Source organism: Coptis chinensis, chromosome 2 (assembly GCF_015680905.1).
Source record: "Coptis chinensis isolate HL-2020 chromosome 2, ASM1568090v1, whole genome shotgun sequence".
Taxonomy (NCBI): domain Eukaryota; kingdom Viridiplantae; phylum Streptophyta; class Magnoliopsida; order Ranunculales; family Ranunculaceae; genus Coptis; species Coptis chinensis.
Genome location: NC_141457.1, coordinates 64,591,001 through 64,663,089, shown reverse-complemented (window position 1 = coordinate 64,663,089; position 72,089 = coordinate 64,591,001). Strand labels below are relative to the sequence as shown.

The following is a 72,089-nucleotide window of genomic DNA, read 5'->3' as shown; positions in this document are numbered from 1 at the left end:
ATGCGTTTATAGTGGGAACTTCACCTTTGAAATATTTCTGGATGTTCACGAGTGGTTTTCTCATTTTTCTATTGTGATCTTGAACTGGGAAATTTCCCTTCTCGGTTTTCTTTAGGTTTAGAGTGGAATTTCTATTTAAATTACGCTCTTAAATAAAAGTTTAACCCATTATGCCAAGTACTTGGTTAGCAGCTGGTTAATTGTTTTAGACTTGTAAAATGTACTATTTGCTATATCAAGGTTCTTGGTGGATAGGTTTGCATGTTATTCTTTAAATTTTTACATATTTTTTTAGCGATTCCAATGGATATAAGAATGGAGACTATTTTTTTGCAATATAACAGTCCTTTTCAGGGGAAATGACTGAGAAGCTTGCAGCATTTGAAATGTAGTTGGAATGTCCCTTCGATATATTTCACTACTGAAAAATGCGGTTTGTTCTAATTTAGAATGTTTAAGCAGGACGCAGATGTGGAAATGAAGGATGCTCAGTCGCCAAAGACAAATAACAAGCAAGCCAAGCTGGACAATAGAGCCCCTGCCACACCTCAAGTTCCATCCAATGTAACAAATACTCTGTTTGTGGGCAACCTTCCATTTTCTGCTCAAAAAGAGGATGTGTAAGCTGTTAATAATTCCTGTGACGTTGGCATTCTCCTTGGTGCTCTTCTCATGGATATTCATTTGTGTTATAGGGAAGCGTTCTTCAAAGATGCTGGTGAAGTTGTAGATGTGTGTTTCACATTAAATGAGGAAGGAAGACCCAAGGGATATGCCCATACCGAAGTTTTGCGTCAAGAAGATGCACAAAAGTAAGTTTTTTTGTCTGTCCCATCTCTAAATAATTTGTCGCCAAGTCAAGTGAAGTTGTATCAGTTGAATTGATGACATGCAACTGTGGCTTAACATTTTATTTTGATAACTTTCGACAAAACTATGTGAATGTACTGAGGAAACTCAACAAGGTTTTTACAGAGACGAGATTTAAATAATCTCAGCTTACACACAATAATTAGGTGGTTTTTTGTATCTATACCCATCAGTAGCAGTCCTCATTGAAACTGTATGGGATAATTTTTTCCAAATACCCAATTGGAAGAAAGTTAAGCGCATTGGCTTCTTTGTGGATTGTCTATATCATCAGGATCCTTAAAAAGTGGCTCTTGAGTAGAACAGGAGTCTATAGTTTTTTGCGGTGTTAATCCTTTTCCTAATATTTCTTTTTTATTTGCTGTCTTTCTATATTAGGCCATGGAATTGAATGGTCAGGAGTTATATGGCCGGGAGCTGAGGCTTGATTATTCCAGGCCAAGGGGTTCATTTAATACCCCGCAATCTGGGTATTGCTGATATTACATGTGTTTTTAATTGTTTTATTTGGTCTTCTCACTACTAATTCTCATTATGCCAATGCAGAAAGACAAACTCGTATCAGAAGGGAGGCCAATGTCTTACGGTTTTTGTTCGAGGTTTTGACACATCAGGGAAGCCTTAGGAGGTAGAGTTTTGATGAACATTGTTACTATCTACTAAAATCATATAATTGGATACTATTCTCACCTATCCTTTGGTGGCAAGTTGAGAGCACATTGCAGTAGCACTTTGCGTCCTATGGGGAGATCGCAAGGGTGTCTCTCCCAAAGGATTACGAATCCGGTGCTTTGAAGGGGTATGTAAAAAATTTCCTTGTGATTTTCTTGTTATGAGATATTATTTTTACTACAATCTACACTTACAATGTTGGCTATCGCGTGTAATTAAATTGAGGAATGATACAAAGCGTGCATATTGTCGTTGGCCTTACCCCTAGGTTCACTGTTGAGTGGATGCTACTCACTTGCTCAGCATTATTCTGTTCTAGATAACTTCTTAATCTTCACTTGAGGCATAATAATAATCGTTGTAGTTTTAAATCCCACTACACACCGGTAGTGAAAAATGGAGTGATGAAAATACTCGCCAGGGATGATTCACTCAATTATCTTGGTTGATGTATTCTTTATGGGTACATTCTTTTAGGGTAGCTGTATATTTCATTCATACATGTGGTAAAGATTCATGTCTATTCCACAGACTTGCCTACGTTGAATTTGCTGATCATGCTAGTTTGTCAAAGGCTCTTGAACTTGATGGATCTGGAGATTATCCATTGTCAGTTGAGGAGGCAAGACCAAGAGGAGAAAGTAGAGATGGTGGTGGTAGTTGGACTGGGAGAGGTTCTGGTGGTAGAAGTGACAGAGGTCGTGGCAGAGGTGATAGAGGAGGTAGGAAGGGTAGTGATAGAGGTCGATTTGGAGGCAATAGGGGTCGTTCGAACTCTAGGCCAAGCTTCATTGCATCAGGTTAGACTTGTGCCACTTTTTTTGGTTTAATAATTATTTTTAACTATGCTTTTTAAAAACATATTGTGACTTGAATCACTATTAATTTGAGTATGCATTTAATTAGTTGTAGAGTTGGAATCTTTTCCCCAATCAGAGATGCAAGTTGGTTAGACATTCAATGGTGGCGTTACTATGTGCTTTAGAGCTGACCATTGGTTGCTAAACAATTGGTGCTTAGTCATTGCTAAGGTACTAGAGATTACTAGGATTGGTTGCTAGACAGATGGTGTGGTGCTGACTTTTGGTTTCTGAAGGAAGTAATATGTATACTTAGTGAACGACATGTCGTATTTTTTTTTATTTTTTATGAACACATTGTTTCTTTATGAATACATTGGCGTTTGTAGCATTTGAGTGGAAACTTGCAAGAATGTAATGTTGGGATACCTGAAACAATTATTATAAAAAATATTTTTTTTTAAATAAAGAACTAATACCCGACGGATAAAAACTGTCTAGTAGCAAAGTACCCGACGGCTAGCAGCTGGCATATCCGACAACTGGTGACAGCTGGTCTAACCGATGGTTCATAACAGTAGAACTATCCGACGGTTTTTAACAGCAGGAATATCCAATGGTTTGTAGCAGCAGGAATAATATCCGACAGTTTTTGACAGCAACAACTATCCGACGGTTTTTGACAGTCGGCATATCCGACGGTTATTAACAGCAGGAATGTCCGTCGGCAAAGATCCTCAACCCCGATGGCCTGTTTTGACCAATAAAAACCGTCGAAAGCCTATGCTGACCGAGTATTTTCCGACGGTCTTACAGCAGTTTTGGTCTGTCGGGTAATACCTTTCGCGACAGCCATAGTCAGTCGAGTAAAGTCGTTCTTTTGGTAGTGAACATTAAACAATGCACAAGTCAAACCCTTATAAGTAACCTAACCAGTTCATATAACAACATGCACAAGTCAAAAGCAATTTACCTTGCCCCAATCCTCCTCATTATCAAATGGAAATATAAAACCAGCATAAGTTGCTCTGAATGCATTGACATGATAATATGGACTACAATACCTGTTTACATTCAAATTTCAATTGTTATACTTAGGGTTTAGAATCCATTAACATATCAATATCATATCATTTAAAGGTTAATAGTAAAAATTTACCTTGCCCAACTTTCTTTTCTTGGCCTCAATGGTCTGATCACAACTATAGGATGCACACATGGAAGCCCAGTCATTTGCCAAACAATGCACTGACATTCTTGTTTAGACAAGTCCACTACAAATTTTTTTTCACTTTTGATGTTGATGGCACAATAGGCAGTGAGTGACACTCCTGAAACCTTATATCTGGTGTGTTCAAGTCTTGCAATGACATCATCAGCAGTTGGAATCAACTCATTATCTGGCATCTCACATGAAATCTCTCTTCTTTGATGCAACAAGCTCATAACTGCCAGACTATATTTGTCCACAAACTGAATTAAAAGTTTATCCCTAATTTTTAGGATCCAGTTGTTAAATGACTCACTAAAATTGTTTGTTATAGCATCACATTTTGATGTGACATCAAAATGTGCCCTAGCCCGGCAACTTTTGGGTTCTCTGTCTAACCACTCTTTTACCTTTAGGTCATCCTCCTCCAACTGATCCATAAACAAGTCATGCTCAGGTACCTTGTATGCCTTTGCTGCACCCCAACTCAGACTTTACAAGTAATCACCCTTGAAATCTTTCTTAAAATTCTTATACATGTGCCTAAAACAAAATATGTAAAACAAAGCAGTCTTCTTGTCAAATGCAACTGAAATATGATATAATAACTAAAATAATTGGGATAAGAAAACATAATTTGTTGTACTTGTGATTTGCAAAAGGAAATTTGGAATCAACAGCATCTATAAGTCCCTTTTATCTGTCTGATATGAATGTAAGAGTCTCAGGGTGTTTGTTCAAGTGTGGTTTCAGATTCTTCAAGAATTCATTCCATGTATCTCTCTATCTCCCTGCATATATATATATATATATATATATATATATATATCAAGAGAAAAGAGCCCATTTTGTGCATCTAACCCAATGACACTCAATACACAATCCCCATATTTACCTTTCAAAAAGCATCCATCCAGACCAACCACTGGTCTACATCCTTGAACAAATCCATCAAGTGATGCCTTATAGGCTAGGAAAAAACCAACAAACTCACCATCTTGATCCCTATACCATTTTGAAAATTATCCTTCATTCCTTTTAAGTATTTGTGCTCTGAGTTTTGCTATCTTGTGGTAACTAGCTTCATAGTTACTATTAATCCTCTCAAGCACTCTAACTTTAGCCTTCTAAGCAGTCCAATAAGAAAGTTGTACCCCAAATTGGTTGAGCACTTCCAACATTAGGTCTTTGGGCCTCATCTGTGGATGAGATCTTAGAAAACCTTCCAACTTATCAGCTACCCATGGTGCCTTTGCTTGTGCATTTCTGTTTTTTTCATCAGCCTCACAAGTGTGAGTCTCCACAAAGTTCCTCAACTTAAAAGTGTGTTTGTCACTCATAACAGTACAATACACCCTCCAACCACATTCTTTATCCTTACACTTCAACTGGATCCTGCTCTTATTATTTCTCACTTGCTCATAACTAAACTTTTGGTATATTGCTAGGTTTTTCATAAACTCTCTACACTCTTTATATGTTATTCATTCCATTTTCAAAAGATTTGCCATCTTGTTTTACGTGCTTGGATTTCCCTCTACTCTTTCTTGTTTTTCAGATGCATACAAATTCTTTGGTAACTTCACAAAAGAAGAGATGTCATCATTCTCATCAATATTATCCCCATTCAAATCCAATTACTCATCCACCAAATCATGTACTTCATCATCATTGTCACCCTTGTCTTTAGATTAGGCATAAAATCAATATCTTCCTCATCAGATGAAGGTTCACTAATATAACCAGTAGTCAGCTTAATACTAGGACCATACTCAACTCCCACTTGTATAAACATATCAACTTCATCATCCTCACTGGCTCCACCATCTTCAACTTCATTGTCAACCAACTCCTCAAATGCCATACCACTATCAATCACAGTTGTCCAATCTTTAATCACATCCTCTGCAGTAAGTTGAGGTTCCACTCTAACTTCAGCTTCAACATTAGAGACAACTTTAGGTAAATGCCCAAACAAGAGTTTCTTGGCTTTCATAGGTACTGTTGGTGTAGGATGAAGTCTTGGTGACTTTCTTAGCTGAACATTGATTGGGTTTGGAGCTTTTGGTGTTGTTTGGGTATTGGAAAGAACATGGTTAAGCCTAGGTGATTTTCTGACTTTAACCACCCTTTGTTTTTTTTGCTTTTGGTGTTGTTGGGATTGCTGCAGTAAGTCTAGGTGATTTCCTTATTTCATGGTTGATTGGGTTTGTTGGTTTTGATGTGGCTGGGATTGGAGACTGGTTTGTGGATATTGGAGGCTTGAAGGGCTTATTCAGACTGATACTCCAAAATATGTTACTTTAAGAAGCTCGTCTGGGTATTTTAAGAAAATATGAAGAAAGTGAGTTTAGAGAATGATGAGAGAGTGTTGTCTGAAGATGATAATGAGAGTGTTGTCTGAAGATGAAAGATGTTAGGGTGAGCAAGCGCTTAACTGAATGTTTTTCCCGCTAATAGGATAGTTAGTGAGAGATTACGACACGTGTTACAACTAAACGGTTGGGATATAAAGTCGTGCTGGCCGTTGATCTCAAAATAACATTGATCTCTGCCCGTTCATTTTAATCACGTGTAGTACACATGTAAAGGGTAAATTAGCCATTTCAAAAAGTATGGACGGATCACTGTCAATTTTGGCCCAATGTCTAATAAACGATCAATTGGTGACCAAACACAAATTATCTAATTATAATTGGGCCCAAAAGCTAAATCACCATTTATTTTCTTGATATTATTTGCATCAAGTTCAATCTTTATTTACTGGCCGCTCATCCAAAGTAGCGTTATTTTTGCGTGAGATACTGAAACAAAAAGTTAAGACTTCGGTCTATTCTCTATCACCCGACTCAGGGGGAAAAGAGAGGTAAACCAAATAAGGAGAATAGCATCTAGCCGATTGATCCTGTTGATCATACAACTTGGAGGGAACATGTCACATTAGAGGTGAACGATCAGAGGCATCCTCTAATCACCACGATGAGGCTGGTCCCTCTTAGTGTGGAGTGTCTTCATTAACCTTTTATTGCACAAAATTCTGTTCTCATTTTATCTTGAAACACCTAGCTCCTAAGGTTTTAGGTTTAAATACACTAGTTACATTGATCATATATAGCTCAGTAAAGTCAGTAGTAATGTTCAGATACCACAATGCATGGGGCCTTTGCTTGATTAAATAAGCAAAAGAAAGTCTCAATGAGGACGATTATGGTGCTGATATGCCATGAAACGAATTCACATTTGGAAACAACTCCTAAGTTCTCAACAATCAAAAAGAAATAGAACATATAGAATGTCCCATTCCAAAAGGCAAACACTAATACTAACAATTGATTCCAAAAGGCAAACACTAATACTAACAATTGTAGTCAGATACAAGTCATACAACATGCTTTCAACGTAGCATATTTTTGGTACCAATTAACCTAGTGAACTAATTAATATCCAATACTTGACCAAACTTGATCTAGGTGGAGTAACTAAAACCAGATAAATAAATAAAACTTTAACCCTACGCTGGTCTACAAATTAGACTGAAAAACTCAAATAATGAGGCTCAGAATACAAGTACATGTTTTTCTCTTCTGTGTGTGACCACACCAAAACACAATTCCAAATAGACAAAGTTTATTCCATGTTTAATATGAGCCACATTTCCAGAAATGAATGCACATGTAAAAGACTACAACAAGAAACGTTACAAAAGAAACCTGAAGAGTGAAGAATGTCATTAAATCATCAAGTATGTTGTACAAAATGAAAATAAGAAACATACCCTTCTCTCCCAGTATGGAAGAAAGCATACAAAATCATACACTGGAGTGATAGTTGATACCAGAACCACATTGACTCCCATAAACTGATAAACACCAATAGCGCAGTCATAGGACGTGTTCTATGTGGAGGTGTCATTTTTCCTTGTTCTTGACCCGAAATAATTAAACCATTAAAAGATTGTTATATATGATACCTCAAATAGAAATACTCAAAAGATGAACAGCGATTGATGTTGGTAAAAATCAAACCTGAAATGATTCGAGAAGCGTGATTGTAGCACAGATACTAAGAAGTAATGTATACTGAAGAAGTAAATAGTTCAGCTCTTGTTTTCCTGAGTTCTGAGTCAGATGGGGCTTTTCGGCTTTACTTTCGAGTACACCCATGAAAAGTTGATATCAAATCTAGTGCCTAGTGGGCTTCTGTTGGGTTGGACATACGGCTCTAATCGGCTTGGCATTTGAAGGGTGGACTGGTGGATAGGGCTGGAAATGGAGCGGGTTCAGATTGGGTTTCGGGTCAAACCCCTTTACCATATTAGGATCCATCGGGTTTCGGATATCCATATCTATTAAAAAACACAAAAAAAAATACACTATTTTAATGATTTTCATATATAAATGTACGATATAAATTAATTTTTAAGCATCAAATTATGAATCTTGTTAAAATGGTTCGGATTCTAGTCACAAACATAGAAATCATATCCGTTAAAATAGATTTGGATATGGTCGGATTCGGGTTGAATCCCGTACCATTTCCAGCCCTACTGGTTGAGGAGTACTTTGCAAGTTTGGATAGAATTCTTCCACTCATTTCCATGCGGCGCACAATGTCAAATATAACGAAACAATGCTGGTTTATTTATTGTGCAAGCTTAGGCCACTTCAGAACATTTGTAGCTTACTCCTGTATTGGAGATAAGGGTGGAATTTGAGCCTAGCGGCTTGGGTTCAGTTTGAACTCGTTCATTTAATAAGCCAAGCTTGAGCCTATATTATAGTTCGTGTAACAAACGAGTTTGATGGCTATTCGAGCTCGGCTTGGCTCAGGTTCATTCATATATTATATGAGCCAAGTTTAAGCTTTTTTCAAAGCCAGCTTAATAAATGTGCCAAGCATAGTCGCATAGTGAAGCTTGACTTAATTTGCTCGAATTCCACTCTTAATTGGAAATGCTCATGTTATGTCGACACATGCACCATGTCACGTCCAAGCGTTACGAGGAAGGCCCAAAATATCGCCGATATATCTGATATATCTCGGTAAATTGGTACACCGATATCGATATTTTCGATATATATCCACCGAATATTGAACTCTTTTTTTCCGATATATATCGGAATTTCCGATATAAAACTTTATATCGCCGATATAATCGATATTTCCAATATTTGACCATTTTTTAATATAAATCCGATATTTCCGATATATTTTCGATATGTTTCCGATATTTCCGATATTTTAAATAGTTTGGACTGGTCACAAAAAAAATGGATATATCCGATATATATAGGTTTTTAGGTACACCGATATATTCATCGATATCGATATTTTGGGCCTTGGATACGAGCATAGTTCCTGATTCCGAACGAAACTCCGGAATTCCGCTCAGAATTTCGGTTTTCCAAAAAACCGAAATTCTAAATATAGAGTCGAAATTTCCGAAATTCCGAATGAATTCGAAATTCCGAATATGATAGAGTTGAAATTTAATGGATTTCGGTTTTTGGATTTATCGGAATTCCAAAAATTCCGAAATCCGGAACTATGGATGCGAGGACACTTCCAGACTTCCAGTGAAAAGTGAAGATCTTAGAGTGAAAACTTGAGCTGGAGCACAGGAGCAGCCAGTTTTACAAAAGCCGCAGAGTTATTTTAAGTTTTTAACTGCTTAATAAATCACTCGTAGATAGGGGTGGGCAATGGGCCGGGTCGGGCTAGCCCGGCCCTAAACATTTAAAGCCCTTCAGATATTATTAGAATTCGGTCGGCCCTACCTCTAAAGTCATAGAGATAGGGCCGGGCCGGGGCGGGTCAACAAGTCTAAATCTCAAGCCTCGACCGACCCAGCTAGCCTCTTTAAGGGGCTTTTTAGGGTGGGGCTTTTTGTAGGCTTTTTAGGGGGCTTTAGGTAGGCCTATATATTTTCTTTTTTTTACTACATCGGTTTTAAAACTCATTTATATTACAAAAATGCATAATAATCTACAAACTCAAAGTCCAACCAATCTAAGAATAATCCCGTATAAGTCAAAATTTAAAATCACATTCACAATCTAATGAATCAAGACATCGAGAGTTGAATTTGTTCTTCCTCAGACTCAAACCTCACTAAAATTACATTTAACGTTGAAATACATGTAGCACAAATAATTATATTATCATTTTAAAGGAAGAAGTAATAGATATAAAGAAGTTAAAACATAATAGTTTTGGTTAAGGGTCACGTGGAAGTTGTTAAACTATTTGTAATATCATAAATTATTTCTATAATAGATTCAAACAAATATAATATTACCTTTCTTCTAATTTAAAAGTGATTCAAGCTTTGTATATGGAAATGAAAATATTGGCTTTTGAACAGTGATGGAGAAAGGTTTGAGATTACAAATGTCATTTTTCCGACGAAGGGTGTTTTTGGTTTATATGTTACAAATGTCCGCTCAGATTTTGCTTCAATGGTGTGGAAGGAAACCTTTAGTTTTAGACTTGGCTTGGATGTGAATAAAAATATAATTTATAAGAAATAAGTCGGAAAAGTTAAATTGAGAATAATAAGTTATGGACTTTGACTTGATGATCAAAAAGGAATAAAGTCTTATTTTTATTAATTTAGTCTTCGTCATTTATTCTTCGTACACGCTAAGTCGACAAGTTTTTGTTATATAAAACAAGTTATTGGAAAGTCTGACTTGGGTGTAAGTGATAAATTAAAGCCGACAATGTTATTTTAATTGAAAATATTTATGAAAAAGAGTTGAATGATTATGGTATGTGTATTTATAGTGAAAGTATGAAACATGGTAGGTTAGGGCTTGATTAGGGCTTGGTTAGGGCGGGCCTATGTTTTTTAGAATCTTAGCCAAAAGCCTTAAAAGCATTAGGGTACGGCCGGCCCGACCCTAAACTCTGTGAGGGCTTTAGTTGTGAGGGCTTTATAGGGCTTAGGATCGGGTCGGTCAGGACCGGGTTAGGGTTAGGGCCAAATTCCCACCCCTGTCGTAGATGGTTTGGTGTACGAATAAATTTGCCCAAAGCATATTCCCTTTCTCAGCACTGAACAATTGAATATGTTTTTAGCTAATTTCCTATTTGAGTCAAAGGAGCCGAAGGACCATCAACTTTGGAGAACTCCATAATCAGCTGACCCACGTCTTTTTCCTATTCCCCAGTGTGTATTCTGCCGACATTATATTTTTCTTTTCTTATTCTTTAGCTATAATTATTTTCTACTCAATCGCTGCAGGGTGTACTAAGAATAAATACCTCAGCCACTGACAAAATCCAAGGTAATCAACAAACGCGCAAAAGCTCGTCATCTATGCCAGTATACACTACATCCAAAACAAAAAACAGTGTGCGTGAGATTTGGAACTGGATTAGGTGAACAAACCCAATCTATGGGCAGCTATGTTTTACATACCTTTCTCACAGAAAAGGCTAAAATGAAGGAAGGATTAAGCTGCTTGATGGAATTTCTGAACATAAGATTTAATTCGGTAACATGACAAATGGGACCATTTGTTGTGGTAGTGGATACCACGTTAACAACCCCCCATTCCAGCTAAACGAGGGTATCTAAATTCTAGAATAGGACGAACATCTTATGATGTCCTGTCACTCCTGTGTCCTTGACATGCCTTATTGATGGTATGCCTTACTCAACAAATTGGTTCAATGAATCACCACTTTCGCCTGTTTGGTAAAAAAGAGACTGGATGGCAAATTCTTAATTCATTTCAATTTGATCAGTTTGAGTGTGGTCCATTCTCGGGTACGGTATAACTCTCGCCCCGACGTCATGCATCCAAATCATTACGAAATGCAGCACGGCGGTTTTTAGTTAATGTTATTGAGATTAACAGTCCGATGTTCAAAGCCTATATATAATACACATATAAGTTTCTAGAGAAAAAAGAGTTTTTTTTTTGTTTTTCACGCTCAGAGCGCGCCTGCGCGCAGAGTGGGTGCGACCCGCGCTCATGCTCCAGTGTTTTGGCACGACCAGCCTCAAAGGGCGCTTTTCGATTTTTTTTTTTGTGGGCTTAGAAGAATAGCGATTTTTGGTTTTGGTATAAAAACAAAATAAGTTTTTTAGAAAACCTAACTTTTCCAAAACCAAGAAAAAAAGAGATTATAAGAAAGCAATTCGTATGTGAGTTGAGTGTTCATTCTTTGTGAGTGAATCGGAGAGACTTGTAATATGTTACTCGGGACATCTAAGTAAAACTTGGAACTCGCCTTGTTGTAGAAGTAGGCAAAGTGCGAACCACGATATATCTCGTCTTGTGGTTTGTTCTTCCTTTACATTAATTGTTTTTACTTTATATGCTTGTTATTTGATATCGGAAGTGTTGGGATATTGCTTGGAGGGTGTCAAGTCTTGTGCAGTGTGAATGATCGATTTTTGTGTAGGATTGATCCGTTTGTTGTGGATAACGTTGTTTCCGCGACTTATATATTCACAACAATTGGTATCGAGGCGTAGGTATACGACTCAGGATTTTGAGTTTAGTGCTCAAAATTTTGTAGACAAGGTGTTCGATTAAATTCGAGGTGAAATTGTTTCTTTTGGGTTATTGTGTGTAACTTGAAAGATGGCTCCCAAGATGTCAAACGCAAGGTTTGAAGTAGAAGTTTAATGAGAAGAATAACTTTGGGATTTGGCAAGTCCAGTAAAAGGACATCCTCATCCAACAAAGTTTGCACAAGGCTTTAAAAGGGATTAAATCGGCGCGCGAATATGAAAGTAATGATGATTGGGAAGAGTTCGATCTTGGGGCTTGTTCATCAATCCGGTTATGTCTTGCTAATGAGGTTATGTATAGTGTGATGGGAGAAAATACCGCTGCCGGTATTTGGCTCAAACTAGAGTCTATGTATATGACCAAGAGCATGACGAACAAGATGTACCTTAAGAAGCATCTTTATCGGTACATGATGGTCGATGGTTCAACGATGCAAGAGCACGTTAGTGAGTTCCGTCGACGTCTAGCGGATTATTTGAATGTTGGTATGAAGATGGATGATGAGGATCAAGCGGCATGTTTAATATTCTCCTTGCCAGAAAGCTATGAGCATCTAATGACTACATTCATGAACAGAGAAGTCGTCGATCTTGACGAAATTCAAAGTGCACTTCTTTCTTATGAGTTGATGAAGAAGACACGTGTAGAGAATAGCATTGATGCAGGTCAGGGGCTAGTGGCAAGAGGAAATTCGTATGAACAGAATTATTCAAGTAATGAGAATTCTAGGTCCAAGTCAAAGAAGCCTTTAAAATATGTACAGTGCTACAATTTCAATGAAAAGGGACATTATGCAAGTAATTGTCCTCACCCGAAAAAAAAAGAGAACAAAGAGAGATGGTCAAGAAAAGGTAAGGCAAAAAAATTGAGGCAAATTATGCTTGGGGCTCAAGAGGATGAGTTCGGTCTACGTGTGTCCACACAAGACTATATGACCGAAAAGTGGATTCTTGATTCCGGATGTTCCTATCATATGTGCCCGAATAGAAAGTGGTTTACTTATTATGAGAGCATTGATGGTGGTTCCGTTTTAATGGGTAATGACGTTGCTTGTAATACGGTAGGAATTGGAACTATACTGGTCAAGATGTATGATGGTGTAGTGAGGACTTTAACCGATGTGAGACATGTTCCGAAGCTAAAGAAAAGTCTTATTTCTCTTGGTACCTTGGATTCCAAAGGCCACAAGTTTGTGGGCAAAGGTGGAGTCCTAAATATTGTTAATGGCTCTTTTAGTTGTTATGAAGGGTAAAAAATATGGAACCTTGTATACTCGATAGGTAGTGACGCGGTGATAGGCGATGTAGCGATGGGTGCATGTAGTAATGATTCGAAAAGTGCACTAAGATATGTCATATGCATTTAGGGCATATGAGAGTGAAAAGCGGATTGTCCGAGTCAGGCAAGCGAGGGTTCTTGAAGAACTTGAAGAAGCCAAGTATGGGGTTTCGTGAGCATCAAGGCCTACGGGAAGCGATCAGAGTCAAGTTCAAGTCAAGCAAGCACACGACAACAGGCATCCTTGATTATGTGCATACGGATGTTTGGGGACCCTCCAGTGGTGGCTTCAAGGGAGTGTAACCGCTATTATGTCTCATTCATTGATGATCATACTCACTATGTGTGGGTGTATATGATGAAATCGAAAGATGAAGTGTTTGAGACATTTAAGAAGTGGAAGGCAAGGGTTGAGAATCGCATTGATAGAAAGGTAAAGACATTACGGCCCGACAATGGTAATCGAGTATACCTATGGACCTTTCAAGGGTTCTCAGGCGCTAATGGAGTGGAATTGCTTATTAATCGGACCGAGGGCACGCCACGCCAGAATGGAATGGCAGAGAGAGGATGAATAGAACTTTGCTTGAAAGAGCAAGATGTTTATTGTCTAATGCCGTCCCCAGGCAAGGACTATTGGGCGATGCGGTGTCCATGGCGTGTTACCTGCATAATAGGTCACCAAGATACCGCCTATAGATTGCAGGGACACCTTATGAGGTGTGGTCGGAGTAACCGGTGATTATAGTATTTTATGAAAGTGTTTGGATCGGTGACTTACTACCATGTGAGGGATGCAAGCTAGATCCTAGAGCTAGAAGGCCATATTCTTAGGCTTCGTAAAATGGGGTAAAGGGATATAGATTGTGGTGTCTAGAAGACCACAAGTTCCGGGTCGCCAGAGATGTTACCTTTGATGAGACTTTCGTGTTATCTTTCGAAGTAGGAAGTAGGCGGGAGAATGGTGAGTCCATGAAGTTCAAGCTAATGAGCTTGAGTTGTCCGATGCGCCAGATGGTGGTTAGATCATGATGAGGTACCAAATCATGGAACCACACAAAGAACAACGAGAAAGAGCAAAGAGCATCCGCAACTTGTAGTGGGTGACCCTAGGCCACAAAGACAAGTTAAAGAAGTGCACAAGTATGGGCACGAAGCCCGTGAAACACTACGGTCGGTGGATTTAGTGGCATATGTTTTGAATATCGAAGATGATGAGCGGATAGCTTCAAGGAAGTCGTTAGAGATGCTCATTTACGAGATTGGTTGGTAGCAGCAAAGAGATGGAATCTCTTGATAAAAATCACACATGGACCTAGTTTTATTGCCAAAGGGCAAAGGACTATCGACTATCGGCGATAAATGGGTGTTCGAGAAAGAAAGAGATCCTTCCCCGAGTCCGGACAAGATCTTGGGTACAAGGCAAGAGTGATAGCAAAGGGTTTTTCACAGAAGGAAGGAGTTGACTACAATGAGGTATTTTTCCTGGTGGTCAAACATACGTTTCCGCACTTATATATTCACAACAAAGTTCCTAGCCAGTGTTCATTATTCCAAATGGAATATCGGAATTCTATTTAATATTTCGGTTTTTTAAAAAACCGAAAAAATCAGTTTAGAACTGAAATATTGATAATTCTGAAATTTGTTAGAATTCCAAATATAACCTAAGTTGAAATATTGAGAATTTCAGTTTTTAGATTTGTCGGAATTCCAATCATTCCGAAATCCCATACTATGTTCCTAGCTAGAGCTATACTCTTTGTCAACTCGTTTGAGTTGGATGCGCTAAATGCCCAAAGTTCAGTACCATGTTCGTGATTCAGTCTTAAGCCTTCAAAATTCTCATTGCATAAATAAACTAATCGAGCTGTCCATAACAAATAGCTTTCAAATACAGTCACATTGAACCAACCTTTTTTTTTTTTCCATCTTTTTGGCTTTTGCCTTGCTTGAAGGTTTTTAATACTGAATTAACTTGGAACTTAAGCTCAGTACCAAAATATTGCCGATATATCCGATATATTGCCAATATATATTGGTATTTTGGTACACCGATATCGATATTTTCGATATATATCCACCGAATATAAAACTTTTTTTTCCCAATATATATCGAAATTTCCGATATAAAACTTTATATCACCGATATAATTGATATATCCGATATTTATAATATATATCAATTGACTTTTTGACTATTTTTTAATATAAATCCGATATTTCCAATATATTTCCGATATATTTCCAACATTTCTGATATTATATTTCTGATATATCCAATATTTCCGATATTTTAAATAATTTGGACTGGTCACAAAAAAAATAGATATATCCAAAATATATAATATATATATCGATTTTTGAGTACACCGATATATTCATCGATATCGATATCGATATTTTGAGCCTTGTTACTATACCTTTGCCTCTCTCACTTCCTTTCTTCCTTCACCACTTTCCCTTTGATTAAAAATTGTAAAGAAAGCTAAAAAAAAATTAAAGGATTCAAAGATGCTAGAACATGGTAGAACCACATAATTAGATATGGACATTTTTTAAAACCCACTCAAAATCATCCCAACTAATTAACATTCGTATATAGCCTAGTTCATTTGTTCATATACAATATATGTGAAAAGAAATTAAATAATTTATTTGCACATTCAAAAATTAAAGTACATACAACAAAGTTTAATAACTACAAAAGAAATCAGCATATGATTTCATACATAACTAGATCAGATCGAAATCTTGAAGTATAATAATTAATGAGATCGAGTAAAATAAAAATTATGTAACAAAAAAAAAAAAAAAGTGTTATTCAGAAACCTCCAATTATACCAATAAACAACATCAAATTACCATCACACCCCCAATCTCTTCATTCATCAAATTTCCATCCATCATGTATAAAAACCAAACAAGCCCCAGCCATTAAACCATGAAATTACAAAAAAAGACTAAAAAAAATTTACTTAACTCCTACAACGAGTAATTGCACTACAACCACGACTATAAGGATTAGCTTGAGCACCAGCTTTACAATTATAGTAAGAAGCACCACGTCGGTTACAAGGTACCCTGTTCCTATTAAGTGCACCATAGCTGATATACCGAGTTACTGCTAAAATACGCCTGCTGATTTCTGAATCCATGCCAAACTCATCATTTTCTTCAGATAAACACTCGGCTATAGATCCTGTACATCTTGTTGGGATCCAACTTAATTGATGAATCCCAGATGCATCTATGGTTGAGATGACTAGTAGAATAGTTGTTATGAAGATCATCACTAGCATGGAATATGATCGAGTTGTAGCCATTGAAATTGTTTTCCTTGTGGGCAGCTAAGTTTTGAGGCAAGATTTAAAAGAGAGATGAGAGAGGTTGTATAGTTATAAGGTCGTTGTTTGTCTGAATTTGACACTGGGTGGTTATGGAAATATCTGAAATGCCACTTGTAAATTGTAATGCTTATTATTTTTCTTTCTAATAAAGTTGTTTTTGGCTTGGGGCCCTTCTTTTTATTAATTTATGTTTATTGTTTTTTAAGTTAAACTTAATCGTGTGGACCATTAATAGCTGTGAGCAGCTTTTAATTTTTTTTCAATTTTTTTTCTTTTGAAAGTCGTCCGCTGCACAGTACAAATTCATATTACCATTAACACATATATATCTCAATAATATTCTAAAGACAAAAAACTTAGCTTTCAGTGAGTCTTTTGTGTTTTTTTTATGACTAATAATCTAATTTGGCTTTTATCAAGGCTAGCTTTTTGTGTTGAAATTATGATGTGATTGAATTTTGGACAGTTGTATATTGGACCCCTCCTTAAAAAACCAACAATCAAGTAGAGGATTTGGTCACGAAATTTTTTGACAGAAACACATGGCTTAATATTGATGAGATTACAATTAAGTAGTGATGATAATGAAAGAGGAATCTATACGGTTGATGCATTTGCTTTCGTTAAATTGGGTTTGTGGTCCATTTCGAATTTATATGAATCACATTGCAAACCATCTTAAATGCTTTTCGATACATCTGTTTGTTTTTTCCCATTTTATCAAAATGTAAGACAATAATTGCGTTCTTTACGTCATAAAAGGTTATGTGTGGCTTTTCTTTTCCTGGATAGTGAATAAAAATGAACAAAAGGGAATATGATATATATAGCATATCTCAAATAAATGGAGCCAGTAAATGAATACAGAGTTCCTTCATTTTTATCCAAAATCCTAAATGACAAGAACCGGTTAGCTAAAACTTATGTGCAGATTATTCAATTCTATATTTCTGGTAGGTGTGAAAGGGACTAGTGTGTAAAGTCTAAAGTCTAAACAGCTATAATAACGTGTGTGCAGTGTCGATGAGTAATTGAGCTTTTGAGGTGAAGGGGCAGCACCCCTTCGAAATTCAGCCGATGATCATGATAATGATAATGAGTTTATTGAGTACATGGACCTGTATTAAGAGGGTCATTTAGTTGAATGTCGTATGATTTGAGCTAACGAATCAGTGGAGAAATAAAGAAAGCGTGGGGGAAGATGACGGGCATCAAGCGTTGCACGTATTCCGAAGTCCACCCAAAGAATCTAACCGAAACACATTTCCCCACTCTTTTAGATGTGTATTGTAAAAATTGGTGAGAGCAAATGAGCAATAGAGCATTAAAGTATTAAACCAAAAATTCTGGTTAGTTAACCATATTGTGATTGGCAATTTTTTCACTTGCTGTAGTACTTATTTATCACTCGGGGAGAGTTCAGACTTCAAATTCTACAAATATCAAAATCTATTGAAGAGGACATTGCATGCTTCACCATGTAGAAACTTTATTTATCATTTCATCGACACCAATTCAGTTTGGGTCTTCTGCAGTTCTGCACATAGTAATATGATGGCCAAACCAAAAAGAAGATGTCATACAATTGAGTACTTGCCATTTCTTTCCCCCGATAACCATCACCCATTCACCCCAGACTGCTTGCCTATTTGGTGGAAACGTAACAACACCGCTTTGTCCTTTCTAGACGCCATCTGATAAATTAGTTGAAAGTTGAAACCTGTAAGTTCAGGTAAAAGGGCCCGAGTATAGCAGGAGTCAAAATAACAAACAGCGTTAACTACGTCGGGAATCAAGGACTTCACAATTCACATATACACGTAACTGTTTAATTAGCATGGCTGTTTGAGGCTTGTGGGCCTTAGCACAGAATGCTAGAAGATAACTGGGCGGTGTTTGCGTGTCCAAGAACCATTTCGTACCGGTTGACTCTCCGAATTATCCTTCTCGTTGGAAATTAAAATACTTAATTTTTATCTATTTAACATAATTAATTATTTAGAGCATCTCTGGATAGTAGTACAACCTGTCTTTTTCTTCATATTTAAAAGAAAAGTTTGGAATATCTCGGAATTTTATCTCTAGGTGGTAGTATAACAGGTCGCATCACCCACTTGTTCGCATTCTTCTTCGCAAATTTGGCAATTTGAATGCGGATGCGAAACGATATTGGTAATGTCGCGCGCCATTGCTAATGTCGCCCAATTTTTTTTTTTGACTTTGACCAGCACCAGGCGTGCCAATGGTACTATCGCGCGCCACTTCTAACGTCGCGCGCCAATGCCAATGTCGCGTGCTCCAACGGAAAAATAAACGGGCAAAAAACGACCAGATTTCTACATCTATATATCTACACTCATCTCCTTTTTCATTTTCACACACAACACTCTCAACCATTTCGCACACAACACTCTCTATGTCACAACCAAAACAAGGAAGATGTCTAAGTTGGACAAATGAAGAAAATATTGCTCTTACTAGAGCGTGGATTGATATTGGAGAAGATCCTATAGTAGAAAATGATTAATCGGGACAAGTTTATTGGGAACGAATTATGGCTAGGATGAATCAAATTCAAGGTTTTGACCGCAACTATAAGTGGAAGGGAGTCTCACAACGTTGGGCGATTATTTTACCGTTCTTCAACAAATATCATGCTATACTAAGAAAGTTTGAAGAACAACCTCCAAGCGGGTGGAGACGTGAAGACATTGTAAAATTCGTTTATACTTCGTTTAATTTATACTTCATTTTATATACTATTTGATATTGATTTTTTTTTAATAAACGTATCTTTAAGACGCGGCAACAACTTATGCGGCTACTATTGGGAAACCATGGATATGGCAAGATTGTTATAATCTAGTAAAAAATACGCCAAAATGGCAAAGAACTTAGTTACGCAACGAAACGCTTGCTCCAAGATCAAAGAAGAAAGCAAGATCCGGAGATGTTGAAGGTTTCGATTCTTCACCATCAACCCCAACCCCTTCAACGCCTTACTCTACCCCTTCACTTTCTTTCATCTTTCGATCGAATCACGATCCTAGCAAAGCATCAGAAGGTTTTGGAGAGGTCGGTTGGTAGGAAGCAGAGCAAAGAAATTGAGAAGAACAAGAAAGTTGTTTCTACTGTCGAGGGTAATGTTGCATCCACTGCTAAAAATATGGATGAATTTCTTGAAGCTTTTAAAGAAAGTCAAAGAAATAAAGAAGAGATTTTAAATGGGCAATTTCAAAGTATGCTGAAATTGAAGTAAGAGAAGACACAAAAAAAGTTATTTTTGAAGCAAGAAAAACTCCGTGTTAGAAAGGAGGAAAATGAGACTAGGTTGTTGGCAATGTCACTCTACAAAGTCAATCCTCATTTGCGAAGGGTTTTAGATCTAAAACAATATGCAATTGTAGCTAAATATGGAAAAAAAAAAAAAAAAAAAGCTGGATCAAGTAGTACAAATGAAGCTTCCAACGACGAAGAAGCCAATGATGAAGAAAATGATGACTAGCTTGATAACTAGAGTAACTCTAGTAGTATGTAATAAGGGTGATATGTAATAGTTGTCTTTTATTTATTTATTTTTATTTTATGTTTTTGCAATCATGTATTAGTTGTCGTTCTATTAATAAAAATTGCAATTCATTTGCTAAATCAAAGGAAGTAAATTAGAACTTATCAAAATGATCAAATGAACAATTCTAAATCACACAACATAATAATAATCGTCATACAACAAACTTAATATTATAAATCATCAAGTCCTCACTTCCTACATACACCTCCTCTGCCGTGAACTCCTCATCGACTGTCCTTGTGCTAAACTCTCCGTTTGTCCATGTGATGAACTCACCCTTGTGCGATCAATCTGAACCTGTAACTCATCAACCTGGCGTTGTAAATCGTCATAATCCACATGAGCCTGCGAAATAACTCTCTCTCTCTCAACACTGTAGGCGAATACCGAGGAGCGCAAGCCATCATTTACACGAAGGCGTGTCTCATATCTCATGTGTAGCTCATCCTAAAATAATTATTCATTAATAATTTATGATATTTTCATAATAAACATTAATAATAAACCAAAACCAATAAAAATAATTACCAGAGGTAGATGTCCAAGTTCAGGCTCTAACTGTACGACGTGAGTGTCATCAATAGAAGAAATAGGCTGGTAAATCGTCTGGCCACTCAGATCACTCAAACTGAAAACCCAAGGCCACTCTGACTGAGGGAGATCTGGCGCTGGAACAAATGTGTGTACAAGTCTATGCTGAAACGTCGGCTATGACGGCTGGCCAATATGGAATTCACGTCTGACACCCATTCTGTTAACCGTATGATTGTTGCCTGTATGACCCACAGCTGGGAGTAAATGACCAATAGCTAGATACCTTAAACCAATAACGGTAGTACTGTTCATAAGTCTGCAATGTAACTAGGTCAAAAGCCTGTAGCCAACTCCAATGCACGTTTCTCTCGATGACTTGCTCTAAGGTCATGTCCTTAGCCTCTGATACATGGGTAGGCGGATCAGGAGGGATACCAAAGCATGGTGTGAGCTGTCTGTAACATCTATCTCCTAAATACTACTCTATATCACTTCCACAAGTGAATACCATCCTCCTATGGGAAATCATCAATGCGTATCTACAGTCATTCGCGCCAATGTGCACAGATGTCCTCCAAGGCCTCCAAACAATAGAAGCATGTGTGCTAAGCTCGATCTGGGTTTGGACAGAAGTTATGTTATGACTGATCTCACTGGTCAGATGAGCTCGACGAGGTCCCACTACAACAGAAAGGCTCAATTGCAATGCCATCTGGTGTCGCTACAAGTATGAAACAGCGTTAGTTGCCAATGATCAGTAGCAACGCCAATGTGGGCATCGCAAAGGTGCTGCAAAAAATTGGGTCACAAAAACTAAATTAAGATGCAACAATTGGCATCGCAAAAGCCTGAATGTAATTGCAACGCCTCGTTCCGTTGCTATTACTTTATTAGCGTTGCTAAAGTATTTTCCCAAACTAAAATGATTTTTAAAATATTTAAACTATTTGTAGCAGTTCGCGTTGCAAAAAGTTCATTTTAGCTGTACTTGCTAGCGTTGCAAAAGGGTTACTTTTAGTTGCATCCTTTAGCGTCACAAAAGAAGCAAAACATTAGCTGCAGCGGTCTTTGTCGTAAAAGGCTTAAACCATTAGCTTCACTAAGGGCGTTGCCAAAAGTGTGCTTTTAGCTGCCCCACTGCTGGTGGTTTTAGCCGCACCAAATGTGTTGGTAATGTGTGCTTAGTTTTTAGCTACCCCACTGCTGGTGGTTTTAGCCGCACCAAATGTGTTGGTAATTGTTTAAACACATTTGCAACACTGATTCTTTTACAACGAGCTTGGCATTGCAAATGGGTTTACTCATATATATATATAATAGGTACTACGCATTATTTGAATTATTTCAATTTTTATAAATCTGCCCAATACAATTTATGATTAAACTAAAAACCCCAATCAGAGATGTATTCATTCACAATAAATCATAGCAAAATATATTTAATTAATTAAGATCATCCAAAAAAACTATTTGAGCATCCACACAATTAGTCTCTGCCAATATACTGAATTACATAATCTTCAAAGCCATCAACTAAATAAGATTAGTTCTTCAAAAACTAAGATTTTGGCCAAATTCTCATAACCTGCCGATTCGAACAACATCCACCTAAGTTTTCCTTATCAATATACTGCTAACGAATCGGCCAATCTGGTACAAACAACAAATTGGAAAAGAAAAGAGACATTAGTATACTTATCCAAATTAAAATAAGATTAAAGTGATTATTCGAACAACATCTACCCAAATTTTCCTTATCAATATACTGCCAATATCCACATAAGTTTTGTATAAGCTTGTGTCATGTGTATGCGTTAATTTCTTGTTAATGTGCTTAGATGTTTATTTCTCGTTGTTGATTCCACTTCTACTGCAGCAAACGACCATGGAAAAGGAAATGCCAAAGCAAATGACGACAATTATGGCTGCCGCAGTTACCAAAGAAGGCAAGAGATTAGAGGCAGCCCTTAGCCGGGGCACAGAAAAAGTTGTTAGGTCCCATTTTGATGCCATGTGGGCTCGTTTACATGAACCAATGACAACACACTCTTAATAGCATTGACAATAGAATTGCTACCTAAGTTTGATTGGCCCGATTGAGATAAATTTAACTAGTAAAAGCAGATCCAACTAAAACAAATGAGCATGTAATTTGACCCCTTATCCTACTGATAAGTACATTATTAAAACAACTTACCAAGTACTAAAAGTTAGATTGATGGACTGACATTGTCAAAAATAAACTTACAATACCAAGACATCGCCCCTTATCTCATTTTCTTGTTTATTTTTCTTTTTCTCATCAGTATCCTCTTCACCCTCTCTTCACTGCCTGGCAGTCCCTATCTCTCCCACTAACCAAGGCTTGTTAGTAAGTAGGTGGTGTCAAGTTATTTCTGGTGAGTGGAAGATAGATTACTAGGTAATATAGAAAAAGTACGAGGAAAAAGGATATAAATACAGTTCTCGCAGACAAGTATTGATAAGCACCCAAAACTGTATTATGAAACCCCATTGAGACATATAAATTTGGTTAATTATGTGTTTAATAATCATGAAATAAATATGTTTTCATACTTTTGCAGGTATTTGCAGTAAACATGGAAATATTGGTTAAACTCGAAATAAAGCACGAGGAACGGCGATATATCGAATTCTCCCAAATCCACACGAAGCATCAAACTTCCAAAGCTCCTACCTCTCGAACGGGACTCGAATCACGACCACGAGATGCTCATACAATCGTATGATGAACTCTACGCGATAGGCGGAAATTGTAACACCGCCCAAAATCCGGACCGCCATCTGGATCGCATGGACCCACTATCGGGGCCACAAGATTGGATGAGTCATCAATCATGGAGCATGTCAAGACAAAGATAACAAATTATTGGTGCAAAGTTGACACCTTGCATGTAATAAATTAGATTAGGTGTTAATAGTGAAAAAAAAGGCAAGGTGTCACTTTGTTTTAATGTGGTGGATAAAAATTCATTAATGTGGTTTGATAATTCACGTGGGAGGAAATGAGATTTCTCTCAAATGGAAAAGAAATTAGACAAGGGTGGGGGACACTCCATTTACTCCCTTGACTTATTTTCCTCACATGACATTATTTTAGTTCCTTAGTGAAAGAAATGTTAAGTTAGTTTTTAGTTTTTATTAGAAAGCTTGTAATAGTTTTAATGGAGGAACACTTGTTTCTTCTAGAAAATTAAATAGAAGTGAGTTTGATTGTTTAGCTTTCTCTTCTCTTCTCTCTCTCTCTCTCTCTCTCTTTCTTTTGTGTTTTTTTTTTTAGTTTATAAATCCTTGTCCCAAGGATCATGAGCTAACTTCCCCTTTGAGGAGTTAATCCAACTCATGTGAGGGTAAATCAATTTTTGTTGGTTTGATAGGTTGTTAGGAAGAACAACTAGCTCTACACCCTATCCCAAAATGATAGTTGGTGTAGTGTCTAGTTAGGAATCAAAACAATGAGCTTAGAGATAAGTCATTGTTTAGTTCCATTTTTGCTAGCATGTGTGAGCTCTTAAGTGAGCCATACATGCTAGGGATCAAATCTTTTCTTCCATTAGGGGCTTGTCTATGAGTCTAGGAAGGATCAAATAACCTTTTTTCAAATCAACAACTAATGATAGTTCACATGAGGAGGATTAACTCTCCACCTTTTCTTTCAAATCTCTATTTTGGTATTAAGTGCATGTTTTCAACTTTAATGTCTTTCTTAATGTTTGTGTAGGAAGGAAATCCTAGCTTAAATATTATAACCTTACTCCTTAGTTCCCTTTAATTGTAACATCCAATTTGTAGTTGTTCTAAACTTTAGGTTAGTTCGAATCCTTATTCAAACTCTATGAAACGAAGATCGTGAGTAAGGAACCTTGAGTGCTTTTGCATCAATTTAGAGAGTTCAAAACTCTAAGTAGTAGTAAAGATCATATATCAAATGGCTTCTTTGTTCTAAAGCCATAGAACTTGTGCTAAAGATCGGAAGTTGCATCGGGGAACCCCCATTCTCTTCCTTCCTTTCCCTTTCGCTTAGTTTACGTTTTTGTTGTTTTTTCAGTATTTTTGCCTCGCGATAGACACGTAATCTAAAAAATTTCGTTTCCACTTTCGGTACCAAAAGTTAGGACTGGGAAAGATAAATACAGCGATTATAAGACTTCGAGAAAATTTGAAAGTATTCTCAATTACCTTGGACACGCGCGCGGAGTTGGAGTCGCGTGGAAGGAAGTGGGACCGCGATCCCTGGTGAATTTCTTCGGTTGTTGCTCCTGTTCAACCACCAAAGATCTCCTCGATCTACCTTGATCCATTTCCAGGCCTAAATATCCGGCCTTGTACCTAAAAATTCGATAATCCTTTGGGATTAATCGCGAATTTAATTGAAACGTTTGTTTTCGGTTCAAGGGTGAAAACGCGGGGAAGCTACTGTGTTCCATTTTCAAGATTATTGTAATTTTTTTTTATTATGTTTTTCTGCATGTATGCCATGTATATAGTATTAGGAAATATTTATGGATTATTATTTAAGTTTTAGCCTTGAATTATGTATGAATCAAGTTCGTATACCGGTAAATATTTATATACGATTACTTGGACATGATCTGCATATTAATGTATATTTACATATTAATGGTACTGTTTTGCATGGGTATATGTCTTTCTACGTATAAATGTTTCTTGTTACATGTTTGATATTTCTCTACGTATACGTACACGGTATTGTCTAATAAGTCGATTTTGTCAAGAAAGAGGAGAACATTCCAACGAGGGTTAAAAAATGAAATGGGTAAGTTGTTTCTAAAACCTACGGGGTAAAAGTCGCTCTCTATAGGACATTCGCAATCTCAATGAGTATTGTCGAAATTGATTTATTATGCAATACAAGAGTCGTATTTTAGTTTAGGTATAATACTTTGCATGTTTAGTTTTGTCGTCTATTCTGCGTATGTATACTGTATTCGTATGATAATGTATTTAGATACGTATGAGTGATTCAAATTACTGTTGATATACGTTTACGTAATATCGATTTACAAATTAGCGTACATATCATTATTCGATGTATATTTGCCCTGCAGACGCGTATGGAAATATTTATCGATGACACAAGCTTGCCTATTCGTATAGCTATACGTATGAGTAGAGTATCTTCACATGCTACTGCACTTAGTATTGTATGAGTAGATCGTATTTGCATGTTTGTATTTTAACCCTTGCATAAATCTAAAAAAAAAAAAAAAAAAAAAAAATTAAATTAAATTAAATTAAAATTAATACCACCTTTGCATAAATTTTAATTCCATAAATCTTAAATCATATTCCAATGGTGTCTAGGAAACTTGAAAGATTGAGGTTACTTAATTAGAACCGTGCTTGCACGGAAAGCCTCCCTCATATCTCTCTTTGTGACTGGCTGTTGGTTTATGCACACGTATTCCTAGCTTCACTGCTACGTTAGCAGTGAGCTTAGGCATATGTTATTAAAATATAATGCTTAAGATAATAATAAATTCGAGTCCTACTAAATTCCTTACGCTTGCATGAGATTAAGGTCCGGTTCCACTAAAGAAATTGAACATACCTATCGTCGAAAAAATACGATAAGCAATTGCGTAAGTTCTCACATAAAAATTGTTCTTCTTACGCTAATTACCTTCATCACAATCCTTCGCCGCCATCAACTTCGTCATTATGGCCGACGATCCTCCACCAGCCAGAGAAGCCCCTCTCGGACTTCTATCTTCGCATTATGGAAGGACCTTCTTCCCCGCATCAAATTTGAGGACATTGTCGGTGATTTTCGTGATCCCACCAAACGCGTTTTCAGTTTGTTACCAATATATCATGGTTTGGAGCACGAAAAAACCGCATAATCATCTTCGTGAAGTTTCAACAAGTGGCAACAACATTTCATCATCCAGTAGCCTCTAAGGAACAACTCTTGCTTCCATTTGTTTCCATTCACTTTAGCGGAAAAAGCGTCAATCGGCTAGCGGGACAACAATCACAATCCATAGACACATGGAATAAACTAGTTCAGGGCTTTCATGCTTCAGGTTTACACTCGAGAAAAAACAACCAAATGCTTGAAAATTCAATTTTTCGGCCAAAATCCTCATAAATCCTTTACGAAGCATGAAGTCGCTTTTTATCGATCTTACGTTAGAATGTCCTCATCACCAACTGGAAAAAGTCGTCCTTGTTCGCGTTCATTCTTTAATGGTCTTTTGATCATCAAAACGAAACTCTTGATATAATGAGCGGCGGTTGCTTCATGGACAAAGGAGCTGAAGCTTATACTTTTCTTGAAAAAACAAGCGAAAAAAGGGTACACCTTTGGGGTAACACCGAGTCGTCTAGGTCATCAAAGGACAATGTTACAAAGGCCACATCTATTTTTGAGGTAAAACCCGATCCCGAAAATAAAAATTTGATAGAATCCCTAACTAAAAAGTAGATGCCCTTTGCGGTTCAAGTAAACGATCAACTACCAAAACCGGTCATGAACGTTGACATCGCCCTTGTGTCCTTTGTCTTAGTCCCGACCATCCCGATGCATATTGTCCCTTGTTATATGCTTCCCCTACTCAACAATCGGAGGAGGCATGTGCATTCAACATTCCTAATGCACCGTGGAGACAACATCCGAATTTAAGCGGCCAAAATAACCAACAAATGGGGGCTCCTCCGGGTTTCGCTAATCCACTGTTAAGCCCTACCAACAATTTTATTCCATACCGCCAAGGAAATAATCAACAATACCAACAAGGTCAATTTCCAAATAATTCCAATGCTAATTATCAAACAAACCGCCTTGTTCCAAATTTAATCCGGATCCCAACTATAATCAACAACTTCTAAGCAATAATCGAGAACTACTAATTTTGTAACAACTCGCGCCAACCATTACGGATGGGACAAATGAGACTTTCTTGGCTTACATGAACCAACAGTCTCAAATTTTAACGCCTATCCAACAATCACTTCAGCAATTGGCGCAAGAAAAGAGTCGAAAGAAAGGCGTGTTTCTGCACAAGCGGTTCCAAACCCTAAACCAAACAAACACGACCTTTGAACCGAATTAATGCCCCGGTACAAGCACCCCCAACCAAGGTGAGGTGCATGCAATCACTACTCTACGATCCGGAAAAGCGTAGACAATCGATCGTATGCGGATGATGAACAAAAAAAAAAAGAGGGTTCCAAGGAATCTATTTCTAATAATGAACCTACGGAAGATTCCCAGATTCAACAGAGTCAACACCTCGAATGTAGGAAACAAGCAAGTAGACCCTTTTGCCAAATTCAGCCCTAAGGCACCATTTCCTGCGCTTTGGCAAAGAATAAACCCGATGAGAATTTTCTTTGAAATTCGAGAGACTTTTCAAAATTTAACAATCAACTTACCTTTTCTCGATGCCTTAAAATTATTACCAAAACATGCAAAATTTCGAAAGATATGTGCACCACAAAAGGAGAACTAATGTTCCTCAACAAGCGTTCCTCATTGAGAACGGTTCCCTCCATCACCGAACACAATGGTATAGTAAAATACAAAGGACCCGGTAGACTAATCGGTTCCATGCACCTTAGGTGACAAATACACGGCCACTTTGACTACTAGACCTAGGAGCTAGTGTGAACTTACTTCCATATTATTTATTTAAACAACTAGGTCTTCATGAGCTCAAACCTACCACCATGACTCTACAGTTAGCCGATCGTTCCATAAAGTATCCAAAAGGAATTGTGGAAAACGTCCTTGTAAAAGTCCAAGATTTCTTCTATCCTGTAGACTTTGTTATTTTGGATACAGAAGTTGCATGTGATTCCATTCCGATCATCTTAGGACGTCCATTCCTCACCACTGCTAATGCTCTTATTAACTGTCGAGATGGTTCCATGACCATGTCCTTCGGAAATCTTTCGGTCGAGGTGAATGTGTTCAAGTTGATGAAACAACTTCCAGAGCCTGACATTGATGGTGAGGCCAACAGGATTGACATCATTCCGCAAGAGTATTTCACAAACTCTTTTCCTGAAGATGAAGTGTACCAATTTCTTTTCTTTAGCGAATCTGAATTTGAGGATGATGATTACACACAAGAAGTAAATGAGTTATTAGAGTCAGTACCATTATTTGACCCTACAACAGTGATGTCAAGTAACTTGGATGATCATAATCTGTTTACTACATGGATGATGACCTTCCTCAAGAATCTTTAATACCCACTCCGCCCACCCCTGAATTAAAACCACTTCCTTCGGAATTAAAATCACGCTGACTTGATGTGATGGTCGCCACCCGGTTATTATTTCTTCACAATTAACCGGCGCATCGGAAGCTCGTTTAATTAATGTCATTCAACAACATCGTCTCGCTATTGGATGGTCCCTCGATGACATTAAAGGCATTGAACCTAATGTGTGCACCCATCGCATACACCTGGAAGAAAATGCTAAGACGTCGCGTGAACCACAGAATCGCCTAAACCCTACCATGAAAGATGTGGTCAGGGAGGAAGTGTTAAAATTACTAGATGCGGGTATTATTTACCCTATCTCTCGATAGTGTTTGGGTGAGTCCCGTACGCGTGGTTCCAAAGAAATCGGCATTACGGTTTGTGCGAAATGATAAAGATGAATGCATTTCCACTCGTATTCGATAAAATGGCGAATATGCATTGACTATCGCGAAACTTAATGTCGCCACTCGTAAGGATCACTTTCCACTTCCATTCATCGATCGGATGCTTTCGAACGCTTAGCCGGTCATGCCTATTACGCTTTCTTGATGGTTATTCAGGTTATTTTTCAGATAGTCATCGACCTTTGGCGATCAAAAAAGACAACGTTCACTGTCCATTTGGTACATTTGCATATAGGCGAATGCCTTTTGGCCTTTGCAATGCACCGGTACTTTTCAACACCGCATGCTTCATATTTTGAGTGATATGGTTGAGCGGTTTATGGAAGTATTCATGGACGACTTCTCAATTTATGGAGATTCTTTCGATAGCTGTCTATCAAATCTTGAAAAGGTCTTTACACGTTGTGAAGAGAAAAACCTTGTTCTTAATTGGGAAAAATGCCATTTCATGGTTACTAAAGGAATAGTTTTAGGACATATCGTTTCAAAGGACGGAATCAAAGTTGACAAAGCTAAGATAGAAAAAATTGCTTCACTTCCTATACCAAAAACAGTTCGAGACATTCGCGCATTCTTAGGACACGCAGGTTTCTATAGGAGATTTATTTAAGATTTCTCAAAGGTTGCTAGACCTTTAACCAATCTCCTGCTTAAAGATGCCGCTTTTGATTTCAGTTTCAGTTGCAAACAAGCCTTTGAGCTATTAAAAACCGCATTAACTACCGCTCCCATAATTCAACCACCTGATTGGTCTAAACCTTTTGAATTAATGTGTGACGCGGCGACTATGCTATTGATTAGCATACTTAGGGCAACGCCGAGAAGATAAGCCGGTTGTCATTTACTATCGCGAGTAAAACCCTTAATGAAGCTCAACGTAACTATACCACCACCGAGAAAGAGTTTTCGCCGTTGTATATCGTTAGATAAGTTTAGATCCTTACCTAGTGGGTTCTCCAACTATTGTCTACACCGATCACGCTGCACGCCGTTATCTATTAGCGAAAAAAAGATGCAAAACAAAGGTTGATCCGATGGATTATCCTTTTGCAAGAGTTTATTCTCGAAATTAGAGATAAAAAGGTAGCGAAAATGTGGTTACTGAGACCATTTGTCAAGACTTGTCGATTGATGTTGATAATCGACATCGAACCTATCGTGATTCCTTTCGGATGAACACTTGTACTCTATTTTTTCGTCCCCTTGGTCATGAGACATAGTAAATTACTTAGTTACCGAGGAAGTTCCTTTATCTTGGTCTCGTAATGACCGGAAAAGTTTTTATCCCTTTGTGAAATTCTATTTCGGGATGATCCCTACCTCTTCAAGTATTGTTCGGACCAACTAATCCCGCCGTTGCATTCCCGACCGGGAACACAACGATGTGTTATCCTTTTCGCCATGAACAATTTTATGGTGGTCATTTTAGTGGTAAGAAAACTGCGGCCAAGGTTCTACAATGTGGTTTTATTGGCCAACACTGTTTAGAGATACACATGAGCATTGCAAAGCATGCAATGCATGCTGCCAGCCAGTTAGGTCGCATTACTCAACGCAATATGATGCCCTTAAATCCCATTCTAATTGTGGAAATCTTTGATGTATGGGGCATCGACTTCATGGGTCCATTTCCAAATTCTCATGGCTTCCTATACATACTTGTAGCAGTTGACTATGTGTCAAAATGGATTGAGGCATTGGCATGTCGTGCTAACGATCATAAAACGGTCGTTTTGTTTGTAAAAGAAAATATTTTCTCTCGATTTGGTGTTCCAAAAGCTATAATTAGTGACGGGGGAAAACATTTCTGCAATAAAATTTTTGAATCATTAGTAAAGAAATATGGAGTCACGCACAAAGTGGCAACTCCGTATCATCCTCAAACCAGTGGTCAAGTAGAAGTCTCTAATCGAGAAATAAAATCCATTTTGGAAAAAACTGTCAATCCATCTAGGAAAGACTGGTCTCAAACTCTCTCTCTCTCTCTCTCTCTCTTTCTTTTGTGTTTTTTTTTAGTTTATAAATCCTTGTCCCAAGGATCATGAGCTAACTTCCCCTTTGAGGAGTTAATCCAACTCATGTGAGGGTAAATCAATTTTTGTTGGTTTGATAGGTTGTTAGGAAGAACAACTAGCTCTACACCCTATCCCAAAATGATAGTTGGTGGAGCAGGACTCAAGAAAAGTGGAAAGAAATGAGTGTTCGACAACTAAATCATGAAACAAACGTATAGTACTTATATTATATTTGGAGTTCGTCTACCCCGAGGATATTCTTATAGGGACGACATCCGATACCGTTGGATCCCCGGTCCGAAAATCAAAAAGAAATTCACATTCTCTCTCTTCCTTTTTGTTTTTGATTTTCAGACCGTTGGATCTCAGATCCAACGGTATCGGCACACTCATCCCTATAGGGATATCTTCGGGGTAGCCCAAATCTTATATTTGGTAGAATCTCTGTTTTACTTTGTGATATGACGTGCTTATCTGGTAACAACCAGCTTTTGGAACATGGGGGTCCTTGAATTTTAGATGTATCTGCTATGAAACTCTTTTCAAATCCCCATGTACGTAGAAGTAAGTTGTGTGGTTTAATATTTGCATGCGTATTTTTATAAAAAAAAAAACTTCCCTTCTTCCCCATAAATCTATAAAGGACATTATTTGGGTCTGGAAATATTCATAGAAACAAAGCAATCATGTAACTAGCAAATCCAACAATATAACTGATAAGTGCACAAAAAGTGCTATTTAACTCTCGATTATGCCTCTTGTTTAGCCATCTTAGTAGACTAATAGTGTTTGTAAGTTATGTTTTATGATTTTACAGGTCAAAGAGATAGTTTTGTAGAATATTAGAGAAAAAAGGGTAAAACGGAGCAATTCGGAGCATTAAGGATCATGGAGAAGGCCAAGGAATTGGAGCTATTAAAGATGCAACTTGGACCTATTTTAAAGCCTATTTGGAAACCCAAGACCAAAGGATTCATTGCTTGGACCAAAGCCCGCAAAAGAGGATAGAAGGATAGAGCAGAAGAGACAAAATCGGCTAACGCGTCTGGGACGCATGGATCGAGCGTCCAGACGCATTGATTGCGTCTGAGACGCATGAATAGTGCGTCCAGACGCATGAATCAACACTGTAGCCAATTCCTTCTCAGTTTTGGAGACAAAGTTGGACTCTGAAAGAAGTCTATTTGTATTAGGAAACAAATGATGGTTTGGAATGCTTCTAGAGCTCATTGTAACCTCTATAAATAGAGGACCTAAGTGCCTCATGTAATGGGCCAATTCACTTATACTCTTGTCTCCAGAACTTGAGGCAGAGAGAGATTAATAATAAAAGATCGGTTTTAACTAGCTGAGTCTTAATAAATTAGTCTTTCTAGTCTTATGTTCTTCAACTCTTCTTCTTCTTGTTCTTCTTGTTCTTCGTGTTCTTCTTTCTTTATGAAAGGCTAATTTTCTCCTTCAAGGGAGGAGATGAAACCAATGCTTAAGGTTTAATGATTCTTCTGGTTCATGGTGTTCTTCAATCAGGTTAGTTCTTTATGTTTTTAGTTATTAGTTCCATTGCCCACACAAGGGGATGGAAGTATAGAATAGGATTTATGTTTTGCAATATTAATATCATGTTAGTGTTCTTTATTTTTCTTCTAGTAGTATAGTTCTTTAGAGTTAGGGAAGTATTCTTTGTGTTGCCTTAGAAGGGGTAGCTCAGGGAGTGGCTGCCTAGGGGAAATATTCTTTGTGTTTGCCTTAAGTGGTGATTCATTGAATGGCCGCCCTATTAGGAAGTACTCCTTGATGTTGCTCTTGGTAATACATTGAATGGCTGCCCGAGCTTACATAAAAGGAAAGAAAATATTAATAGCATAAACATAGGAACAACCTTAAGTAGAGTTAATTGTTAACGATGTTTCTCGTCAAGAGGGCATCGGCACTTTCATTTCGATTGCCTAATTGTAGTCTATTTGTAAGAACAACCATGAAGCAGAAGGTCATAGATTAAAAGTATTGGTGGATTCTAATCTCTTGAATTCCCTCTCTTATAAATTCTCAATAGTTTAGTTAGTTTAGTTTAGTTTAGCATTAGAATCTAAAATCTCTACAATCATAGTTTTTAATCCCTTAAACCCCCTTTCCAGTCTTGTCCTTCACATAACATACACTTAAAAGTGGAACGATACCCTACTCATCCTTTACTTATTGAGGGATAATTAGGTTTTGATACGCTTCTGTTTTGTTCAACGACCATACACCATCTACATACACGAAAAGAGGCTTGCCAATAACCCAGGCACTTGAAACTGTAATAACTTACCAAAGATGTGATGACTAACACAAAACATCTCAAAAGGAGTTACTCTATCAGGCATGCAGCCAATCAATTTAATACAAACAACAACCAATCAATTTAATACAAACAGTTCATACGTACCATGAAGAACCAGCATTGACTTGCAACATCCAAGCCTCAAACCTAGCTTGACGAACCGTCATCTCCTCTATTTTACTTCTTTGAGATATCATTTCAGCAGTGAGCTCCTCGTTACGTTTTTCAGCTTCCTTAACCCTCCTCCTTTGCACTTCATCCTCGTCCCTCCTCCTTTCCACTTCCTCCTCTAAATGAAGGGATGCTAGCCTTCTAGATGACTTTGGCAAGACCCCATGCCCAAGGCCATTGGAGTATCCAGACCTTACACCCAATACTATAATAAAAATTTCATCCTCAGTCTTTGGCTCAGCGCCTTCTACTTTAGACTCAGCTTTAAGTTGTCGCATTCGGTCCTATAAGTTTAAATTGGGCATAAATATATTGAACTATAAGTACCATGGTAAAAGCTAGGTACAAGTAAATTTACTTACATAATTTTGTTCAGCAACGAGACTAGTCCATCCCTTACTACTGCTAAAGTGGGTTCGACAACAGAATTCGATCTTTCCAATAGGTTCCTGAGTCTCAGAGTTATGCTGTAAAGATTTGAAAACATATCCCTTTATAATTTACTTCGAATAATATCAAATTGCGAAAAAGCAACCCAATGTATGTAAATAAAAAAAGTTACAGATTCCTCCAAGTATCCTAGGAATGACTTTGAACCACCACAATGGTTTATTTCGAGTTTTTGCCGATTATTTGAATTTTGCTCGCTAATTTTCTGCAATAAAATGAATACAATATCAAAAGCAATGCCAACAAAAATGAATACATGAGTGATTAGTTATTTAATGTATAAATGAAAGGTCACTATCTAACAATTGAACTCATTCAAAATCCAATAAATTAAGTACTCCCTACATCATCCAAATAGAAAGACATACCAAGCTAAAACATAAAATTACAATGAGTATGTAGTTTTTCTTTAAGAAGTCAACACAACCCTTAAGTATAATTCAATACATAGCAGTTTCCTAATTAGCACAATAAAGTATATTACCTTGAAATCTTCTCTTCTAAACCAATCACAACATGTATTCTATTTTCCTTGTGACAAGCCACAATAAGGGTTTGATCGTGCGACTCCATCATTTCTGAAACTCCTATAATGCTTGTGAAGATTACACCTAAATCCTCTTAAACGTGCCCCTAATATTGCGTCCACAGTGTACTTCACATGTGGAAGGTGCATATCCACATCCAATTTTTTCCTATACAAGAAATGTAGTTTAAAGTTACATAAAATAATTATGGTATATCATACACCTAAGACATAAAACTCCATTACCAGAATACGGTCATGTAATGGTTTTCTCACTTCCTCTCCCACTTTACTACAATCATGGCTCGTAAGAGGACCGTGTCGACGCGCAACTAGGCCAATCTCCCTGACAAATTGAGCACTCCACTTCCCCACATGTCTAGTATTACCTGGTTGAATTTCTATCCTCGGTTTTTGACCAGCAACGTCTTTGTAGTCTATGACTTTCTGATTCACAGCCTTGCCTCTTTTCTTCTTAAATGGAGCTGTTAAATAAAAAAGTATGAGCTTCCACGACATTTTATTTGAACTAACCAACGAATTACACAAAACCATTAATTATAATCTTACCGACACTTGAACCATTCACCTCATTAACCGCAGACTGAGGTTGTGAAATAGATTGTGCCTTCGAAGGTCGATTTACACCAGGTACCATAACTATAGAAACAGATATAGCATGAATATGAAAGAAAGAATTCATGAATGATAAAAATGATGGAAGTTTAGATGCTTTATAAATTGTACATACTTGTCCTAGCATGAAACATATCCAAAAATGAAAGCAAGATATATATGACAAGATCTAAGATAAAACAAGATAAAATCTAAGATAAAGCTCAATTCAAGTTTAATATAGTATTTCTACTCAATGGAAAACAAGATAAAATCTAAGATAAAGCTCTTCATTCAATAACAAAATGGATAATGAAGTTACTAAAAAAATATTCAATCTACGTCCGTGTCACCATCACTCGATATGATAGCTTCTTCCTCTGAACAATAATCCATTAATGTATCATCATCCTCTTCTTCAATTTACTCATCAACAATAGTATTGTTATGAAGGCAACTTTCCATAGCAGTCACGACCTCATTGGCATCAACTTCATTTGGGTCCATATCGTCTCTAATTAGTTGTATGGGTGTTATAGGTTCATTTTGGATTCCGCTGCTACTAGCTTCATGTGTTTCATCATGTTGGACATTATCCAAATCCATCCCAGTATGCTCCTCCTATTGATATGCCTCATCAGTGCCTCCTGCTTCAATCTCTTCTTCCCTCTCTGGAACATCAAACACATTTCTAGGCTTTGTCTTTTGCATAACTTGCCAACTACTACCCAATTTGGTATCATCGACGTAAAAAACTTGACATGCTTGTGTGGCTAAGACAAACTGGTCATCTTTATACCACGTCTTGGAGATATTAATGCTAGTGAAAAAACCATCCGTTTGTATCCCTGTCCTTCTATTACCAACATCATACCAATCACATCTGAAAAGATAAACTCTCTTCCCGAATATATAACTGACTTCAAAAACATCGGTCAAAATACCGTAAAAGTCAGTCTCTTTTCCTTAGTGTTCTCCTTTTACAGTAACACCACTATTTTGGGTTCAAAGATTTTTCTCTCGATCTTTGGTGTGAAACCTAATCCCATTAACAATGCAACCACTATAACGTTTCACACGTGTATCAGGTCCACATGCCAATGAATACAATTCATCGGTAGCTTTAGGAGAGTTCTCATTGTGTAATATTTGCATTTATTCATAAAAATGTACACCAAATCAGTAAAGCATATTAGTATATTATTCCGGTTCATAACAATAACATTAAAATAAATAATACGAACACTTACACGTTTTTCAAACCAACTAGGAAACAACATTTCTTGTCTCTCAGGCAAGTTGCGTGAGCTTTCCCTTTGAAGCTCTATCATGTGTTGACTACATGCATATCAAACACATAAACATAACAACTTAAAGTGGCTTAAAATGTATAAAATAGAATTGATAAGTTAAATATAGTAGAACTTACTCTAAATAAGTTGACAACTTCTCTGTATTATTCAACACATATTAATTAGCCTTGTCTCGATCCTTTGGTTCGAGAATGATATTTGTATAAGCTCCAAATGGTCGAACATTTTGTGTGAAAACATCAAATCCTATTTTTTGATTCTCATTACCGCCATCATAATTTCTTTCTTCACGATTGAACCGAGTTTCAATTCCTTGAAGATACATGGAGCAAAACATGAGACATTCATTGTCAATGTATGCTTCAGCAATTGAACCTTCGGGGCGAGCCTTATTTCGAACATATTGTTTTAGCGTGTGTAGATACCTGTTTACAAATCACACATATATGATTAATGTATAATAAAAATTTTAACTTTAAAATGCTAATGTCACATTAAATGAATTGCAAGTCATATGCTTTATCTTTTAATAGGATACATCCACCTATACTGCACCGGTCCTCCAAGTATCGCCTCATGCGGCAAGTGGATAGCCAAATGAACCATTACATTAAAAAATACAGGAGGAAATATTTGCTCGAGCTTACAAAGTATAACTGCAATGTCTTTTTCCATCTTCTCAAGTACTTCTTAGCGTCTTGCAACATAACTCTTTGAAGAACAGTCCCAACTCAACCAATACAATGGCTACATCCTTCGACAAGAAACTACATATTACAATCGGGAGAAGTTGTTGCAAGAGCACATGACAGTCATGACTTTTCATTCCTGTTATCTTACCATCTTTAGCATTTGCACATTGAGAAATGTTAGACGCATAGCCATCAGGAAACTTCACCGACTTCAGCCACTCACAAAAAGTTTTTTTCTCTGAAGATGACAATGTGTAACATGCCGGGGGTATTACAAACTTATCACCTCTTGGGATTAGATGCAACTCTTTTCTTATACCCAATACGGCCAAATCTAATCGAGCTTTTACTGAATCTTTTGTTTTGCTATCTAGGTCTAGCAATGTCCCCACAACATTGTCACAAATGTTCTTCTCAACATGCATAACATCAAGGTTGTGTCGCAGCTTAAGAATGTCCCAATAGGGTAACTCAAAAAATATGCTCTTCTTTGTCCAGTTCAACTCCATCTCTGCGCTTTTCTCTTTTTTAGGCTTTCCAAATTTCTGAAGGGGTTCTACATAGTTCACTTGTGATAACAATTCATCCTTAGACAACTCTTTAGGTGGCAACCTGCTCTCCCTATTTCCATCAAATAATTGTTTGCCACGAGTTCTCCAAGCATGCCTTAGCGGCAAAAAACGACGATTTGCCATATAACACAACTTTCGTCCATTCTTCAAATACATGGAAACTGTATCCTTATTACAATTAGCGCAAGCTAGTTTGCCCTTGGTACTCCAACCAGATAAATTACCGTATGCGGGAAAATCATTTATAGTCCATAAAACTGTAGCATGCAACCGAAATGTTTTCTTTGTCACTGCATCATAAGTCTCTACCCCATCTTTCCACAACTCTTTAAGTTCATCAATCAAAGGTCGTAAATAGACATCGATATCATTCCCAGGTGATGAAGGTCTTAGAATAAGTAACTGTAGTGGACGTATTCGTGAGATACAATGTTATAGGTGGCAAGGGGTCGCATGCAGCATAAGGAAGAGGAGTCATGATGCAGCGGATCAGGTCCGCGGTAACCTAACTGCCTAACTGTCGAGAACTGCCAAACTGTCGAGAACTGCCATATATAGAGAGAGAGAGGTGAAGAGAGAGAGGGGAGGGAGAAGAAGGAGAAAAGAAAACCAGAGAAGGTGAGAGAGGAGAACTACGGCACAGCTTGATCCTCCGTGAAGGGGGTACGTAGGCAACCCAATGGGTTCAGCTGATCCATGAAAGACATGTAAGGTGAGAAGGTATGAACAGGGTTCATACAATGGCGCCGTCTGTGGGGAACAGAGGAAAAAATTGTTGTTCTCTACCACAAACAAGTGAACTAGATCCGCGGTCCGACCACCATTCCTCCACACAAACAAACAACTAGATCCGAAATTTCTTGTCAACAATCAGCCCGTCCAGCAACAAGTTGCGTGGACAGAGGCACGTCCAAAATGGCATCCAGTACGGGTTGGTTTCCACAATTATTTGGTATCTTCTCTATTTCTTCTTATGTGGTTTGGATGTCGTAAGTCTGGCGATTTTGTTAAAAATATTGTATTTTAGAGTTAAATAGAGAATTGATTGAGAGAATGCCTGTGAGAAGTTTGGTATCTTGGGGTGCTATGATTGATGGGTACGTAGTGAGTGGTGGGTTTTCCGAGGCGTTGAGTCTTTTGCCGAGTGCAAGTCATTGCAAAGATTCAGAGTTAGTAAAAATCATTTTTCGGGGAAGATCTCGAGTGGTGTATGGGGACTACCTTTTCTTGCGGGTAATTGATTTTAGAGATAATGACTTTCTTGGAGAGGTGTCTTCCGAGATAGGGTTGTCTATCGGCTTGCTTGACTTCGGTTGTATGTACAAAACAATCGGGCCAGTCGGATGCCATCGAACTTGGCAAACTCACTCTGCTTGGAAAGCTTTACGCAAATAACAATTCATTTTCTGGTGAAATTCTTCGAAATTTTATCTCCGGAGCAGTTGTCATCTTTGCATTTGGAAGGGAACTAATTGGCGGGACCAATACCATCAGAAGTTTGGGAATGCACTAGACTGGCAGATTTGAATCTTGCACAAAATTTCCTTAGTGGTGATATTCCCAACAGCTTGTCCCTGTTGAGCAATTTGAACTCTTTGAATCTCAACACAAACATTCATGATGGTTAAAGTTTTGGACACGAGGGTTTTAGTAGAAAGAAACGAGGCTGCTTCAATGCATAGTTCAGTAGATTTGAGCTCGTATAGATACCCGAGTTCACCATTATCGTCGTCTTCGACACCATTACCTGAATCAATCACAAGGAAATGAAAGGGGTTTGATGGAAAGAAGTGAAAGTTTTGTTAATGAAAGTATTGAGAATGAAGATATGGTTGAACAAGTTCTTGGGCGTAAACCAGGGGAAGTTTCTGATAAGGTTTTTCAGACTCTATTATGGAGATTATGCAAGGCTACAAAAATACGGTATACTTGGTGTCAAATTGAGTAGAAGGTTTATTGATAACAAAGTCGAAGATGAGGCAATGAGTTCTGGGAGTTGTTGGATCAACTGCCATTTGAGAATGCTACCACCAGTGGGGGTACGATTCGGGAAGATGGAATGGTTGGTGAATATGAAATGGTGGAAGATGAAGTAGTCTCAAGTTTTGATAAGGTGGAAGATGATGCTAACATGAAGAAGTCTAAACCAAAGTCGGGGGAATTGAATCGACTTCTGATTGAGAATGTTAGTACAAGTGATGGAATTGAAAAGGAAGAAATGGTTGTTGAACATGAAGTGGAGGATGTAGTTGAAAATTCAGACGATATGGGCATGGTTGGTAATCCGCTCGGGACCTTTTGAAACGTAAACCGGAAGAGAATGACGAGGACTATGCTAAACCCGCTGCAAAGAACCAAAATTAACAGCAAAAAGAGGTATGTGCCGTTCGGGTAAAAGAGCACTTCCCCGATGGTGGAATTTTAGTTAGTGAGTGCCAAACAAACCAAACGTCTGGCAGACGCAAACCCCTCCGGCAATGCCTCTTTGGGGCATATGGAGCTCTAAGCAATGCAAGTCAAACCATTATTGCCGAAGGCACGGCACAGATTACCAACTAGGATCCGGTTCTTAAGGCAAGAGAGATACTTAAACGCCAAGGTTTTACCCAGCGCCCTGGCCTTTGCTGCAGTGACAACCATGCCGATGCTCCTTTCATTTGTTGAATCTCTATTTTTAAACTTGCTCTGTTTATTTGCTGAATCGTTATAATTGTGAGTGTTTCATGTGTGGCATGCTTGTGTGGATTCAACTTTGTTTGTAGACAATAAGATCTGACATATATGTGAAAGAATATGGGCGTAAAGGTGGAGTTATGGGATAGAGAGGATGTGTGCAGTACTGACTCCTCAGGAGCTCCTCCTAGAAAACGTGAATTAATTTGTCAAAAGATACATGGTCACGAAATAATATTGGGTGATATTCTTGGAACTTGTGATATAGATGAGAACTACGTTAGCAGACATAGTGATCATGCTAGGAAGGATGAAGCGGTGAACTAACTTCAACTGGAGTACTTTTTAATCAATTTTAGAGCTGGAGCAAGAGTGTTCGACAACGTCGATGGCGAGAGAGTTCGAGGTAGAGAAAGGATGAGATCAATAGGGTGGGACGGAGATCAGCGGCCTCAAGCGTCCGAATACAGATGGTAAGATGATTACAAAAAAGGTGGAGAGACATACAACGCAGCAGGTAACTCGTTTATTTTACCGTCATGTACATAATAGATAGACAAGTAGTGACTCGGCCGTCAGCCAGAGTTACACTGGGGGCAAGCAAGGCTTGTCCTCGTCTTTGGTAGAGATGTATATGGGGACAGATTGGGGTTGTCTCCAGACCTCGTGGTATTCCGCGAACCTAGTCGCTCTAGGAGGTCGCGGACCATGAATGAGAAACATAGTTGTACACCGCAGGGTAAGACAGATTGTACACCGTTTGGAACATATGATCGCCATTATATTTGTTTGCAAAATACTTATGCTGAATAATGTTCTGCATTATAACTCACGTGTTATTTGTGCAACACTCAAGCATGAAAGTTTCAGGTTACAGAGAAAGAAAAAGAATTGCAGTACCGTGGAACCGAGCGGAGTTTGAGCTGGTATTGGGAGATGGATCCATCTCACCTCATTTACTACTTTATTTGCATACACTATATTGTCATCAAAGAGTTTACTGTCTGCATTAAATGTATATTGCATGATATAGCTTCATGCCAGCGGGGGGGATGAGCCCTTCGCGGACTATATGTCCGAATCAACTTGGGGGCAACCCTAGCTAGCTTCACAGCTGATATAAAAGAGCGGGGGGGATGAGCCCTTCGCGGACTGTATGTCCGAATCAACTTGGGGGCAACCCCGACTAGCTTCACAGCTGATCAAGGAGAGCGGAGGGGATGAGCCCTTCGTGGACCGCAGTGTCCGAATCAAGCTTGGGGCAAAATGAGTTGCCTCTAAGCCAGAGAGCGGGGGGGATGAGCCCTTCATGGACCGCAGTGTCCGAATCAAGCTTGGGGCAAAATGAGTTGCCTCTAAGCCAGAGAGCGGGGGGGATGAGCCCTTCGTGGACCGCAGATGTCCGAATCAAGCTTGGGGCAAATTGAGCTGCCTCTAAGCCAGAGAGCGGGGGGAATGAGCCCTTCGCGGACTGTATGTCCGAATCAACTTGGGGGCAACCCCAACTAGCTTCACAGCTGATCAAAGGCAGTGGGGGGTGGGGGGATGAGCCCCTTCATGGACTGTATGTCTGAATTAACTTATGCAGTGAGTTCTTTGAAAGAGAGTTGAGGGCGGGGATGAGACACATCACGGACATAGTAGTGGGCCAGGTGAAGGAGAGTTGAAATGGGATGATGAGACACGTCCACGGACATAGTGGTGAGTTATGTGAGGGGAGAGTTGATGGCTGGGTTGAGACACATCGCGGACATGCTAGGGGAGTTCAATAAAAGGAGGGGGGCAAACGGTAACGCGAGAGCAAACCGAGTCACTGTTGATGACACCGCCTAGTTTAAGGCCGTGGAAAAACAAACTGGGGGGACGCTATCTGAATATATTCCTTGCTATATGAGTGGAGTAAGTGGGAGGAGCCATCCGTGGACCCTCTTGTCCAAAACAAGCATTGGTTGGACACACCCTTAAACTAGTAGGGGCAAAAGCTTCAAGAGATGAGCTGAGAAAATATCAATATGAGCAAAGTGTATCGTATGTATTAGTTCTCGGTCCCATTGATCGTTCGCTGACCATCAATGGGATCGAGAGGGGGCATCTGTAGTGGACGTATTCGTGAGATACAATGTTATAGGTGGCAAGGGGGTCGCATGCAAAGATAAGGAAGAGGAGTCATGATGCGTGCGGATCAGTCCACGGTAACCTAACGCCCGCCGCGTCGAATCGCCAAACTGCAGAGAACCGCATATATAGAGAGAGAGAGAAAGAGAGAGAGGGAGGGAGAAGAAGGAGAAAAAGAAAAGGAGAAGGTGAGAGAGGAGAACTACGGCACGCGGCTTGATCCTCCGTGAAGGGGGGTATGCGTAGGGCAACCCAATGGGTTGGTGATCCATGAAAGACATGTAAGGTGAGAAGGTATGAACAGGGTTCATACAGTAACGTCATGAAGGTGAACGGTTCTTTCATACATTTCCACGGTGGTAAATTATATGGTATCACCATTACATGCCACATACTGTATTGGCTACTCATATTGCCAAATGGGTTAAATCCATCAGTTTGCAAGACCCAAGTTTAACATTGCGAGGATCATTGGCAAACCACTCATGTTCCTTATCAAAATCGCCCCAAGCTTGAGAATCTGCCGGGTGCCTGAGTACATTCTTCTCCCGATCATGTTTTTCTTTGTGCCATCTCATATCTGCAGCAGTAACCCTCGACATAAACAACCTTTTGAGCCTTGGTTTAAGTGGAAAGTAACGCAACACTTTTTGTGGTATTTTTTTAGTCTTGCCTTCACAAACTTTATACCTTGACTCCCCACATTCGAGACAATTTTGAAGACTGTCATTTTCTTTCCAAAACAACATGCAATCATTTTTGCATGCATGTATTGGGATATAACCAAGTCCCAGGTTACACATTAATGTCTTCGTCTCGTAATGAGATTTTGGTAGTGTCTCACCTTCAGGCAATCCAATTTTAATCAACTGGAGAATCATAGTGAACGATTTGTTACTCCAGCGATTGATTATTTTTAAGTGAAGCAATTTCACAAGATAATCTAACTTAGAAATCTTACAACCTGGATACAAAGGTTGGTGTGCTTCCCTCAAAAGGTCATCATATGGATCTACATTTCCTCCATTGCTGTTAAAGCCACCTTCACCTTCTGTTGCATTCAATGCATCATCATCTCTGGATTCCCCATGTTCCATGTGAGGCTCCAAATTATCAACATGTGTTGAAGCTTGTAAATCTTCAATCATGTCATCTAACCCATCAAAATTTACCATTTGAACACCATTGCCATCATCATTGTCGTCATCATCATCATCACTTAATTTCTTATATTCTTCTCCATGAAACACCCAATGAGTGTACTTCTTGTCCTTGCCTAACCTCTCTAGATCATCATTTACCTCATTGATGTGTTTGTAATTCCTATTTTTGCACTCTTTGCATGGACACCTAGTCCTGCCCGCACTGTCTACATGATCACGAGCAATATCAATAAAATCCCAAATTCCTTTTTTATACGCTGGCCAAAACCTATTTGGCAATTGTATCCAACTCTTATCCATTTCAGTGTTTCCTACTACAAGATAATAATTGTACAATCAGTTATGACATCACAAACGAAAACAGTACACATGCCACACCAACTTATCAGATTTGTTTCTAAGAACTTAAACTTTCACTTATACAACAACTAATAAACTTTCAAACCCTTAAACTTAAAGTGAAAGTCACTTAATGAAGGGTACTTTTGACATTCACTTCAAGAAAAGACAAACTGCAATATAAGACATCTCACTTTTAACTTTTCAACTTTACCCCTAATCTTCTACATAGTTTATGTACTTTATCTCTGAGACAGAGCATAGTTGTTACTTCTTTTATTTCAAATTAAATTGGTTACAAAAAGTCTACTTCAATTTATTTTTTTTATCACTATAATTGTCTAATGTAGTCATTGTATGTTAATAACTTAATATATTATTATTTTTCGATAAAATTGAATTATCTATGCTAATATTTTAAAGGATCTCATTGTTAAAATTTTGTTATTGGTATAATTAAGTATGATGTTGCATTACTAAATGAGATATTTTGTGGTTAAAAATAACAACACTTTTGTCAATGTTGTACAGGAAAAAGTGACGTCACAGAAAAACCTATAGACGTCGTTACCTTTAATTAGCTACCAACAACTAATAAACTTTCAAGGTTGTATTACATTGTCTTTACTAGTTGTACTCCCTGTTCTACTAGACAAGTTACAACTTATGACCCTAAGATTTGGTACGTTAGTTAATTAGTAGGTTTATGCTTTTTGATCTTATTGAATGTCTTTTATTTACTAAATTTGGTCTATTGAATTGTTCAACTAATGCTCAATGGACAGAGATGCTCAGAATGACATTGACATATCTAGGTGAAAAAATACGCCACACGTAATTATTTGTGTCGTTGTTTGTGTTACGTTTCTTTTGCAAATCTTACTTGACCTATTATATATTGATTAGTATAGTGGCTAGCAAGATATCAATCCTACTCTAAATAATTAGTTGATAGTAATAGAAATTCCTAATCTAAGTTACTCTAATGGATGCAAGTAAAAGATGTGGCTAAGTAATGATGAATATATAGTTGATTTGATTTGAGATGTAAACTAAGCATAAACTAAACTAAATTAAATATATGAATATGAATAAAGAGAGAGAATATCTTAGGAGAGATGAATCCACAAAAATCATAGAATTAGTCTAATAGATCTACCTATCATGCTTAATATAAATCACCAATAGAAACTCACCATACCTACAAATCTTATGCTCATAACCATGATGATAATATGTGGCTTTCAACGTGCTTTCTATCTTTCCATTAAATACTTATTCAATCTCCAATGATATCTTCTATCTAACCAAATTGTGCTTTAAGTGACATTCAATATACAACTCTAGGTGCCATAGAAAATCCACATGTGGCATTAACCATACAACTAATTAAGGTGCCATAAAGAATCCAATCATCACACTAGAACACTAAAAACTAGAAGAAAAGAATCTTGGGTTTGTGGTATTTGGTTCTACACAATCATGAATTATCCTAAGACCTTCTAACCTCCACAGGAGCGTTAGATCAATGGACGAATAAGAAGAAACTCAATGAGAGATTTAAACTAAAACATGATAGAAGAAGAACTAAACTAAAATATACGAAAAATGCTTCATCTCCCCTCCCAAGAGAAGGGAGATTAGCTCTTCATACTATGCTGTGAACATAGTATGAAAAGGAATAATCTTTATAGCTATCAATGGTGAAAAGGTCTGAACTTTCTTCTCTCTTAATTCTAGATCTAAGATGCAAATACTAAATTTCCTAGATGATGTAAACTGAGGTTTTTGTGCCTTATATATTGGTTTACATGCTCGTCTGGATAGAGATACGAATCCTATGTTTATTTGATGTCAAACTCTCTGTCATCTTTCTAGAAGCAATCCTGGAAAAGCTAGATTAGTTTGCACAAAACGGAGACGTGGCCCACTTTGTCCTGCAGGCTATTTGGCAAGCTGTAGCTTCTAACAGCTTTCAGTTTCCTAATTCTTGTGAAACTCTGACTTCTTTTCCATGTTGATCTCATCTTCCTATGAAGTCGAAATTAAGGCTTTGAGATCAGATTGAAGACTCTTCTAACTCAATTATTATCCTTTTTTAGAGTCCCATTAGGCTTGGCACTTATGGAGACAAATATGACGCTTTTTGCCCCAGCTTTTTTTTTGTAATTCCCAGTGACTCATTTTTTACTTGTTTGACTTCTTTTCCCTCCATATTTCACATTTAGGTTCTTTGACCTGTAAAAACTCAAATTGCATCATAATAGAATATTTAAATATAAAATGGAGACTAACATACACATAATTGAGGTTATAAATCATTACTTTTGAGCACTTATCACAACCCCCAACTAGCATTTTGCTAGTCTCTTAGCAAATATGTGTTATACTAGAGAAGTGTTCAAAGCTAACAATACTAATTAAATAATAAACTAACTCACTTTCGCAGGCATCGCGATTGTATTTATCATATGCAACAAGGCCTTAAACCTTTAAGTTACCCTTAAAGGACGAGTTATAGCCTCGTGAGGGTTTTCAGTTGATATACCCACAAAATTAATTTTACATATGAACTTTGGTGAAATCTAGATAAATTAATTTTTTTTTTCAGTTAAAATGTCTAAATCAAAAAGTTATTACTTATCACACCCATGATCATAAAACATTAGGATAAGGTTCTATTCATAAAGATAGAAAAGACTGACTAATCATCCTAACTAGAGCTTATTCATTTTTAACCATTTTGATTTCTTTCTCTTTTCCAAGCAACGAAATTTCTACCTCACCTTTGGATTAGTATTTTGACTTCAAATCTCACCATTTCATACACTCACAAGAAAATCTCTCTCAGATAAGTTTTCTATTTTACCTCCATATGCAGGGAAATGAGTAAAAAGTAGAGCATCCCACATATTTAATCAGAAAGACGGAAATTTGCAAATATATAAATAAAGTCTCATAGAAAGAATGTCAATCACATTTGAAGTGTCGGGTCCTTCACTTTAGCACCCTCTCACCTATTCTACACTTCATATCATACTTTAGTGATAAGTCTGGGTATTAAAACAGGGCTTAGGACAGGTTAACAAGAAAAAGGTAAAAATGATTCAAAAATTTCTGAGAATATACTAAAGACTTTGTGCTTTTGACCTTCTTGGAAATTTTCTTCACTTGTAGACTGCAACACTTGAACTCTATCACTACTTCTGCTCAATTATTTATATTTCTTTTCTTTCTTTTTCTTTTTCTTTTTCTTTTTTTTCTTTGAGCAAAAGGAATGATTTTCTTCATATGACTTTGGTAAAATTTCCTTCAAAATCTTCTTTGTTCTAGCTTTCTCTTTAGTTCTTTAGAAATCCTCAAAAATATGGGTAAGGCTAATAATATAGGATATACTCCTTATCTGGAGTTGGGTTTAAGATGACTGGTTTAAGAATAAAAGGCTTGATATATAAGGCTCAAAAGTGGTTAACATGATAATCCTACTAGGTGGGATAAAGGCTGATTGGTTCACTACTTGACTTATCAGTATAATATTCCGCTTTGAATAGACTACAAGACCTAATAGCTATTTCCCCAGTTGATGCCACCTCGTGATTGATCAAATCAAGAATAAATGAGACTACACAACGAATTTAAGCATAGAAAAATGGTTGAGTCAACTTAGACTCAGATTTACGTAAAGACTCTCCAAGAAATTAAAATTGAAAGGCTCAAGTCTCACAGGTCAAGTCTCTGTACTAATCCTCTAGTTTGGTAGAAGTTTAAGTTGCTTTTTCATTTGAAATTCCTCTAGTGGTGTATTATATGAACTTACTTTAGATTAAGACTTTTATCAGTGAGATCTATTTCTAGTAATAGAAACTTAGTCTAAAAGTCTTACTAATCCTTGTCATGACTTATAATTCTCAATTTCATTAGCCAGTTTAAACGATAAAATTAAAATATACTTTTCACCTAGAATCACCATAATTCACATATAAACTTTCCAAATATTGTAATTAAAATATTGCAAAATTTTAATTCTCACCCCCCTAACTAAATTAGGCATTGTTCTCAATGACTAAATAAAATAACTGAAAGCTTACCATAATTGAAATAATCAGAGAAAGAAGGATATTACCTTAAATGCGTGCAAAATTGCACCAGCTAAAATCTGTAGAATTTATATCCTTAACAAAAGAAATAAGAGTAATGATTCATGAGGATTAAAATTACTACAACGACTAAATATTTGTCATGTGCTCATTCCATAGAGTTACACGTCTCTAAAAAGACGGAGAAAAAGTGCTAGAGTGGAATACATGAGTCACATGTACAAATGACACGATTGAAAAATAAAATAAAAACTAAACAATGAATAATCTTATATATAATGGGAAAACTTGCCTCAGTTTATTAGTCCCCGTATTTTTTATTTTAATCCAATCTTTTAAATCAAAAAGGTACCCGAAAGTTTCGCCTCCAAAATTCTCAGAAGGCATTAAGTTAAAGGGCAAATTGGTGATTATAAATTTACAATATAATTCATTCTAAACAGCGCGTCTTTCCGTCATCACCTAACTAACTAATACAGTCGCACCGTTTCGGATCGAAAAACACATGTTCGGTCTTTAACTTCAGAGATACAATGGCGACGAGTCTTTTATATATCATTTTTTGTTGAGATAACAGGTAATTCTTTCTAATAGCTATTCTTCTTCTCCATCCTCAACTTTTATTAGAGAAAAGAAAAACTCGCTCACTCACTTCCCATTTTCCCTTTTTTACTTTTTACAATGAAGACTTGCAACCTTTAATAATTTAATTCCCAATTTCCCATTTTTAAACGCAAAGTAGAATTTTAGTATTTGGTGTTGCTGTCTAAACGTTTCCACGACTTATAAAATGGTTCTGAATTTTAACATGGTTCTAATTTTTTTTTTGGGATTGTTCTAATTTCAGAAGAAACCCTTTCATTTGTCTTCGTGGCAAGGGCTTTGAACTCGCCATATAAAATGGGTAAAACTACTGAACTCTTTACTTTTGTGATTGTTAATTTATTGTTAAGCACTTAGTCCTTGATTACTTTTTGTCTTTGATTTTTCAATTTTTCAATTTTTTTGTTTTCTAAAAAATTGGTTCATTACTTCATTCACATTTCTGTTAAATTGCGATGGAAGAGGTGATGTCTTTATTCTTCTTTGATCCGTTTATGTTCTGCGTTAGTTTTTGAACATTTCATGTTTGACGAAATGCTTTGGTGTAGAATATTTTGTTACTACACAAGATCATTTCTCAAGTTTTAAATGTATGCTATTAACTTCTTTCATTTTTCTTTTTGGATAAAAATGGAGGGACTTAATACTCTTATCCTACCGATAATGAGGTATGTACACATTCCCTTTTGCTTAAAAGTTTTGTTGCTTGCTAATCCTCAATGTACATCACCATTGAAATTAGCTTAAATATTTGTGGAGTTTTGCCTTTGCCTTTGACGCCCAGAGAGTATGAATTTCAATTTTATTTGTTTTGTTCTTCTTCGTCCTTTTTTTTTTAGATCATTATATGTTTTTTGAGCAGAGATACGGGGATTGTGTTGCAAACCCCAAGATTCTTTTCTCTTGCGTAAGGGTTCTGTTGTTGTTGGTCTCTAGCGTAAGGGTTCTGTTGTTGTTGGGATGACAAGCAGGTTATCTAGACTCAATCATTGTGCCAACTCGATTTCATGCGTGTGTGTGTGCAAGTAGTTATTGTTAACATGCAACAAACTTTTGCCTTTGAGATTCCATTAGCGAAAAGCAAACATTGATTATTGAAATTTTGTAGATAACTAGACATCTAGACATCTGTATAACGAAACAATGGTGTTCTTAATTTTGCTTTTGTAAGGTGATCTGGGTTGTTTTTTTCATATGATAGACAAGGTACCAAGGTGTTGGATTTACAAGAGTTGAACTGTTCCGCACCACGACTTCCTTTTCTTATAAAACATTTTCTAAATCTCCAGTTCCTTTGTTGGCGCAGTTTCGCCCTTAAGCAAAAAAACCTCTTTTCGTTCGCCCATTGTGCCTATTATGTAGTTGCCTGTAATTGCTTTATCTTTTTCCATACTTCCTAAATTCGAATTGCCATGTGATGTCTTTCTTAAATAGTCTGTTGAAGGTAGCAACTACAATTACTCTCTCTCTCTCTCTCTCTCTTTTATGTTTGTTTTTTCTTTTTCCTTTTTTTTTTGGTAATGGGTATCTGGCATGAGTAATTTTTCCCCATATGTTGTTTGGAAAACTGCCTCAATGCAAGAAACTTATAGTTAAGCGATTGATATGAAAACCACTTTATGTGATAAGCATTGTAAATGAAATTGTTTTGGTTGCTCTTTTGTTCCTCTATTTCATTTTTAGGTTTTCAGTGTCTTTAGACGTTGTCAAACTCTGGTCTATAGCATGTTAAATTTGAATCGTGGGAGGACAAGCGCATTGAATTCTCTCATTGCATCATTTATTGGTGGCTCGCTTTCTTTGGCTTCTAAATCCTTCATCCAATGCAAACTTTATAATGACCAATACCCATAGATTGAAATTGAATGACGCGAGCCCATAGAAACACCCTTTGTTTCCAAGAGTTGTGTGTAACCACTATTGAACCCTTTTTCTCAAGATGGGATCCAACTGTTTTTAGCCAATGCTTAAAGGTGCGTCTAAACTATTTTTTCATGTTTCGCTTTAAAGAGTGGAGTATTTCACATGGTAGTTTGGTGTATCCATTTGTTGACTTTTTAGTAGTTAATTCATTTTATTCAAACACGTATATGTCCATTTTTTTTATCTCTTCATCACCTATGGTACGGTGTATAAGTGAATCAAAATTACTGTTTATCACTTTATTTTCCACCTTGCGCAAACCAGCTTACCGTGATGTGCTTATATTATGAAAAACAGGGAGGTTAATTGGTGAGGCCTATATAATATAGAGGTTTTACACTGGGAAAAACATAGAATCAGTGATAGGGTCATCTCATTAACACGAAACTCATTACTTTCCAACTGGCATGACAATAGCAAAAATCTAGAATCTGAATCATTACTTTGCCTTTCCAACGGCTCCCTCTTGCTGGTTCCGAAAATGACTAAGAATCTGGTGTGCCTGCGTGTAAACAGAATCAGAATCGCACTTCATTAGTACAAAGAGAAATTACAAGAAACGCTAGACCGACACCGAAATGAGAGGTTCCCGTATATCACCTCTCAATACATGAGCACTTCCATGGATAGCCCAACCAAGTATGCAAAACACTTCTATTTATGTGTTGAGAATAAAACTCCTACCAATACACATTGTTCCAGAAACAAAGGTTTCTCTGACATATTATGTTGCAAGCAAGATTATCTTAATAGTTGCCTTTGATAGCTCTATCACCATTTAATATTTGTATATATACGTTATGAAGTTTCATAGTCTACATTTTGATATATTTTTCTGCTAATAAACTCTATTTGTTTATACACTCACATATCAGAGAAAAAGAAGGCAAAGATTTATATTAAAGTAACAGGGTTAGGAATGCATACTTTCTCTTTTGCTCTAGGTGTACCACATTGAGACAATAAAACAAGAGGTGGCACATCCCTTTCTTGAAGAACTAAGGTACAGAGATTCTGGCTATTAAAGCATAGTTGCAATAAGATAGACGCAGCATATTCCTTTCCCTGTTGTGATCCCGTTTCTAGAACTACAACAAGTAATGGGATGCCACCTTCACGAAGTTATTCTTTGAAGCACCCCCCTCGAATTGTTGACAAGTTGGCAAGAAGAGCGACGATTTGTCAATCATTCCTATGTCGGGATCCATCACTCAATAAGGTGCTTCTTCGCCCTCGCATGAAATATGGATAGATTGAACAAAGCAAAGAGCATCATCTTTCTTCCCCTAAGGGTTCCCGATTCTAGGAGATCAACTAAGGCCTTGACTACGCCAGAATCGACCAATCTTCATTTTGTACTCTTCCAACACAGAGGTTTGAACAAAGTGGCGCCATTCTCTTTTGCTCCCCGCATTTCGACTTAAGAACATGGATTAGTGGCTCTATTGCTCCCATACGCAATCATGTTCTTATTGTTTTCATTAATAGATAGGTTCAACAGAGTAGTGACAAGCGTGATCTTGGGTCGACTTCTCTATTGAATATAGCAATGAAATAAGAGGTGGAATAGCACTACAATGAGCAATAATTACGCTGATTATCCATATTGTGCTTGGCAAGAAGTCGCAAATCTCTTTGCGGTTTGTGGTTTGTGTGTCACCGCATTGAACTTTTAGATCCTCTACAAGCTTCTCAACATGGGAAGATGTGGTCAAATCATCAAATCTCGAAGTCAGAAAATGGAAGAGAGAGGCTTCTCGATGGTTACTTCCATATATTATCGGCAACCGCAGTGGATCGTTTTGGAGCTATGATATTTTACGCCGGACAACCATGGAGAAAATCCTGCCTCTTTACTTGGAGAAGAAACTGAACAATTGGATGTGACTTCTCCGAAAAATTCACTCGTGTGTCCATGCTTACTCGACAAATCTGATGCTTCATGTAAATTCGTTGCAAAGGATGGGGGAAGATATTCAATGCTCGAAATAGTGCTTGAGGCTGATTCAGTCCTGCAGTGAATATATGACTACCCTGGGAATGATTGGTCACACTTTGGAATCACCTTGTGTTGTGAATATATAAGTGCGGAAACAACGTTACCCACAACAAACGGATCGATCCTACACAAAGATCGATCCTTCACACTAGACAAGACTTCAACACCCTCCAAGCAATATCCCAACACTTCTCAATATCAAATAACAAGCATATAAAGTAAAACAATTAATGTAAAGGAAGAACAAACCACAAGACGAGATATATCGTGGTTCGGCAATTTGCCTACTTCCACACTGCGAGTTCCAAGCTTTACTGGATGTCCTGAGTAACAGATTACAAGTATCTCAATTCACTCACAAAGAATGAACACTCAACTCACAAAGAATTGCTCTCTTATAAACTCTCACTTTCTTGGTTTTGAAAAAAGTTAGGTTTTCCAAAAAAACTGATTTTGTTTTTATACCAAAAAACCAAAATCGCGGTTACTATAGCGAAGCCCACAAAAAGGACACGAGCTGGTCGCGCTTCAAAACACTAGACCATGAGCTGGTCGATTCCACTCTCTGGCCAGCGGCCGCTCTGAACTTGAAAAACAGAGAAAAAACTCGTTTTTCTCTACATTCTCCACATCGGTGAGGTTTTAACACATAAAACCAAGCCCGAACACATCCAAAGAAGATCACATCCGAGGAACACCTCCAAAGAAGGAAGACTTCGCAAATAAACCGCCCTTAAAGGGCTATGCCCACACAGGGCTCTTTCAAACATGTAGGATTTGGAGCAAGTCCAAACAGTGTTGGAACTTAACTCCGGTGACAACTTTTGTCAGCATATCAGCAGGATTGTCATGGGTGTCTACTTTCTCAAGTGCTACATCACCATCCTCAATGACATCCCGTATAAAGTGATAACGGACATCAATATGCTTGGTCCGACCATGATGAACTTGGTTCTTCGCCAAATGAATAGCACTCTGACTATCACAATACGGCAACAACACCGCTTACGCTTTCAATACCCAAATCATCTAGAAGACCTCGAAGCCATAGTGCCTCTTTCACTTTGCCTCGCCATCGCCATATACTCGCCTCAAGTAGTAGATAGAGCAGCAAGAGTAGCTGTGAGCATAGACCTCCAACTAACCGTGCACCATGCATCATAAACACATAACCGATGAGTCGATCGCCGTCTATCTAGATCACCGCATAATCATAATCCACAAACCCATTGACATAACAAGTGCCTCCACCATAAGCTAATCCCACATCCAAGGTACCCTTCAAGTACCTTTAGTACCCATTTCATCGCCTCCCAATCTTCGCTTCCCAGGATTTGCCATATACCGCCGACAACACTAACGCTGCGGGAAATGTAATGCGTGTGCACACCATAGCATACATCAAACTACCCACGACACTTGCATAAGGAACATTTGCCATATGCTTTTGTTCCTCCAATCGAACTAGGAGAGAACTTAGTCGAAAAGCCTAAAATGCCCAACTAAAGGTGTAGAAACCGACTTTGCATTCTCCATACCAAATCGAAATTACTTTAATGTATTTCTTCTGAGATACAACTATCCGTCGCTTCTTCCTATCTCTGTCAATCTCCATGCCCAGTATCTTCTTGGCTCCACCTAAGTCTTTCATCTCAAACTCAGAGCTAAGTTGAGATTTCAACTTGTCTATCTCCACCATGCTTTTGGAAGCAATAAGCATGTCATCCACATAAAGCAGGAGATAGATGAAGTCATTACCACGAAGCCTTCTAAAGTAGACACAGCAGTCATACTTACTTTGGGTGTACTCATGTTGCATCATGAATGTGTCAAAGCGCTTGTACCATTGCCTGGGCGATTGCTTTAACCCATACAGTGACCGATTCAATTTGCATACATAATCTTCTTTCTCAGCAACGACAAACCCTTCAGGTTGTCTCATATAGATCTCTTCTTCCAAGTCCCCATGCAAGAAAGCAATTTTCACATCAAGTTGCTCTAACTCCAAGTTGAAGTGAGCAACTAAACTTAATAACACACGGATGGACGTATGTTTGACCACCGGGGAAAATACCTCATTGTAGTCAACTCCTTCCTTCTGTGAAAAACCCTTTGCTACCACTCTTGCCTTGTACCAAGATCTTGTTCGGACTCGGGAAGGACCTCTTTCTTCACGAACACCCATTTATCGCCGATAGTCCTTTTGCCCTTTGGCAATAAAACTAGGTCCCATGTGTGATTTTTATCAAGAGATTCCATCTCTGCTTGCATAACTACCAACCAATCTCTGTAATGAGCATCTCTAACAGCTTCTTTGAAGCTATCTGGCTCATCATCTTCGATATTCACTGCATATGCCACTAAATCCACCTGACCATAGGGTTTCACCGGCTTCTCATGCCCATACTTGTGCACTTCTTTAACTTGTCTCTGTGGCCTAGGGTCAGCCACTACAAGTTGCGGATGCTCTTGCTCTTCTTCCTGTTACTGTGTGGTTCCATGATTTGGTACCTCATCATGATCTAACCAGTCATCTGGCAGATCGCACAACTCAAGCTCATTAGCTTGAACTTCTATAGACTCACCATTCTGCCCAGCTACTTCCGGCTTACTGAAAGATAATACGGAAGTCTCATCAAAGGTAACATCTCTGCTGACCAGGAACTTGTGGTCTTCTAGACACCACAATCTGTATCCCTTTACCCCATTTGCGAAACCTAAGAATATGGCCTTCTTAGCTCTAGGATCTAGCTTGTTGTCCCTCACATGGTAGTAAGCTGTCGATCCAAACACTCGCAAAATACTATAATTAGCTGGGTTACCTGACCACACCTCATAAGGTGTCCTGCAATCTATGGCTGGTACTGGTGACCTATAATGCGGGTAACACGCCATGGACACCGTGATCCGCCCAATACTCTTTGCCTAGACCGGCATTAGACAATAAACATCTTGCTCTTTCAAGCAAAGTTCTATTCATCATCCTCTCGCCATTCCATTATGTTTTGTGGGCGTGCCCTCGACTGTCCATTAAAGGTCGGCAATTCCATTACAGCGCATTGAAGAACTCTTGGAAAGGTCCATAGGTATACTCAAGCACCATTGTCGGACCATAATGTCTTTACCTTCCTATCAATGCGATTCTCAACCCTTGCCTTCCACTTCTTAAATGTCTCAAACACTTCATCTTTTCGATTTCATCATATACACCCACACATAGCGAGTATGATCATCAATGAATGAGACATAATAGCGTTACCTCCCTTGAAGCCACGGAGGGTCCCCAAACATCCGTATGCACACATAATCAAGGATGCCTCGTTGTCGCGGTGCTTGCTTGACTTGAACTTAACTCAGCTTTGCTTCCCATAGACGCTTAATGCTCATAGAACCCCATACTTGGCTTCTTCAAGTTCTTTCAAGAACCCGCTTGCACAACTCGGACAAACCCTTTTCACTCATATGCCCTAAACGATATGCCATATCTTAGTGCACTCTTTAATCATTTCTACATGCACCCATCGCGACATCGCCTATCACCATTACTACTGCATCGAGTATACAAGGTTCCATATTTTTGACCCTTCATAACAACTAAAGAGCTATTAACAATATTTAGGACTCCACCTTTGCCCACAAACTTGTGGCCTTTGGAATCCAAGGTACCAAGAGAAATAAGACTTTTCTTTAGCTCAGGAACATGTCTCACATCGGTTAAAGTCCTCATTACACCATCATACATCTTGACCCGTATAGTTCCAATTCCTACCGTCTTACAAGCAATGTCATTACCTATTAAAACGGAACCACCATCAATGCTCTCATAAGAAGTAAACCACTTTCTATTCGGGCACATATGATAGGAACATCCGGAATCAAGAATCCACTTTTCGGTCATATAGTCTTGTGTGGGCACACAGAGACTGAACTCATCCTCTTCAGAGCCTGAAGCATAATTTGCCTCAATTTTTGCCTTACCTTTCTTCCCGACCATCTCTTGTTCTTTCTTCGGGTGAGGACAATTACTTGCATAATGTCCCTTTTCATTGCAATTGTAAAGACTTTGTACATATTTTAAAGGCTTCTTTGACTTGGACCTAGAATTCTCATTACTTGAATAATTCTGTTCATACGAATTTCCTCTTGCCACTAGCCCCTGACCTGCATCAATGCTATTCTCTACACGTGTCTTCTTCATCAACTCATAAGAAAGAAGTGCACTTTGAACTTTGTCAAGATTGACGACTTCTCTGTTCATGAATGTAGTCATTAGATGCTCATAGCTCTATGGCAAGGAGAATATTAAACATGCCGCTTGATCCTCATCATCCATCTTCATACCAACATTCAAATAATCCGCTAGACGTCGGCGGAACTCACTAACGTGCTCTTGCATTGTTGAACCATCGACCATTATGTACCGATAAAGACGCTTTTTAAGGTACATCTTGTTCGTCATGCTCTTGGTCATATACATAGACTCTAGTTTGAGCCAAATACCAGCAGCGGTATTTTCTCCCATCACACTATACATAACCTCATTAGCAAGACATAAACGGATTGATGAACAAGCTTGAAGATCGAACTCTTCCCAATCATCATTACTTATACTCGCCGCCTTAGATTTAATCCCCTTTAAAGCCTTGGCAAACCTTTGTTGGATGAGGATGTCCTTTACTTGGACTTGCCAAATCCCAAAGTTATTCTTCCCATTAAACTTCTATTTCAAACCTCAAGGCGTTTGACATCTTGGGAGCCATCTTTCAAGTTACACACAATAACCCAAAAGAAACAGTTTCACCTCGGAATTTAATCGAACACCTTGTCTACACAAATTTTGAGCACTAAACTCAAAATCCTAGGTTGTATACCTACGCTCTGATACCAATTGTTGTGAATATATAAGTGCGGAAACAACGTTATTCATTAACAAACGGATCAATCTTACACAAAGATCGATCCTTCACACTAGACAAGACTTCAACACCCTCCAAGCAATATCCCAACACTTCTCAATATCAAATAACAAGCATATAAAGTAAAACAATTAATGTAAAGGAAGAACAAACCACAAGACGAGATATATCGTGGTTCGGCAATTTGCCTACTTCCACACTGCGAGTTCCAAGCTTTACTGGATGTCCTGAGTAACAGATTACAAGTCTCTCAATTCACTCACAAAGAATGAACACTCAACTCACAAAGAATTGCTCTCTTATAATCTCTCACTTTCTTGGTTTTGGAAAAAGTTAGGTTTTCTAAAAAAACTGATTTTGTTTTTATACCAAAAAACCAAAATCGCGGTTACTGTAGTGAAGCCCACAAGAAAAGGACTCGGAGGGCGGCGCTTCTTCCGAAAGCACGGTCGCCGCCAAAACACTAGACCATGAGCTGGTGGTCGCGCTTCACTCTGAAAGAAAGGCTCAACTTGAAAAACAGAGAAAAAACTCGTTTTTCTCTACACCTTGCTATTATCTTCAATACACTTTGATGAGTTGCCAACCTTTTTCTTTTGAGATCGATGTCCAGCTTCCAGAGAGGACCTTGGAGTAGAATTATTACTATAGAAACAACAACGAAAACTGTCTGCATGGGTGAAATCTTGAGAAGGGACATTAGAAGATATAGGCAAAGGTGAAGCATTGTTTCCATTAGCAGTATCACAACGTCTTATGTTATTGTCTTCGCACCAATTTGCAATTAAATCCTTCACGGTGTAATTGGTAATAAGATTTGCATGTGCAAGATCTTGACGGGTTTTTTTGAGAAATGTTAGTCCGTTGTCAACCCACCTTTGGATGAAAGCTCTTTCATAAGTCTGTCCAGATGCAACAATCACAGGGTCCAACATTAGCCCCAGCGACGGTGGCAGCGAAAATAAGGAGGAATAGGCACGCCATTTGTAGCTGAATATTGCTCAAGTTTAGCCGTCCAATCCCGAATGTGCGCAAGAAGATTCACAATTTGATCAATTGCTTCTAACTCCTTGCGCAGTGATCTTGCTCTCTCCTTTTCCAAGGTCACACTCTCCACCAGCAACTCCTGATTTGAAGTTAAACCAAGTGACTCAGTAATTTTTATTAGAATCTCTGAATGGGGTTAAAAATTTCCTTTTGATCTCTCATAGCTTCTTTTATTAATTCCGATACTCTCTCTTGGTCTGAACATTAAAGTTCCTGCAAACGGTGCTGAAAACAGTCTACCAATAAATTAGCACAAAGCAAGGAAATAATGAGAAAATATGTAGCACAAGTAGATCAACAAGGCTTATAAAAGGAAATGCAAACAAGGAAAAAGGCACAGAGGGCTACAACAAATAATTCATATGAGATTGGAGTACATATATATTAAGTACCTTCAAGATCAACTAATTATGAAGTGAATGAAGATGATTGCAAAGATTATACACAATATGTGACAAATATCAATACAAGACCTCTGGATCTTTATTGCCATTGGCTCACTCCGTAGGACCTGGAGATAACAAAGAAAACTTATCAGGGGGGGACACTCCTAAGAATAAGGAACTGGCTTCATTAAAGTTAGACCAACACCTTTTCCTAAAAGTTGTGTTCGACTTACCTTTAGTTGAAATCTGCATTAACAATTACTAATAAAACATTTAATGGGTGTTTAACCATATGTGTATGCTATCTTAGTATACGGGAACAATAGGAAGTGCAAGAATTTCCTTTATTGTTTTGATCATGTAGTAGTTAGATTTCTTATGAGTTTGTTATGTTTTTCTGTTTTTTTTTTAAAGGATAATTGTATTAATAAGAAAAAGTTAAGCAGGTGCCGACTAGCAAAGTCGGTAAAATCTTTGGGTGATGATACCAGAGGTCTGGGGCTCGAATCCCACCAGCATCAAAGAGTTACTGATCTCATTTAAAACAGGCTTACCAACCAAAAAAAAAAAAAAAAAAGTTACGTAGTACAATGAATTGATAGGATTGATAGTTATCACCAAAGACTAAAATATCGCCGATATATCCGATATATTGTTGATATATATTATTTTTTTTGTACACCGACATCGATATTTCCGACATATATCCACCGAATATTGAACCCTTTTTTTCCGATATATATTTGAATTTCTAATATAAAACTTTATATCGCCAATATATTTGATATATATGATATTTACAATATATCGTTTGAATTTTTGACCATTTTTTTATATAAATCTGATATTTCCAATATATTTTCGATATTCATGATATATCCGATATTTCCAATATTTTAAATAGTTTGGACGGGTCACAAAAAAAAAGATATATCCGATATATCTGATATATATCAATTTTTGGATACACCGATATATTTACCAATATCGATATTTTGGTCCTTGGTTATCACTACCACATTAGATACTAAAATTAGTTTACAAATCTTTAAACTCCCACTGCCGGGATCGAACCCGGGATTATGTTGGTTTGTCCCTACTAGCACATCACATTATATTATGTTGGCTTATTAAAAAGTAAACTGTCTTTCTTTTGTATTTTTATTATTGTTTATTATTTATTGGGTTCAATTTCTTCGATTTGTCATAAATTGACAACACAAAGTTTGACGAAATATTTTTTTTCGCCATTACAGATTACCATAAGGACGGAAAGGCTTGGGAACTTGGAAAGTGGAAAGGCTATATATTTATCAATAAGGTGGTATTTAATTGTTAAACGCGAAGGGAAAAAAAACTTGCATCACAAATTGACTCAAAACAGAAATTTCCTTACCATATTTTTTCGCTTGGGTACATCAGAAATTTTGAAGCAAAACCTTATGTAAGAGGGGAATATTTGTGATCCTTTAGATCGTACAAAGAATTTCTACTTTGTCCTTTGAAGAACATATATATGATACGATCTCGATCATAGTTTTGGACTTCATATAAATATGGATATTTATTTCTTGATTAATTATAAGTATCCATACTGAATGTGGTAGAATTCACTTGGGATTGACAAAATGTTGGTATAGTATAGGACTATAGGTAACCTAATTGTTTCATAGTGTGGTGATGACCACCTATTCCAAACTTAAGGACAAATTGAGTATCTCTGACACAATAATAATTTTAAAACATTGTACCTGACTGACAATTAGTAAAATATTTTCTTCAAATATTGCAACATCAGATCATACTATGTACTTAATACCAGCTATCATATTACATGGTGCTAGCTTTCAATCACGTGCATCGCACGTGCCCTCTACTAGTAGTAATAATAATAATAATAGCTTAAATCAATAGTTTCAAGAGTTAGTGGTAATTGGGAAGTTATTAAGTTCATAATTTAGGACTGTTTCTCTCCTGTTTCGCTCAGCCTAACCAAATACCAATTCTTCATCACATGATCGCCCTTTATTTCCTACTGTCTCTCTCCTATTTTGCTCAGCCTAACCAAATACCAATTCTTCATCACATGATGCCCTTTATTTCCTACTGTCTCCATCAATACAACATTAAACAGATAGAAACCCGGATTCAAATCAAGAATTTCGACAACCCGTAACCGAAGCTGAGAGGTGAAACTAACAAAAATTTGAGCGGTTAATCAGGAAAGTAGGATGTCCAAAATACTGTTTGAAATTGTAGAATTCCAAAATATAGAATTATAAACAATTGGGAACTGACCGGCGGTCAATCTTGCCGGTTAACAAGTGCTCCACGTCTCAGGTAGGTGTAACTGGAGGTTGCAGCGCCTATTAATGGGTGGGGTGAAGTGGTGATAACGATGAGGGAGTGGTGGATGCTATGAGTCGAGGATAACTCATTGTGATAACGATGAGGGAGTGGTGGATGCGGCTGGAAGAAGAAGAAGATCGGTCTCTTTTTTTGTTTTGTTTGATTGGGCTTTTGTTTTTTGTAGTTTTAGGCTCAAGTGGTTGTATGTAAACTTTGACTTGGATTGGGGTCCGAAACAAAGTAGGATTCTAACTTACTACTTCGGAATAGAGAGCTAGTCCGTAATACAGAAGAATTCCACCTTACTAAAGCACAACACATATATGCATCACGCATACACTTCAAAGCTTCTATCAATTCAATTTTTTTTTCTGAATAAAAACAATCACTCAATTTATAAACTATTGATATTTTAAATAATTAAAAGCAACGAATCTCATGACAGTAAGAAATAAACTTAACTATACTTAGCTTCTACCATCTTTCTAATACTATACCATAACGACTAAAAATAGATTAATTCTTCATACTCTTGATACTTCAAGCTCCTTCCCAAACCTTTTGTGGTGATGGGATAGAGAATACAGAGATGTAGAAAGTGTTGATGTAGTGAACGCATGAGACGCTACAAAATATAGCTTTATAGGAAAACTTTCAAAAGTACTCCACGTCTCTACTAGTCATAATCGTGAAGCTACAGCTTCCTGACGCTGGGCAGATTTCAACTCCTATCTTAACTCGAATTCCAAAATCTATCGCACTCTCCCTCTTTTGCTTTGCATGAACTAGGTTAGTTTTCCTGGTTATATTGGAACTTCCCTAGTCCTCTATCATTGTTTGAATTGGATTTGGAGAAAGCTACTCACAGTTGGAATGGAAATATAAAAAGCTCAAGAATTCGGTGAGTTTTTTACTTTATATCTTCAGCACAGGTTCAGGTACGTATTTATTTTCTCAGTTCTATTTCCTTGTCATGAGCTACTGATTAAACTATCTATTTAACTACTTGGGTTGCCTCCCATAAGTGCTACGTTTAATGTCGCCAGCCGACACAAAGGGGAGAAACTTAAAGTTACCCCCCCTAACTAGCTTAGGTAATTATTTTTTTTTTAAATTTGTGGGTCTTTTATACTCAGATTCCCTAGACTTAAAACTTGTTTGTAATCCAATTTTTGCTCTTTTTATCTTCCTTCTTTTCCATGCGTGGCCTATACATTTTAGTAGAGGGCGTATTTATTTTCTCAGTTCTATTTCCTTGTCATGAGCTACTGATTAAACTATCTATTTAACTACTTGGGTTGCCTCCCATAAGCGCTACGTTTAATGTCGCCAGCCGACACAAAGGGGAGAAACTTAAAGTTACCCCCCTAACTAGCTTAGGTAATTATTTTTTTTAAATTTGTGGGTCTTTTATACTCAGATTCCCTAGACTTAAAACTTGTTTGTAATCCAATTTTTGCTCTTTTTATCTTCCTTCTTTTCCATGCGTGGCTTATACATTTTAGTAGAGGGCGAGTCATCTTAATTAAATCTTTGATAAATCTACGATTAAAAGTAGCTTGACATAAAGATGCTCGAATGTCTTCTATTTTTGTATGAGGTTGACCAATGTCTAGCAATGTATTAATATGGTGTATAACATTATCCTTGTTATAATTCATGCCTAATTGTGATACACATGATAAAAATAGATCTTTGTGGTGAGTGTTTCTAAAACTTTTATTAGCTATTGTGTGTACTACACATAGATCATCCATCTTTTCCGTATCATCGTCAGGGTTTCTAAATAGTGTAAATATGTTTACTTCTACTCTCATATTCCCGAAAGTTATAGACATGTTCTCATTCCTACAATTAATTAAAGCTTCTGCTATAGCTAAGAATGGTCTACCCAAGATGATAGGAATTTGGTTTCCATTTGTAGGTAAAGTGTCAAGAACTATAAAATCAACGGGGTAATAAAAATCAGAGACCTTGATAATCACATCCTCTATTACCCCTCGTGGAATCTTAATAGACCTATCTGCTAACTGTAGTCTAACATTTGTTGGTTTCAAGTCCTTAAACCCTAGTTGTTTATAGACTGAGTAAGGTAACAAATTCACACTAGCACCTAAATCCAATAATGCTTGATCAGTGTAGTCCTCTCCTATTCTACACATAACTGTAGGACTACTGGGGTCCTTATGTTTTACTACGGCTTGGTTATGTAGAAAGGATGAACAACCTTGTGTAAGGAAAACTTCTTTTGGGATATTTGTTTTCTTTTTTACTAGGTCTTTTATGAATTTGGCATAGGAAGGCATTTGTTTAATTGCACTTAGAAAAGGAATATTGATATGTAGATTTTTAAAAATATTCATGATCTTATTATATCCTGCTTCCTTTTTGTTATCTTTTAACCTAGAGGGGAATGGTGCGGGTGGAATTTTTTCAATTACCTGCTCTTTGGTTTTCTCAGTTTCAAGTGGCTTTTCCTTATCTTTTGTTATAACAACTTCATCAGAATTAGGTATGTCAACTTTGTTATCTACTTTCTTTCCTGACCTAAGGGTAGATATCGAGTTAACTCCCTCTGTGGATGCGGATGAAGGGGTGGTTACAACTTGATAAACATTTCTACCTTTAGGGTTTTGTTCAGGTTGACTTGGTAGAGTTCCCTTGGGTCTGTTTGCTAGATTCGCTAGTATTTGATTGAATTGTTGGGTCATCTGTTGAGTTATTTGTTGAGTTACCTGAGAAATTTGTTGTGTTAAATTTTTGGCCAATTCTTTTGAATTCATTCTCGGTTTTGGTGGCTAAAGCTTTCATGGTTTCATCTGTGGTGTTGGGTTGGGTTTGGTAATTAGCTATAGGATCAATAGCTAATTCTCTGTTCATGTTTGTTTGTTGTTGATTTTGATATTGAGGAAAAGGTATTACTGTGCTTCTATTTATGTATTGTTGCCTATTGTTCCCTTGATTACCTTGAAAACCATATTGGTTTTGTTGTGGAGGCATATTCTGTCTCCATGAATTGTTTGAGTTATTCCTAAGATCTGGGTTATAGTTGTTGTTGTTGTTAAAATTATTTTGATAACCCTGTCTTTTGAATGTATTAAAAGCACAAACATCATCAGTACCTTGAGCAACAAACATAAAGCAAACTAAGGTGTTGTGATCTATAGTAAGACAATTTTCACAAAATTGGTTGACATTCATTGCTTGTTGAGGTTGATTATTCATTGGAGAATTTAAAGTAAATGAATCAAACTTCTTGTTTAAAGTTTCAATTCCTGTGGATAAACTAGCAATGACACCTTCAAGTTTCTCATTGAGTTTGTTTTTAACCTCATACATACCTGGTTTACTAAAACTCATCCCCCCATTTACCCGTGCCATGTCCTCATGGTCACTACTATTGGCCCAATCCTTAGAGTTCTCATCAAAGTTTTGTAAAAAAGTGTAGGCTTCATCAGGAGTAAGACTAGTAAATCTTCAGCCATTCATTGATTCAATTAACTGACGGTTCATAGGTGAAATACTTTTTATAAAGTAATGTACGATATTAAGTATGTCAAAACCACGATGTGGACAGCGGACAAGTAAATCATTAAATCTATCCCATGTTGTATGAAACTCTTCATTAGGTTTTCCTTTGAAGGTTGAAATAGCCAATTGCATGGCTTCAGTTTTACGTAAAGGGTAATATTGTTTCATAAACTTTTGTGATAGTTGCTCCCAAGTAGTTATAGAACTAGAGGGTAGGGATCTATACCAACGTAGTGCGGCATCCTCAAAAGTCAAGGAGAACAACCTTAATCTAGTTTCTTCAGGGGAAAGATGAGGTACTTTAAAAGTACTTAATATGCTCAAGAACTTACTCAGATGATTATACGGTTCTTCATTTGTTTTGCCATAATATCTTGGCAACATATTAAGAATGGTGGGCTTAATCTCATAGTTATTGTTATTGTCTGGCATCATTATACAGTTCGGTGGTTGAACCGCGATAGGTTGAAACAAGGTGCTAAGAGTTCTTTGATCAGCCATGGCTGCTAATGGTACTCTCTCTGGTGTATCTTCTAAATCTACTAGTGGTGTGTGTGTTTCAGATTCGGAATCAAATCCTGAGTTGGATGGTGTGGTCTCTTCCAAAACCAGAATTGGAAGATTGTTACAAGAATTAGTTCTTCTGATTAAACGTTTACGAGGTGAATCATGAAACCAAATTTTCATGCACTAGACAATTAAGCTATATAAACTAAATGAATATGCACTTAATTAACTAAATTATATTATTAAACTATATGAGACTGACTATTAATGCTAATTATAAAATCGCTAACAGGTGATTAACGGTGGAAGAGAAGCACTTATTGTTACAACAAACAAAACAAGTCCAAAAATTTTAAAATTTTTATATCAGCTACCTGATACGTCCAGGAAGTAGCCTGTAACATATTAGAGCAATCGGAGCTTGCTAAGTTCCTCTTCTGTACTGTTTAATCCTACAGAGTCCAGTGAAAAAGTTTTCTGCACACACTATAAACAATCGATTGAATAAATAAGTAACAGAGCACTAAAAATCACGAAAGTTTTACTGGAGTCTCCTGACGTGTCAGGGATGAACTTGTAAAACGTTTGGATTATTTGGAGTTTTACAGATCCTTCTTCTAGACTGTTCTTCCAGAGACCTTGGTCCTGAAAAGCTGCAGAAACACACTAAAAAGAAGCAACTAGTTAAGTGGTCAAAACAGATCAAACAGTACTAAAATTTTTACTGGAAGCTACTGACGAATTGAGGTTCCTCCTGTAAAAAATTTAATTTTTTTGATAATATGAAAATAACTCTGCTCGACTACAGATGCTTGTGTCCTGAAACTGAAAACGGGGTACTGCAAAGACAATGTTAGTTACCCAGGTAAGACAAGTACTAAAATTTCGAAAAAATTTCAATAAACTACTGATACTGTACAGATCAACTCTGTAAAATTTCAGAATTTTTTGAAATTTATAAATATGTTTTCTGTACTATTCTTTTCTGTTAAACAAACACTAAACTTTATGAAAATACTTTTTACTATGCAAATCTAATTGAATTATGCTAAATATGTAATTTATACTATATGAATTCCTAAATTAAAGTAATCTAAATTAAATATTCTATCACCTAATCAATTTAGAACGGGTAGCGGCGCCATTGAAAAAGCACACAACATGTATTTATTTGTGTCGTTGTTTGTGTTACGTTTCTTTTGCAAATCTTACTTAGCCTATTATATATTGATTAGTATAGTGGCTAGCAAGGTATCAATCCTACTCTAAATAATTAGTTGATATTAATAGAAATTCCTAATCTAAGTTACTCTAATGGATGCAAGTAAAAGATGTGGCTAAGTAATGATGAATATATAGTTGATTTGATTTGAGATGTAAACTAAGCATAAACTAAACTAAATTAAATATATGAATATTAATTAAGAGAGAGAATATCTTGGGAGAGATGAATCCACCAAAATCATAGAATTAGTCTAATAGATCTACCTATCATGCTTAATATAAATCACAAATAGAAACTCACCATACCTACAAATCTTATGCTCATAACCATGATGATAATATGTGGCTTTCAACGTGCTTTCTATATTTCCATTAAATACTTCTTCAATCTCCAATGATATCTTCTATCTAACCAAATTGTGCTTTAAGTGACATTCAATATATAACTCTAAGTGCCATGGAAAATCCACATGTGGCATTAGCCATACAACTAATTGAGGTGCCATAAAGAATCCAATCATCACACTAGAACACTAAAAACTAGAAGAAAAAAATCAAGGGTTTGTGGTATTTGGCTATACACAATCATGAATTACCCTAAGATCTTTTAGCCTCCACAGGAGCGTTAGATCAATGGACGAATAAGAAGAAACTCAATCAGGGATTTAAAGTAAAACATGATAGAAGAAGAACTAAACTAAAACATACGAAAAAGAATTTATCTCCCCTCCCAAGAGAAGGGAGATTAGCTCCTCATACTATGTTGTGAACATAATATGAAAAGGAATAATCTTTATAGCTATCAATAGTAAAAAGGTCTGAACTTTCTTCTCTCTTAATTCTAGATCTAAGATGCAAATACTAAATTTCCTAGATGATGTAAACTGAGGTTTTTGTGCCTTATATATTGGCTTACATGCTCGTCTGGATAGAGATTCGAATCCTATGTTTATTTGGTGTCAAACTCTCTGTCATCTTTCTAGAAGCAATCCTGGAAAAGCTAGATTCGTTTGCACAAAACTGAGACATGGCCCACTTTGCCCTGCAGGCTATTTGGCAAGTTGCAACTTCTGACAGCTTTCAGTTTCCTAATTCTTGTAAAACTCTGACTTCTTTTCCATGTTGATCTCATCTTCCTATGAAGTCGAAATTAAGGCTTTGAGATCAGATTGAAGACTCTTCTAACTCAATTATTATCCTTTTTTAGAGTCTCATTAGGCTTGGCACTTAAGGAGACAAATATGACGTTTTTGCCCTAGGCCTTTAGCTGTAATTCCCAGTGACTCATTTTTGACTTGTTTGACTTCTTTTCCTTCTATATTTCACATTTAGGTTTTTTGACCTGCAAAAACTCAAATTGCATCATAATAGAATATTTAAATATAAAATGGAGACTGACATACACATAATTGGGGTTATAAATCATTACTTTTGAGCACTTATCACTAGGCAAGGTAAAACAAACTCCTCTAAACAAAAGAAACAAACATTCAATCCATGTACGTATATAATATCATAAAGGCTTATATATAGTGCTCATTAAGCCTGCAAAACAAATAAAAGAAACCAAGTTCTACCAATCCAAATAAGTCTCAAGAGATAAAACATCATGCAACTAATTATAAGTTTTCTCTTAAGTTTAGAAACTTAGTTTTGTAATAACTTATCTGGTGAGTTATTCCAAAGACAGGAAATGCCTAGATTGGGTCTTGTTCAGTTAAGATCTCCCGTAGAGAAACTACTAGAGAAATATATCAGACCTTGCCTTCAGATAATCTACAACTACTAAAAAAAACTCGAGACCTTTCTTAAATATAGCTATCAATTGTTCAAAAGTTCAATTCTAAAATATAGCTATCAATTGTTCAAAACTACTAAAATTGCATTACAACAAACAAAAGTTCAATTTTAATCTAAGAAATATACAAGCTAGAGAACATGAAAAGGCTACTTGAAAGAAGTTTACAGCTTCAACCTATTTTCCTTGTTGCAAGTGCTTAAGTTGAGGACCTGAACCAAGTTTTCAAACACACTCTATTACATTACCGTCACTCTATTACATTAAGTTGCAAAGATCGAGGAATCAAGAAAATTAGCCAAAATAAAAAAAGACAAAAACTACCATGTTTTAGGAGTATAAACACTTGTATGCACACATGCAAACTCATATATAATATTGTCTAACAATAATAATAGAGAGCTCCCTCAAACACATAAACCATTGTTGCATTCACTAAAGCAACAATAAAAACTACAATAATTTTGAAAACATTCAAAATCCTGGTTGACCTATCTGCACTAAAAATGTCATAACTTTATTTATATAACTCGGATTAATACAAGGTAAATTGGGTATGAAACTACACTAAATTGTCTACAACTAACTTTCAGGCCATGAAAGGAGTTTCCCAACAGAAAATGCATAGAACGCCACCAAATACAGAACTTCATCAGAAAAATCCAGGCTGACCATTATGTACTAAAACAGTCATAGCTTACTATGCAAATATCGAAACAAGATGAATCCAATTGTATTGGAAAGCAGACTCATAGATCTAAAAATCTTATTCAATCCCCGAGACCAAATTCTCAAGCACGATTTTTCAAGAATCTTCTGAACCAACACCAGAAACTAAACCAAATATAGATCAATAAATGTGGTGGAACTTCCACTGATGGATGGTGAATCATAGAGTTGGACCATGGTGAATCAAAAATCTGGTACATTCCGTTTTGTTTCCCATCCCAGTCTTTCGCAATACTTCCGGTTTACTTCTTTTCTTAGGTCTTGACTTCTCTACCATGATCTCCCCAATAGTGAATATATGAGCTATTGTCGTTTCATTCCTATTCGTTGTTATGATGTTCCATATGAAAATAGCGGAGACTCACGAAGAAGTATTGTTCTATTTACCAGTGAGTGGTATTATTGGGCTGATCCTTTGGTGGGAAATGTTCTTCATTTTTGATAATGAAACCATTCCATTACTACCAACCCAAAGAAATACGACCTCTCTGAGATATACGATTTATGCCGAAAAGGTACGAAGTTGGATTCATTTGGAAACATTGGGCCATTTACTTTATACCGACTATTTCATCTGGTTTTTGGTTCCTAGTCTTATTTTATTAGTAGCCATGATTGGGGCCATAGTACTAACTATGCATAGGACTACTAAGGTGAAAAGACAGGATGTATTTCGACGAAATGCTATTGATTCTAGGAGGACTCTAATGAGGTGGACGACAGACCCACTCACGATCGACTAAAGAAAAGGGAGGAATAGAGTCAACGTTCGCTTCCTTCGCCGCTTCTTTCGGATAAGGCCTCTTACTTTGCATATTAGATGATTCTCTTTTTCTAGTTTTTGCTTACTTCGATCTAGTGTTCAGAACGGGCGGGTGTTCTTGAGTTCACTGCCTGCCATGAAGGATGGAATTGAGAGATTCCGGAGGGTTGAAAGTTACAAGAGTCTATATCAATCGATTTGATCCCTTACACAGAGTAGGATAAACCGATACCCTGTTTCTATTCCAGTCCAGCCTAGAAGTCAATAGAGCAGAGTGAATTATGATATACATTTTTCTTAAAGTAAGAAAAGAAATCAAATTAATTCTTTTTATATATGGAATTCTGGAAACAGCTATTGGGCAGTATAATAGCGCCAATACTCTTTTAAGATTTCAGTATTATAAAAAAGCATTCAAAGCCGCTTTTCACCTTTATCTCTTTTTTAAGAAAATGCAATAGTGCAGATAAAAGCTTCAACGTATCGCTGCTCACCAAACCTAAGTAGTTCAGTTTAAAAAGTAAAATGAGTCTCTTTAATCATAAAAGGTCGAATCCAATATAGCTGGAGGAAGAACTGGCTTTTCAACTGAAAGGAGGTGGAAACTCTACTAAGATGGAGATCGAAAGGTGGGCCATAAGCCTGACTTCCCATCTTAAAGTATTGTTTACCAGAATCTCCTACTCCTGCCCGGAGGAGATATACGCATTTGAAGCAGATACACCTCCAATCGAATCGGGAGGAGAGACCGATCCTATTGATTCGCTTCTTTTGTGCCAAAAGGCTGCGAATGAGATCTCGAACGCAGGGCCTCCTACGTCTAAATCCGTTTTTCGGTGGAGAAGAGACTCAAGGAAATCTATTCTAAGCAGTGAAACCCCTACTGATGTCGTATCCCAGCCAGCTACACACAAACTTCCCTATCTCAAGTCCATCTCCGAGTGGTATAGACAGCCAACAAAAGAAAAAAATCACAGAGTCCAAGGTCGGAAGGATTCATTTCATCGGTAAGGAGAGGGTGGTCGTAGATCAGGCTCAACCAACAAGAAAGAGAGGATCTCCTAAGCAAGGGCCTTTTTCTCAGGCTAAGCAGAAGCCCGTGGTCATGCGTTGCCTTTGACGTTAAAAATAGCAACGAACAAGACAGAGGCATGCCAGCCGTATAGAAAGTGAAACATTCTTTCTTTTCGTTCGGCAAGCAGGAAGAGTGAAAGTCAAGTTTAGAGAAAAGTAGTGAAAGCTCTTTTTCCTAAAAAGAGTGGAGTAAAGGCTTATGCTTTGAAACTAAAAGATTTTAGCATGGAGGCCTACTCACGAAGCATGGGTGGCGAGGATCGGGCCTTTCTCATTTGGGCTAGGGCACCCTTCCCGAAAAGCATTTCCTAAATGTGAGAGCGGATGACCGGCGGAATTGCATTCATTCATAGGTATCCTATCTCTCGATTATAAAGAAAAAATTCTGATACATGAAGTGTCTAAAGGAAAGAGATTCATATGCCTCTCCGGTTCCTAAAGCGTAACCCGTGATCTTTAGGTCATCCGATTGGCGTGATTGGTTTTGGTTTTTATATATGTCTGGGCAGGTATGATTTAATCCTTTATAGTTTGTGCATCTTTCTTTCTCCCATGCTTTCTGTTAGTCCGCTCTCTTTAGTTCTTCACTACTCTAATTTTTAGACTGTATAAAAATACATTGTTTATACATAGTCTCGAGTCCTTACACAACAGTCCCACCCCGTGAAGATGGATCCAAGTACCATCTCTCGCACTCACAC

General features: G+C 37.4%; 1 protein-coding gene, 1 long non-coding RNA gene and 3 pseudogenes across 3 annotated transcripts in view; 1 reads left to right on the top strand and 4 right to left on the bottom strand.

Moving 5' to 3' along the window:
• Nucleotides 1-2,733, top strand: part of LOC147517163 (nucleolin 2-like) — a 3,012-nt pseudogene extending 279 nt beyond the window's left edge. The window contains exons 2-8 of the transcript XR_015213063.1: nt 463-620; nt 696-786; nt 1,249-1,340; nt 1,417-1,493; nt 1,579-1,669; nt 2,074-2,342; nt 2,449-2,733. The product of XR_015213063.1 is annotated as a nucleolin 2-like (transcript). The remainder of the gene's footprint in view (nt 1-462; nt 621-695; nt 787-1,248; nt 1,341-1,416; nt 1,494-1,578; nt 1,670-2,073; nt 2,343-2,448) is intronic.
• Nucleotides 2,734-7,257: 4,524 nt separating this feature from the next.
• LOC147517162 (uncharacterized) lies at nt 7,258-7,803 on the bottom strand. The gene is made up of 2 exons (XR_015213814.1): nt 7,578-7,803; nt 7,258-7,475 (listed from the first exon to the last, which is right to left on the bottom strand). It is a non-coding gene; the product is annotated as an uncharacterized LOC147517162 (long non-coding RNA).
• Nucleotides 7,804-16,156: 8,353 nt separating this feature from the next.
• On the bottom strand, nt 16,157-16,745 carry LOC147517161 (protein RALF-like 33). Its single transcript, XM_086589529.1, has one exon. The coding sequence runs from the start codon at nt 16,682-16,684 to the stop codon at nt 16,337-16,339; it is 348 nt and encodes a 115-aa protein (XP_086445655.1). The 5' UTR covers nt 16,685-16,745; the 3' UTR covers nt 16,157-16,336.
• A 19,451-nt stretch (nt 16,746-36,196) lies between these two features.
• LOC147517160 (uncharacterized) lies at nt 36,197-44,403 on the bottom strand (annotated as a pseudogene).
• A 7,101-nt stretch (nt 44,404-51,504) lies between these two features.
• On the bottom strand, nt 51,505-69,497 carry LOC147517159 (U-box domain-containing protein 3-like; annotated as a pseudogene).
• Between the last annotated feature and the right edge of the window lie 2,592 nt (nt 69,498-72,089).

Excerpts from the sequence above, each read along its gene's own strand:
- LOC147517161 (XM_086589529.1), bottom strand. The coding sequence starts at position 16,684 with ATGGCTACAACTCGATCATATTCCATGCTAGTGATGATCTTCATAACA.